The sequence below is a fragment of the Ruditapes philippinarum genome, unplaced genomic scaffold, assembly GCF_026571515.1.
Source record: "Ruditapes philippinarum isolate M1 unplaced genomic scaffold, ASM2657151v2 ctg940_1_1_1_1, whole genome shotgun sequence".
In the NCBI taxonomy this organism is placed as follows: domain Eukaryota; kingdom Metazoa; phylum Mollusca; class Bivalvia; order Venerida; family Veneridae; genus Ruditapes; species Ruditapes philippinarum.
This window is the reverse complement of record NW_026866687.1, coordinates 301,582-365,809: the sequence shown is the minus strand read 5'-3', so window position 1 is coordinate 365,809 and position 64,228 is coordinate 301,582. Positions and strand designations below refer to the sequence as shown.

At 34.0% G+C, this 64,228-nt stretch overlaps 2 protein-coding genes across 2 annotated transcripts; one reads left to right on the top strand and one right to left on the bottom strand.

Moving 5' to 3' along the window:
- Positions 1–13,185: 13,185 nt before the first annotated feature.
- Positions 13,186–16,511, top strand: LOC132733347 (carbohydrate sulfotransferase 10-like). Its single transcript, XM_060719987.1, has 2 exons — positions 13,186–13,581; positions 14,922–16,511. The coding sequence occupies exons 1-2, from the start codon at positions 13,491–13,493 to the stop codon at positions 16,124–16,126; spliced, it is 1,296 nt and encodes a 431-aa protein (XP_060575970.1). The 5' UTR covers positions 13,186–13,490; the 3' UTR covers positions 16,127–16,511.
- Positions 16,512–19,922: 3,411 nt separating this feature from the next.
- LOC132733346 (collagen alpha-1(I) chain-like) lies at positions 19,923–63,007 on the bottom strand. The gene is made up of 57 exons (XM_060719986.1): positions 62,651–63,007; positions 57,854–58,012; positions 56,873–57,101; positions 56,168–56,309; positions 55,488–55,715; positions 54,755–54,811; positions 54,131–54,193; positions 52,952–53,026; positions 52,093–52,158; positions 51,821–51,877; positions 51,210–51,263; positions 50,598–50,651; positions 49,728–49,781; positions 49,511–49,564; positions 48,828–48,881; positions 48,256–48,300; positions 47,780–47,833; positions 47,310–47,354; positions 47,015–47,068; positions 45,223–45,321; positions 44,473–44,571; positions 43,705–43,749; positions 42,829–42,936; positions 41,769–41,822; positions 41,341–41,448; positions 40,856–40,900; positions 40,508–40,660; positions 40,212–40,265; positions 39,833–39,886; positions 39,619–39,672; positions 39,044–39,097; positions 38,526–38,615; positions 37,615–37,668; positions 36,918–36,971; positions 36,317–36,370; positions 35,687–35,740; positions 34,923–34,976; positions 34,136–34,189; positions 32,036–32,089; positions 31,720–31,773; positions 31,080–31,349; positions 30,601–30,708; positions 30,042–30,149; positions 29,295–29,456; positions 28,682–28,735; positions 28,088–28,141; positions 27,718–27,771; positions 27,302–27,409; positions 26,796–26,849; positions 26,237–26,272; positions 25,498–25,533; positions 24,813–24,995; positions 24,372–24,534; positions 23,431–23,543; positions 22,884–22,943; positions 21,944–22,150; positions 19,923–21,242 (listed from the first exon to the last, which is right to left on the bottom strand). The coding sequence occupies exons 1-57, from the start codon at positions 62,742–62,744 to the stop codon at positions 21,105–21,107; spliced, it is 4,995 nt and encodes a 1,664-aa protein (XP_060575969.1). The 5' UTR covers positions 62,745–63,007; the 3' UTR covers positions 19,923–21,104.
- Between the last annotated feature and the right edge of the window lie 1,221 nt (positions 63,008–64,228).

Genomic DNA, 64,228 nt, shown 5'->3' with positions numbered 1-64,228 from the left:
ATCCGTTGATGTAAATAAGGACAGAATATGATAACCTGTGTGGGTCATAATTTATATAAACTTTGTGTGTAATCGTTTATCATGTATATGAATTGTAAAACATTTTGAAAATTGGGAAATCAAATTATTAATTTTAACACTATTTTGATTTATTTATTTATATTTTTCTTTCAGTGAGCTTTGTAGGAGCACATTTGTCTCGGAGCACATTTGTCTTACGTAAGACCGATGCGGTCGCATTTGTCCCACATGAGACAAATGGGACCTCAAATGTCTACCCCAAAAAACTCATTTGTGTGACAATTGTGCTCCGATCAAGTTTTTTTAAGGGACAATAAAGCACATTTGTCTCATGTGTTTTTAAGGGACAAGGAAGCACATTTGTCTCATGTCATTTTTTATGAATTCATTTGTCACATATTTCCCAACGGCAGAAATTCTTTTTTAGAATCGAGGTTCGCCGTTTTACCTCAAGTGTAATCATCAATAGGTTTGCTTATGCTTTCGTTATGAAAACCTACAGTGAACTTTTAATTATAATATCTCTAATTCAAGAAATTGATTGACTTAACCTGAAGGCGTACACTGAAACGTACTTAATTCTGTTCACGGTGGAACAATGGTGACAGCGCGATGGCACGATGGTACGTCGATGAAAACGCAATACCAGTGCAATGGTGAAAACACAATGATACGAACGTGAAACAACGTGATGGTACTATGATGAAACACCGATTGTTCGATGGTGAAACAACGAAGGCTCGATGATGAAAACGTGATGGTACTATGATGAAATACGATGCTACGATGGTGAAATTACGATGTTACGATATGATGAAACTGCGATGGCATGATGATGAAAACGCGATATTATAGTTTCTCTATCGTGTCATCGCACCATCGTGATTTCACCATCGTGCCATCGTGTTAATCATCGTACCATCTCAATTTAACCTTTGTACCATTGTGCATAGCTGTTCAGGGAGACAAAAATGTTACTTATATCCAAACGGAACACCATAATAGGTTGGTATTGAATGATACAATATCGTGACTCGTTTCGCATCTCGCCGAAATCTCGCGTCTCGCAAAATCTCGCGTCTCGCTTCGCATCCCGTTCGTCGACGCGAGACAAGAAATTGATTCTAGGTCATAAGCATTTTTCATCTGCTGCTCTTTTGCCGTTTGTACAGTTGAAGTGATTTAGAACTTTGTATTGAAGTCAAAATACTAGATTGTTTTTATGACGCATTATTTCACATTTATCGCGAATTTTTTTGGGTTACAAGCATTTAACTTCCTTAGAAATCATTTTTTGAATACATGTATTAATAAATTCAAACTGCCCTATCTAAAGAAGAATTCTTTTAATTCATTTCTGAAATCTCTTGGTACGGGATACTTCGACATTGCGAGATCTCCTGTTGCAATATCGTGCCTCGCATCGTGTCTCATCGAAATGTCGCGTCTCGCCCAATTCTAAGTGGCCCGATATTCCATAATTATGGCATTACCCGGATTATTTTAGGATCTCATGCAAGTTGTAAGTGCTTTTTCAATGGCGAATTTGAAAGCCGCAATTCTTGGAAAATGACGACATTTTATACATATATTTCTGATGAAAACGAAATGCGTGTGTAATGGATTTCTAATTTTCTGCATGGATCATTTAGGGGCATCCGTTGCCGAGTGATTTCGAAAAACCTTTTGCCCCTTACCGCTGTAGGTTCGACACATACATGGGGCTTCGAACTATTCATGCGAGGATCGCGGTCAGGGTCCAAATGCGCAATACATATGCGCGTGCGCATGTAATAGTTATCGCGAGCGCACGTAATAGTATCGCGTGGCCACGGAAAAGCTATCGTGTGCGCACGTTATAAATAAGAAAATTCTATGTCCCTTTTATGCCACCGTAGATACTACCTTGTTTTTGCCAAGAATATTTCTAGTGCCATAAATCATTTATAAAAGCATTGAAAATAAACGTATCACAATTGATAACGATAAGAATAGACTTGCTGCATATGTGTTTAGCTTCTGGATGCTGCATTTGTAGAAATTTTCAACAGGGATATTCTTAAATTTAATGTATGACTCCCATGCGGAGACTGGAAGTGACCTAAAAACGGTATTATAATTACAGAAAACACAGAACAATGGCTGGTAGCCGGTATACAGATGGACATAATTATTACCTTTTAAATAATTTATGGGACAAATGTGAGACAAATGTGCTTCGAGTGTCCTTTCTATTGTGTGTCGAACACATCTGTCTCATTTCCAATTTGTCGCAAATATGAATGTTTACGAACACATCGGTCACACTTCGTGAGACAAATGTGTTCCGAGACAAATGTGCTCCTACAGAGCTTGCCATAACACCCTAGATACATATATAATATAAGTTGTTAGGTTTGATTCATAATTCATAGATTTTAGAACATTCTTCCCAATTAGTCTGGTATTTTGGTTAGGAATTATGAAACCTGCTTGTCGTTCTTTAAGTCCGCGATTATCAAAACCCTTGCTAATATTCACCCCATTTCAATGATTGTACAAGTAGCACTGACAACATTACTTTTTATTAAATGCATATTGCTTCGTGTTACTAACTATAGAATTCTCACTGATTAAACATGACCCTCCACACAATACACTGAAGTCCTTTATTTTAGTCGAATTTCAACGTACCTAATGAAATTAGATTTCAGACAGAATCGTCACAATTGTGTGTATATTTGACTCCGTGGGCCAAGTCGGATCTGTACGATATATACTTATACTATTGTGCTATACCCTTAAACTCCTGTAAGGTACGATATACACTCCTGTAAGCTGATTATCTCTTATATACATATGTTCATAGCAAGATTCTGTATGTATAAATATTTAAGCAATGAAGTACATTAGTTTTAGAGACAAACCGAAACCTCACTATTAAGACCATTTTTCTTCAGAACCACAACTGTTACCACAAGCCTCTCACTAGCGCGGTTTAATCTAATATTTAAGCGTTAATGCATACATATAAAAGAAATGAAAACTTATACACACCCCTCTGAGCTGTTCTCACATGACTAGCAAAGGTATATGAGCCTTGTCATGACAAAACCAACATAGTGGGTTTGCTATGGAACGCCTGGACTGTCTTATGTTAAGAATGAATGATATACATGGTTAAATGTCTTTCTGTTGTGTCAGAGATACAAAATGCTGGGTGGAAATCCTATTGTGTTCAGTTATTGAAGTGCTATGTTGTATGCTGACTGTATTTTATTCAGTCAAGTCAATGTATTGTCGGGTGCATTAGTCGTTCTGTACAGTTCTTAAAACAAACAGGCATGTGGTAACACAATACTGTTAAGTTAAACAGATATGTTGTAGGGTGTTACAGTTATTATGTTTGGTTATAATAATATGCTGTTTGGTGCTCTCCTCATCATGCTCAACCATGGAAATAAACAGTTGAGTGGTACTATCATTTTGTTTGGTTGAGGCAGTGTATTATTGGGTGATACTTTTATTATTTTCAGTTGAAATGACATGCTGTTGGGTGCTTTATTCCTTCTGTTCAGTCGTGAAATAGAACTGTTAAATGGTACTATCATTATCTTGTGTGCTGATTATATCTTCTTCAGTCAAGTCATTGTGTTGTTCGGTGCAAAGGTCGTTATGTTCAGTGGTTTTTGGTACTATCATTATGTTCAGTTCAGATGATAAACTGTTCGGTGCTGAGGTCATTATGTTCAATAGTGAACACAAACTGTTGTGTGATACCACAATTATAGAGCGCATTCGGTATACTTACCCGTGTAATCCGTGGTTGTTTACCCAGTGTAACTCGAGGTACTCGAGTAATAAATTTTGTCCGAACAGTTATTGGGTAAGTCAAGATGGCTGACAAACATCGGAAAAAGAAAATGATAATAGCATTAGCTATTAAAAAACTTCTTGATGCTTACAACACCAAAGCATTGTTCTTCCTCATGACACACAATGACCCAGTGATAAGTACATGTACAAGACTCTTGATGCGACGCGACAGCGTACCGCGCATAAGACGGTATGTAGAATCGGTAGTACCAAGATACAGTTTAAGCGACTTCAAAAGTCATTTTCGCCTAGAAAGAAGCTCATTTGAACTAATATGTGTAGCCATTGGTAGACATTTTAAAAGACAAAAGGGGAGCACACCATTGCCGGTGATGAAACAACTTTTAATTTTTCTGTGGTTCATGGGTAATCATTTTCTTGTTCTGCTTGGTTTGAAAAAAAAACAGCACTAAAACAAAAACATTTATTACACTAATTAAATGTCTGTATTGCATTTTATTGAATTGTGAAAATATATTACATTCAAAGAACAAATTAATGTTGGCCCGGGATATTTAAATACATGCATGCTCTCGTTATAGGTTATTGATACTCTTCAACAGTTCTATGAGTATACATGTATATATGTATAAAGGATAAAACACTACTTTTAACTGCACAATATTTTCATTTTATTTTACTTTATCAATTTTATACCACCAGATGAAACATCGTAAATGCTTTTTTAATATTTTAATTACAAGTAAAGGAAAAGTAAGGTTTTACCGAGGTGTGATTGACGAACCAGCACTTAAACTTTAATATTTGCCTCTTTTAAATGTGATCGATTATTAACGGTGTTTGCAATCGTCATCCAATAACAGTGCAATTTAAAATTTGCTATTTAACTTCATAAGTTTAGTCCTCCTAAAATATTTTGAAAATTACAAATTTTCTGAATTACAGAATTGACAGGCAACATACGGTGGCTAAATTACACCATTTTTCATGACGAGAGAGTTCAAAATGGTTATCTTCCGTTGAAAGTACAAACACAGCCCCCATTTACTGCCCATTCCTTTATAGTGATATAAACTGTTTCTGCTAAAAGGACAGATGCTACAGGCATTCTGTAACACTAATCAATTTTACATACTGAAAAATGCAAGAAAAAAAGTGTGCCTCACTTGAAAATTATTTGTGGAATCCACCAGTTTCAAGCGTTATCTGGCATTCAAAAACGCGACTTAGGACCAGCCGTCCTGCATATACAGCCCCTATAAATCAGTCAACAATTGTCGATTGGTTATAAAACTATGTGTCCATTTATATATATATTTATATACCTTCTATCGCAGAATGATTTGTTTGTGCAAATTAATTACTGTACAATGAATTGTTCACTTACTCATATGCAATACAGTGTTAAATTATTTCTAATGTACCGCTTATGGGCAACCAAAGAACAATGTCTTATGGACATCTCCACAATACTTAAATACTGCTGTGGCATGTGGAAGAACAAACATTAATCACATCATAATTATTTTATTTTCAGGAACACATGATAGTTTTCGGTCACTGGCAGACAGGTTTGGGGTATCAACATCTACCGCACACACATGCTGTGGGAATATCGCACGGAAAAATAAGTTTGCATTTAGTGAAGCGATTTATAAAGTGGCCACGGAATGAAGCCCTGGACTCGGTAACTCAGGGATTTTTGGAAAAATGCAAGCTTCCGGGTGTAGTTGGTGCAATAGATGCATGTCATGTTCGAATTACAGCTCCTCAAATTAATCCAGAATCCTATTACAACCGAAAGAAATTTCATTCAGTTAATCTTCAAGCAGTAAGCGATAATCGTCTCTTGTTTCTCGATATATTTGTTGGCTGGCCTGGCAGCAGTCACGATGCACGAGTTTTCAAAAAACTCGCCACTCTTTTTAGAAACTGCTGAAAATGCTATACCCTGCAACAAGTATATACTTGGAGACGCAGCATACCCACTACTACCTTGGCTGATGACACCATTTAAAGATTACGGAACTCAAGAGAAAAGCAAAACTACAACAAGCAGCACAGCAGGGGCAGACAGGTTGTAGAACGTGCATTTGGCCAACTGAAAGGAAGATTTAGACGTTTGACACTGTTTTATGTACACAAAATAGAGCTGTTAGTTACTGTATAGTAGCTGTATGCGTTCTCCATAATGTCTGCATCCTTAACGACGAAATAAATGATTTCTGTGAAGAACCCGATATAAATGTGTATGATGAACTAAATGAAGACAGAGAAAGTGGAATCCTATTTAGAGATGACCTTGTCCGATATCTTTCGCAGTGACCATTTACCATTTTACTAGAACTATAGAGTAAATTCTTATTAATATACTTTGAACGAAAGTGTGAAATAATTAAATCAATTGGTTTATAGCAATACGCTTAATGTATATCCACCTGTCGTATTCTGATATGTATTATCTGATATTCAATATTAAAGTTCTCGTAACTCAAAATTTTAATGGTTTAATATTAATTTATCTTTGCTCAAAAAAAGAATCATCATTGTTACGAAAGCATTTTAGTAACACAAACACGCACGCAAGCGCGCACACACAGAAACCCCCCTCTCTCTTAATTGTATTTAAATTCCTTAATTTTCTCAACACAAAAAAATTAAGGAGAAAAAATGACCTTGTAGTAAAGATGTCTGCTTCTCAATTAGTTGATCGAGGGTTAAAGCCCTACTGAGGTCACAACCATGTTTCTTTGACACGGTCACACCAGTACCGGATAGTTCCAGGAAGTGGATTCAATATGTTCAGATAAGCTCCGAGCTTCCTTTACAAGCAAACTGAATATGTGGATTAATAAAAAACATACTAACACGTTTTTATTACGCCTTTTTCAACTATTTCAATTATATAGGTGGGAGGTTTCCTAACCATCATTCCTGGAGAGTAACACAAGTACTACAATCATATCTTGTACATCAAGGCATCTCTCAGGAATCGAAACCATGCCAGAGAAGTCGTCAGCGACTCTAATAACTAGACCCTGAGTCAGTATAGATCATACATGATCAGTATCTCAACAACTTTACCAGAAATACTTCAGCAGGACTTTTACAAATCCCGCATTAAAGTGTGGAGCGACAGACAGGGATGTGGTTAGATTATAGATGTATTCCATGCCACGAACCTGCAATTTCGGGAGCAAGATCTTTAGTCTTTTATACAAAGAATATTGCAAGGGTTGAAACAGAATTTATTAAGAAGTATATAGAACATTACAATAAAACATGATTGTAAAAATGAAATAATTCAGGAAGGCATTGTTATGCAATGAACAAAGCTGAAAACAATGGGACCATTGGCCCCCAGGTCACTCACCTGAGTACAGGAATTATAATGGTGTAAACAAAACCAGGCCAAAACGTAAATCTAAGCTCTAGACAAATACTTTCCAACAATAAGATTTTTGAAGTTTTTCCTATATTAGTCTATGTAAAATCAATTGACTTCCCAGGCGAGGCCAATATAGACCCCTTGGGCCATAATTTGTACAATATTGGTAGAGGTCCACTAGAGAATGCTACACACCAAATATCTAAGCTCTAGGTGAAATAGTTCAGACAAGATTTTTAAAGTTTTTCCTATTGGTTGCCATAACGACCAGAATTTTCAATGGAATTTTTTTTTTTAACACCTTTGAAAGGGGATCACCTAAGGATCATTTCTGTAAAGTTTGTTTACAATTGGCCACGTGGTTCAGGAGGAGATGTTGTTTTAACAAATTGTTGATGACGGACGACGAACACTGAGCAATCACAATACCTCACCATGAGCACGTTGTGCTCAGGTGAGCTAAAAATATAGCAATTAAAGCAGCACGCCTTAAGATTTATTTCAATGTTCATGAAAATATAGTGTTAGTGTTTAGTAAAATTGTTTATTAAAAGTAAAAATGACAAAGGCCAACTTACACAGAAATTACTTAAATGTATCAAAAATACTTATTTAGGCCTTATTTTTGCAAATAAAGCTGAAAATTAGGGTGATATAGAACAATTTACTTTTTTACTTACTACAAGTAAAGTATTAGATGCCTTGCAACAAATTCAAGACAATTTAAAGAAAAATGTCACTTGTCCGATTAACTTTTCAGCAAATGAAACCTTCCTTGAACAAAAATAAGTAAAAATAACGCTTTCTAAACAAGGGATACTCAAAATGTATTTACATAGAACCTTTCCAATATCCACACAGATTTTCTAAATTACGACTCTGCATTACATTTCACCTCATCTTCAAACTGTGATAATTTACAATTATCAATACATTTCTTCAGAAGCTTGATTGTTCATATTTTGATAAAATGAAAAACAGAAGCCTTCCTGGCAAAACAATATTTAACATAAAACTCTTGTAATATTTGTTATACATATATTAAAAAAAGCAAATAAACAAAATTCAAACATTTACTTTTTAACCTTTCCAACAGCTACCTGTGATTTTTTATATGGGACACTAAACCTTCATTACAAACTGTAGTAGATTTACAACTTATCAATAAGTTTCTTCAATAAATTGTTTTGTTCACTGTTTCATTTTTTTCGATTACAGACAGCATTCTCTGGTCTCTTTCCTCCATCAATTCCTTCAATCATTTACCATGCTTTTTCTGCGTGGACGCTTGGATTCAAAGGCTGGTGAAGAAACATTCTGAACTCTCATCAGTTTCGTTGGCATCAAAATCAGTGCCTTCTACTTTATCCCCTGATCCAAATGTGCAAAAGTGGTTTTACTGCCGGGTCGTCCCCAATAAGAGCATGCATCTCTTTTTCATATTTAAATGAGCACTTTCCACTTCCTGATTTCTTATTTTTTATCTACATATGCTTTGTATGACCGTTTCATATATTTGTACCTGTCTATGCATTATGTAACAGTAACATTGAAACCATGTGTTATGAGAACTTCCGCAATACCTGTCCATACTTTTGTTTTTGTTTTTTAGCCCCTTTCAGTTTTTCCATATTCGCAGCAGTAGTATCAAGTAGTAATTTAGTCTCAGAATCATTCATTCATGACGTTCTACATTGCTGGTGGCTAAAAACAGTAAATAAACTTCATTTGTGGGGTGTAATAAAAAACATAGGACAGCTGAAGAAAATACAGAAGGAACTATGTATAACTAGGAAAGCATTAAAGTTTAAGTAAACGTATACAGTTTTAAGTGAATTAATGTTTCCAGAGGTATAGGAAGCAAACGAAAACAAAAAACAAGAGAGATCAGTGATCCCAAGTGTCACCTGATGATAGCTTGAGGGGTGATTGGACAGTTTGTTGGATAGGTATCTTGGCTGTATGACACAACAATCATTAAAAGGGAAAAAAGCCTTTTTTCCATAGGATAATCAGCAAAAATAAATTTAACAAAAAACTGTTAAATAAAAGGGATACTGAGGTACCACAATCCTAAATTTTTATTTAAATTGTTAAGTAGTTAAAAAAAGTAGTCGAAAAAAAAGAAAAAAACATTAAAGGGCATAATTTTCAAAAATCATTAAAATTAAAAAAAGCAGATACTATGCACAACAACAGCTCAAGGACAAAAATATGGTTTTTTATTTAAACTATAACCCCTTTTTCGGGGAAATTTTTCCCATTTTTTCCCTTTTCCCCTCAAAAACGCGGTTGAGGTTTCCGTACCGCCCTATTTATTGCAAGTGGCAATTATTTGGGTGAATTACCCCTTTCCCCGGGTTCTTGGGGGTAAATTTTGTCCACGATAAAATTACCCCCGGGAACCATTGTATAGAGCATTACCGTTTAACCGTGTTAACTCGAGTAGGTATGCCGAACGCGTATGTTGGGTTCATATGAGTATGTTGGGTTCATTCGGATATTTTCGGACAACAAGATGGGAGCGGCCACGTCGAGGCTAATGACAACTAAATTGCCAACACAATTTTCTTCCCCGTAAATATCATCGGGGGCTTAAGAACGTTATTTTCATAAATTGGACTTTTAAATACCCAATGGGTATTTTATTTAGTTAATTCGTGACTATACTATACTGTTACAGTCATAATGGGTACAGTATATAAAACTTAAAATATGGGTTAGGGTAGCCTGTTAAAGTCACACATGACCACCGTAAATAAAACTTAAAATTGATCTGTTTGGTAACCTATAAAAGAATTTAAAATATAAAACATCATATACAAGTAAGGGAACCCTATTTGAGTCACACATCACACATCATGTCTAAAAAGTTACCAACACATATATTTTAAGTTTTATTTACGGTGGTCAGATGTGACTTGAACACGCTACCCTTGCCCATATTTTAAGTTTTATATACTGTGCCCATTATGAATGTAACAGTATAGTATAGTCATAAGTTAACTTGATAAAATACCCATTGGGTCTGTTATTGGGTATTAAATATGTCATACGATCTGTCCAATTGATGGAAATAACGTTTTAAGCTGCCGATGGTATTTAAGGGGAAAAAAATTGTTTTGGCAATTTAGTGGTCATTAGCCTCGACATGACCTATGGAAATTAGTTGCTCCCGCCCGCCATCTTGTTTGACGCGAAGATATCCGAATGAACCCAACATAATTGTATGACCACTCAGCGCATTGTCAAATGACTTGTGCACCGAACAGTATATCATCTGAACTGAACATAATGACGGTATCACACCAAAGTTTGTCTTCACAACTGAACATAATGACCTTTGCACCAAACAGGATATCATCTGAACTGAACATAATGATAGTATCACACAACAGTTTGTGTTCACTACTGAATATAATGACCTCTGCACCGAACAGTATATCATCTGAACTGAACATAATGACGGTATCACACAACAGTTTGTGTTCACTTCTGAACATAATGACCTCTGCACCGAACAGTACATCATCTGAACTGAACATAATGACCTCTACACCGAACAGTATATCATCTGAACTGAACATAATGACGGTATCACACCAAAGTTTGTCTTCACAACTGAACATAATGACCTTTGCACCAAACAGGATATCATCTGAACTGAACATAATGATAGTATCACACAACAGTTTGTGTTCACTACTGAACATAATGACCTCTGCACCGAACAGTACATCATCTGAACTGAACATAATGACCTCTACACCGAACAGTATATCATCTGAACTGAACATAATGACGGTATCAACACCAAAGTTTGTGTTCACTTCTGAACATAATGACCTCTGCACCGAACAGTAACATCATCTGAACTGAACATAATGACCTCTACACCGACAGTATATCATCTGAACTGAACATAATGACGGTATCACACCAAAGTTTGTCTTCACTACTGAACATAATGACTTCTGCACCGGACAGTATATCATCTGAACTGAACATAATGACGGTATCACACAACAGTTTGTGTTCACTTCTGAACATAATGACCTCTGCACCGAACAGTACATCATCTGAACTGAACATAATGACCTCTGCACCGAACAGTATATCATCTAAACTGAACATAATTACGGTATCACACAACAGTTTGTGTTCACTACTGAATATAATGACCTCTGCACTGAACAGTACATCATCTGAACTGAACATAATGACCTCTGCACCAAACAGTACATCATCTGAACTGAACATAATGACCTCTGCACCGAACAGTATATCATTTAAACTGAACATAATAACGATATCACACAACAGTTTGTGTTCACTACTGAACATTATGACCTCTTCACCGAATAGTATATCATCTGAACTGAACATAATGACGGTATCATACAACACTTTGTGTTCACTACTGGACAGAATGACTTGTGCACCGAACAGTATATCATCTGAACTGAACATAATGATAGTATCACACAACAGTGTGTGTTCACTACTGAACATAATGACCCCTGCACCGAACAGTATATCATCTGAACTGAACATAATGATAGTATCACACAACAGTTTGTGTTCACTACTGAACATAATGACCTCTGCACCGAACAGTATATCATCTGAACTGAACATAATGATAGTACTATTCAACAGTTCTTTTTCACGACTGAACAGTCTGAATAAAGCACCAACAGCATGTCATTGCAACTGAAAATAATAAAGTATCACCCAATAATACACTGCCTCAGCCAAACGAAAGTGATAGCACCTCTCAACTGTTGATTTTCATGGTTGAACATGATGAGAAGAGCTATTTTAACCGAACATAACAACTGTGACACCCTACAACATATCTTTTTAACTCAACATAATTGTGTTACCACATGCCTGTTTGTTTTAAGAACTGAACAGAACGACTAATGCACCCGACAATACATTGACTTGACTGAATAAAATGTAATCAGCACACAACATTACACTTCAATAACTGAGCGCATTTGGATTTTCACCCAGTATATTGGGATTTTGACACAGCATATTGTATCTCGGACTCAACAGAATGACATTTAACCATGTATATAAGTTATTCTACACATAAGACAGTCCAGGCGTTCCATAGTTTGCGACCAGCATGGATCCAGACCAGCCTGCGCGTAGTCTGATCATGATCTATTATGCTGTTCGCTATCAGTTTCTCTACTTGTAATAGGATTTGTAAGCGAACAGCATGGATCCTGATCAGACTGCGCGGATGCGCAGGCTGGACTGGATCCATGCTGGACGCAAACCCATTATATTGGTTTTGTCATGACGCGGCTCATATATATCTTTTACCAAAGTTTAGCCGCAGGCAATTAACAGTTAGTTGCTGTAGTAACAGAGTCTTAAATATAGTTCTGTGCTAGTATGCATAACTGTGTGGTCTCATGCGTGCACCAGTCTGCAAGCTAAAGACTTTACCAGTCTGTGTCCTGTTTCTTGAACTCCAGTTACGTATTTGCAAGGAGCTAAATTTATATATCTGTGGTATTTGTGTATTGTTTTACTGTCAGCTGTTTTACAAAAACCCTTAATCCTCTGAGGGCAACCTTTTCTATCCACGCGAAAGTGAAATCCAATGTCAGGCGACACGTCCGTGCCATCTAAACAGCTACCCGAGACTCGCCTCTAACGCGTGACTAACGCAATACGGGCTTTTTGCATATTTGACATTTATTTGTTAAAACTGCCGTTTGCAATGCGTTGATTACTTTCGTTGTTCACTTGAAAAGACAATACATTTGCAAAATTTTGATGAAAATTAGCATGAATCTGGATGTATACTACTTTGTAAGGGGAACCTTGTCAGTAAATATAAATTATGAACAAATAATTAATCTGGTTCTTCGCAAAAAGAAAGATAATAATAACGAATACACAGGTTTCACAACGTGTAATTTGAATTATTTATATTGTTTTATTGCAGAGTGGTAGTGACAAGTATATCAAACTAACGTACTAGTAATTTGTATATAAAGTAAATCATTTTCACCGAGGGACTAACTGATTTTAATCACAGATATCATGCATGAATAGGGCAGTATAGACGCATAACATTTTAAATGGGAAATACGATATGTGGTTTAAAAAAAAAGAGAAAAAAAAACGTGTAGAATTTGACCCTTTGTTATAACGTGTTTGTATTTTATCGTATGTTTTAAAACTATACACATTTGTATATTATAAAAAAGACTGATTTATTCGGATAAAGGTTTATATTATGAAGTATCGAAGATATCTTGTGTATGGACTGTTTTTGCTGTGTTTCACGAAGATATTTTATGTATTACTTGATGGTATAGTAAGAGGGGGTAAGTGGTGACAATATATTTTTGTATAACTTTTATTTTTGTTGTTTTTGTTGTTGTTGTTTTCATATATTCATGCCGTAGAGTACAATGTTTTTGTCACTTGGCCATGTTTTTCTATAGTCAAAAAGAATTTGGTATCTTGAGCTACAATTTTTAATAAAAGATAATATAACTTAAAATGTTATATCAAATGATAGAAGTAGTGTTATAGTAATGTATCAATAGCAAACCTGTTTAAAGAGATACTCGATCACGCAAATTATTGACAAAATCTCAAATGATCATTTTATAATAAATCATATCAAGCTGAAATGAGCCGCGCCACGACAAAACCAACATAATGGGTTTGCGACCAGCATGGATCCAGACCAGCCTGCGCATCCGCGCAGTCTGATCAGGATCCATGCTGTTCGCTTACAAACCCTATTACAAGTAGAGAAACTGATAGCGAACAGCATGGATCCTGATCAGACTGCGCGGATGCGCAGGCTGGTCTGGATCCATGCTGGTCGCAAACTCACTATGTTGGTTTTGTTGTGACGCAGCTCATATATACTATATAATATGAGTTTCAAATGTAAATAAAGCTGCATATGTTAAACGAAATGAAGACGCAGACATAATAAACAAGTATTTTTAATACAAGTCATTTGACAATAATAAACTCTGGAAGTTAAAAAAAACCCCAGATATTGTGGATATTGAAAGATTGAAACAAGTCCGAGTCGCTCATTTGACAGGTTACTTTACGTTTCCATAGATCAGTGTGATAAATATCGTGAAATCTTAATGCTCTATTTGTCAGGTTAGGATACCAAATTTGACTGCTTAGTGTATTTATTTCGAGGATATTTATAGAATATTGGATGAAAAATTCAAATCGAAGATATGAAAATTTTGTCTCTGTCTCCTTTTAACACAGTGTATTATTTGACCCCAAGGATACATAGCTAAAACATAATAATAAAATATGAGAAACCATTGTTTTAAGGGTGTGAAACACGGTTGAATGCAAGTATTCAAGTACGGTTTGAACATTTAAAGAACAAATCTATATAAATCTTTATAAAATATACATAATCAACGTAGACTATGTTGTTTTAAGAGAGAATCTAGAATTCGTGTCATAGTACAAAAAGATTATATTTCAAAAAATTATATTTCTTAGCTTCAAAGTAGGGTTTTACTCAGTCTTAACTTTAAATTCTACGTTTGTTTCTTTTCAATCGATACAAATAACTGTACTTATGCATTTTTAGTCGATAAGATGTAAAAACGTATACGTGTAGTTCATTTGCATGTATGTACAATAAGTATAGTTCAATTCTTTTTTTTTTCAGACGAGGTTCATAGTGTTCAACGGTCATTATTTCTCCTTGAACATAAATATGATATTGTCAACACCAGTCCAAATGACGAACCAACCGGTATTTCAAAGAGACCAGAAAGGATAAGAAATTATTGTAAAACACTGGATGTTGATACAATTAACAACTCTATCACACCATCCGTATTAAGCGTGTATCACTATCACAACAGATCAAATATATGCACGTGTCATGTTCCAAAAGCTGCCAGTACGTCTATTATCAGGTCACTCCTTCTGTTAGAATACCCAGAAAAAGCTGACGTATTTAGTGCATTACCCGGACACCGGTTACATTTACTGAAAGAAGTCCGGAACATGTCGGCTGACGCGTGCATCCAGAATTCTATGACGTCATTTTTTGTTACAAGGGACCCATATACCCGTTTGTACTCCGCTTATATTGACAAAATCTACCTTAGAAAATTCCATAAAACAGCGGTATATATAGATGCCGCACTCAACAAAAAGATGCCCAAAGAAATACTAAAAGAATTGAGGCACAACACAGGGAAAAGTTTTAGAAAATGGTACTGTAAAATGACCGATATAAGTTTTGAGCAATTCCTTAAATTCGTGACGTCTTCACAAGTTCTTGACACCCATTTTGCCCCAATATCACTGCTCTGCGATCCTTGTAAGCAACGCTATGACGTCATACTTAAACAAGAAAATCTCAAAGATGATTTAGACTATCTATTCGGAAAAATATATCATGAAAACTATACGGGTAAAGAAGTTCATACCGTACAGGACTATACGGGACAATCCGGGATAGAAAGTCAAATACTTACATATTATACACACTGGAAACAATGGGTGTCGAAACACGACTGCTTTCTGGACAGGGAATTATATGATTCCATAAACCATCGTTTATGGAACGGTTTAAAACTTCTCGGAAGTATTGACAGAAATTTAGAATTTATTGATGAGCTTTTTCGAGGCCCCATTGGTGATAAACTTAAAATCAGAACACCAGACAGCATATTCTATGAATTCAAAATGAACAATGTGCCATATCTGAACACGGAACAACGTGAAAAACAAAGAAAGGAGTTTCTATTGAAAGCCTACCGAGATGTGGATAAAACAGTGTTAGAAAGAGTACAAAAGTTATTTCAGTTAGATTTTGCCTTATTTGACTACGATCCCAATCCTCCCGGATGGCATTTATAAAGGTTCAACCTTCCGGAATATTTCGGATATTTCTTTAAAAAATGAATTATTTATTTTATTTCAAACGATTCCCTCAGGCAGCCTGTTGACATCATGAGGTTACTATACACTGTTGAATCTATGACGTTTCTGACACAATTATATTGGGCGAGGTACTTGCCGAGTCCAATATAGGTTTTTGTAACTGTGAACGAATCCAGTAGAACCAGTATTGTACTCATCAATGTATAATGATCGATATCTTTTTTCACACCGCCAAATTTTCACATTTTTAAAGAACTTTGTTACTTCGAGTAAAATAAGGATTTGATATGAAATTTTGGACTCTTAAAATGAGAGCGAGGCTAGACAGAGTGCATCAGTTATTTGATATTGATGTTTTGAACTCGGATTGATGAGTGTTTTGATATGGAATTTTCGGACGGACAAAATGAAAACCAGGCTAAATTGATAAGATTGGTCGTGATAATTATTCATGATACATATGCAATAGAAAAAAACATGAATGTGTTTAGATAAAAAATAGTTAAAAAATGTTAACAACTGATATTTTGATGCTAATCAGAAAGTACGGGTAAACAAAAGTTTATATACTATATCAAAATCAATCTGATGTAGGACTTTACTACTTGCTAATATATTTTGAATAAGTTTTAATTAAGTTTCATTAAATATCCCACACATGGGCACTGGTTTTAATTGTTCAGATAGATGTGCCATTCTTGATTCTGTGATAGCACGGGACTGTTTCACGGGTATACAATGCGTTTTGCGTTTATAATAAATGTTTTACGAGGGTTGTTTGATATAGTAAATGTAATGTGTATATAAGGGGAGCGACTGTTTAGCGGATTAAGTGTCAGGCTCTCAACCCAGGGATCATGAGTTCGAGCCCTACTTGGGTCACAATCATGTTACTTCATAGGACACTGTACTGGTTGGTTTCATGAAGCGGACTCGAAAGCGACTAAATTGTTTCGCTATTGAGCTTAGATAAATATGTTTAAACCAATGTGTATATTGTACGATGTCCATTTGATTGGGGTGTGCGTCACACCGACACAGTATAGGTTATATGGCAACGTTCCAGCTTTACTTGTACAGGAAGACCTCAGATGCCCTTACGTGCATTATTTCAGCTGGATAGCTTCCTCACATAAAATAATTCAAAGTCCCTGTCGGGATTCGAACCAACAGCAGTGAGGGGGCTACAGTGGTATGCCAACAGTTTGGGCAATATCACGAATCGTTTACCTTTCAACTATTTCCCTCACTTTTGAGACATTATCTTGCCTGCTACAATCAGAGGTCGGCTAGTTTTAACTGCATCTTTGACAGGTCTGTGCCAGCCAAAAGTGTCTTTCTAAACCAACGAACTGTCTCATAAGATTTCTTATCAGAACCCAATTCAGTTCTGTGTGAACTTTTTATACATGTACATGTAACCTCTTATTTCTTCAAAACATGTATTCCCAACCCATTTTTCCCAACCATCTTTTAAAAAAAATGTGACGACAGGCTACTAAATATTAGTCAAAAACCGTGATTATACCGTTGGAAAGGTATTAGAATGCGACAACATCCACGAAATCGTGCAAAGCAATTTCTTACATCCACGAAATCGTGCAAAGCAATATCGCACTGTTACATATAGAAAAATGTAAAAATGACAAAAAGATAAATTTGCAAAAGGATCTGTATATAATGATCCTTAAAGCTTACAAAAACATCCACAGGGAACCTTATAACTTGCTGTCTATTACCTCTGAATGGTGCAGATGTTTGACTGTTGACATCAAAAACAACTATTTTTATCACTGAATTGTTAAATTGGTTTAGGTTTTCAAATTCGCTGTTTTGGGCGCTTTTAAGTGATTTTTATTTTCTCCATTTTATTGGCATTGCACCTTATGAACATTAGATTTGGGGATAATGAAATATTGTTTATAATCAGGCAAAAAGATAATAAAGAATGAGTCATCACAAGAATAAATACGGCTCCATATTTGTCAAAGACTTATACCTCTGGCAGTGAAGTTTTTTTTACCAACGTGACGGACAAATTTGACTGTCTCCTTAACATACGTGAGGCAACAGTTGAGGGTTTGAGCCGTACTCAAAAAGTATGGAGTATCATTAATACGTGTATAATTATATTTGTTTGTTTGGGTTTTACGTCACATATGGCGACGTTCCAGCTTAACTGGTGGAGGAAGACCTCAGGTGCCCTTCCGTGCATTATTTCAGGCACGAACGGGCACCTGAGTAGAACCACCGCATTAATTAAAACGTGTATATTCAGGAGTAAGCTTATATATTAATCTAGGAAATATCTTACACATTTATAAGCTCGGGGAACCAATTAGCTATCTACAGCAATTTATATCATCTGCCATTTTTATGCGTATTAAAAAGCACATTGCTATATTTACACGTTAGTCACGTGATCAAATCAGTAGTCATGTGCGTCAATGTTAACCCCGTAGGGTGTTGATTTATTTTTTCAGGGTTGTAGTAGGGGTACAGGGGCAGGTAGAAAAGGGATGTCCAAACACTGATACTGCCACCTGTGAATGATCATAGGTTCAATCGGATTTAGGTCGAATGATCATATGTTCAATTAAATTTAGGTAAAATGAACATATTTTCAATTGGATTAAGGTCAAATGATCATATATTCAATTGGATTAAGGTCAAATGACCCTATGTTCAATTGGATTTAGGTCGAGTGTTCGAGCTGAACAGTCGAGCGTTCAATACCCCCTCTCCATGTAGTCCTGTAGAGAAGCACATTATCGTCCAATAGAATGAAATGAACTGATCCTCAGCTTCACAAGCATACAGTCAAATTTGGGTCAATGTGACGCTGACTAGTCAATGTACCTCTGTTATATTAAGCACGATGAGGTCAGTCTGTCCGTCCAGCTGATGCCTCCCCTCACTCTAGTTGATGGCCGTGCACAACAATGCAATGCATTAGAGATAATGTTTCACGATAACTTTTAAACGGGTGTTTGCTCGAGTACTCAAGAGAAATAGGCATTCACTCCATCACAACGGTGTGTGTGCTATTACATTTTCGTCGTGTTTAAGTCACGCCGACAAAAATTTCTTGTACTTATTTCATAGGCCGATCTCTGTTTAAAATGTGAAGTATGGTTTATTACACATTACACACTTATTTTGTGTTTTAGTTTCAGAATGTTTTGCAATGATAACAAGATTGTAAAAAAATGACTATATTGTGTTTTCTTATTCTTTCGTGGAATAATACACACAAATTGGAGCTAAATAATTTTTGAGAGTAAATGAAAACAACAGGTTATGATATTATTATTATTTTATTCTGATATATGAAATCAGCGAAGCATAAAGCGTGGCGAACAAAGCAGTGAGCTGTGCATGTGATAGTGTTGCGATGAGAAAATATAAATGTGTGGCAAAGGTAGCTCCCGGGAGTAGGCGTGGCTTATTTATGACATGTGACAATAAGTATTAAAGTGCGCACGCATCTTCCGCAACCAATTCCGCAGTGTTTTTCTTCGTTTTTGTACACATATTCTAATCAAACAGTTTCCTTTTTCCACGCCATTTAAATAAATGAAACCAAATAATTATTATTGATAATGTGGTTTCCATTAAAAAGGATTTTTAAAAAATAGAATTTATAATTTTATCAGAGGTGTAAATCGCCGTCGATCATAAATAAAATATATCATTAACTACACGTTTTATGTTTAAATTGCAAACATCCCGGCCATCTAATGATTAAACGAAAAACAAGCTTTTATGTTACTATTATTTTTTCCACCGGCAATGGTTGCGGTAACAAGATAGGTGGCGCTTTAGATGAAGTAGATCACAGTTCAGCTGGTTTTGGAGGCAGTTTGTCTATCAAAAACATCACAATCTTCAAACAAACCGTTTTGTACAGTGAAGTTGGCATAAACTTTGAACATATGTATATATGAAATAGAAATACAACCTTTCTTTTACCATCGCAGACGAAACAAGAAAAAAAAGAAATACAAGACAATACAAATTGACATAGAGGCATTTAATGATACAAGTTTGACGTAGGTAATTACAAGATTATCCTATTTAAACGTAATAATGAAGAAGAAAATTCTAAGGTACGTACTATTACAATGGCGTGAATGGAAAATGTAGTTTTCCGTTTTTTTTTCTTCTAAGATTTTTATCAATATGCTGAAATACTTGATATTTGGATTGTATCCGAGGTCAGTCAGTTCATTAAAAATGTACATGAAAACATGCTTTATTTTATAAACTCCTTTCAGTGATTTGATTGGCTACACTTAAATGTGTGTAGCGAAGCAAAGGGAGACCACTGCGTAGGAGTTTGGCTTTACGCCCGAGAGTGAGATGAAGAAGAAAAATGAAAACAAGTCTGCAATGGTTAGTTGACATCACGAAACAATACAATTCAACAGAAAATAATATTTTATATGATCATGGACGGATTCGTAACACGGCTAATGATATCTCGGAAGAAATTTCTGTTAAAAACATTGCATGATGGTTCTATCTTTCAGGAGGTTTTCAAAGTTGTTGAAATTTAATTGCTCCATCAATGATTCTTTAATTAATTATTTGAACAACTCTTCGATATATTTGAAATATAGTTTTACTATACACGACAGATAATCAAATAGTAAGCTTTGATTATCACCATATAGAAACAGTGACATGGTGTAATTTTGATCTTGGATCAGTCACATTTTTGAAGTTAATTTAATGTCTCTTTCCAAATCTTTGTCACGCATATGTGACGCTAGAAAAACAGTTTGTAACATGTGTATATTTATATCTATTGGTATTCATTGTTATATCCAAATCACTGAAATAATTTCGTAGATACCATTAGCTGAACAGTAATAAACACTTTTCAATTAAAAAGTATATATATATATTTTACGAGCCACCACAAGCACGAGTTCTTTAAGCTGCACAGGCATTACAGAAAGCACACAGTTCCTGCTTTAAAGCCGAACTTCTGGTGAGGCTCTCCATAGCTCTTGGGCAATACATCAATAACGGGCATGCGGGATGCTTTTGTCTTCAACTGGAACACAGTCTGGCCAGTGGTCTTATCCTAAAAAAACATACAGTCATGTTTACAGTTATAAAAGTATGAAAAATATGTGTTATCCCCCATCTATTAAACATATTTGTAATTTCTGCGACTATTTGTTTTAAATAATATATGAATGACTTCTATAGGTATAAAAAAACCCTTAAATCTGACCAGCCAAAAGTATAGAGTGGTCAAGTTAACACTAAGTCTACTGGCGGCAACAAATTTTACCCAACATCAACCTGCACATTCGTGCTGTCCGATCATAGTCCACCGTGTTCGCTATTCAAATTGGTACATTTTTTGAAATTTTATGATCAATGGTTGCGTCCAGATTAAATGTGGGCAAGTCCTTTTAAGATATTAAGCATGGTGAGGGTTTATAAAGGCTACGAAAAGCCTGTACTGTTAAAAAAATTACATTACTGAATTTAGCAGTTTTTCTATAGTTTTACATAGGAAATAGAAGGCTTTCAGGAGACTGAGAATCCTGAACTTCAGGAATAATCCTGAAAACTTTCACCCATGAAACAGGGAACTCTAATAATTCGTGGAATTATAAATGATTGACTACAGTGATATTAAGAATGCAAAGAAAAGCAGCAAAGTCAACAAGGTCATTGTTTAAATCAATCGCCACTAATCGGCCCTTTCCGTCAAACTTCGGATAAGGAACAATGAATAATTATGAGAGGTGTTCCGAATGTATTAATATTTACCTTGCATCCGTCTTGGAGCACACTCAAGCCTCTGAGTTCTGCGGTTTCAAACAAATGTTCGTTGGATCCGAGGAATTCTACGGCGTTCTCTGTAGATTGTAGAGTCTGGTCATACCAGGCGGTCACTCCCTCACAGTTGAACACGAACGACTGAGTTGCTATGTCTGACTTTGATGCCAGGGCATTTACTTGCTCGCTGTATGTGATCTGGAATATGTTACGTGGAAGTAATGTAAGTGAAACATGTTATTGTTATTTTATAAGTAATGAAGATGTAAACAAGGTTTTGAAATCGGAACAGTTTGCTCTTAGGTTTTGTGACCGGAACAGTTTGCTCTTAGGTTTTGAAATCGGAACAGTTTGCTCTTAGGTTTTGAAATCGGAACAGTTTGCTCTTAGGTTTTGTGACCGGAACAGTTTGCTCTTATGTTTTGTGACCGGAACAGTTTGCTCTTAGGTTTTGTGACCGGAACAGTTTGCTCTTAGGTTTTGTGACCGGAACAGTTTGCTCTTATGTTTTGTGACCGGAACAGTTTGCTCTTAGGTTTTGTGACCGGAACAGTTTGCTCTTAGGTTTTGTGACCGGAACAGTTTGCTCTTAGGTTTTGAAATCGGAACTGTTTGCTCTTAGGTTTTGTGACCGGAACAGTTTGCTCTTAGGTTTTGTGACCGGAACAGTTTGGTCTTGGGTTTTGTGATCGGCACAATTCGCTCATATTTAAAAGTAAATGGACAATGGACAGTACCTAGAAGCAATAAAAACAAAACCAGGCTCATTAGGCTATTTATTGTTGTCAGCAAGTGAAAGATTGAAAAATTGAGCATGATAAAATTAGTCAAGTGTGACGGACGGACAGACAAACGGTCAGACTGCCGGAAGGAGGGCAATTATACCCCCTCCTCTTCGGAGAACAAGAAAGAAATGGTAAACACAGCATACCTCAAATCCACCATCCATTTCACTGAACCATTCGCCATTTTGCCAATGTTTTGTCTCAGCCTTTAAAACAAAAATACAAGATTTAGCACTGAAAATATTTCGACAAAACCAAAAGTAAAAAAAAAGATGTTCAACTTTCTTACCTGGATAAAATGTATTAAATGATAAAATAATTATATTTTATGTACAAATTTATAGACACTTTTGATTTGATACGGTTTGATTTTATTCAGTAATGTGATAAAATGTTGACATTCGTGATTACATATTCTTTTACATAAGATATGTTTAGGTTTTCGGATATTTTGTCTCTGCTATATTTTTACAGTAAATTTGAAAACCAGTATTTAATTTTTCGCTTTTTAACAATGACAACATTATGTTATTGATGGAGATTGACAAAGATACATATCAAGCATGTCATATAAAAGTCTCATAAATATCAATTTAGTGTTTACTGAAATTTTAGTCATTATTTTCTAAGGTGCGGAAAAAGTGACTACACATTAAACATCAAGAACATTGCAGAATAAAGCGTCAAGTTTACCCATTCAGTGTCTGTGTCCGGTTTCAAACATGTTTGGCCACCACCAGTCATATTGCACCAGACCTCGATGGCATCTCTTATACCGCCTTGGTTAGGATCGATCCAATAATACCCTACAAAGATACAGAAAGCAAATGTCAATTGTGGTAATTTTTTCATTTAGATCTTGCAGATTGATTGTACCTGTTCACCATGTATGTCGGTGTTGTGTGTAGTTTTAAGAGGAGTTATACCAACTATTCTCTAAATGTATAGACACTCTAAAATGCAAAGGGAAAAATCAGACAAGGGAAAAAATAAACAAGATAAAAAAGAAAAAGTATGATAAACATTGTACTTTTCATCGTTATTTAACTCATAACCTTGTTATTTAAAGTAACATGTAAAGTTTGCTTTTCCGTTACATTTGGGTGTCTCGAATTTAGTTAGATGTCGCCCCGTTACACTGAAATCCCAAGGTTATCGGAATGTTAAATACAGTTCATTACATTGCCCTTTTCATCAGGTGGAAAGAACTTTTTATTTATCCATCTTGTATGAAATAGTCATAAATTGTATGAAAACAAGTTACAGATAAACAGTCCTGCAGAATTTATAACCATACATGTATGTCCTTTGATTAAAGAGTACATACAGATACCTTTAGAAGTCCATAAACTGAAAATGGTGCAGACTCATTTGATTGTGTTTAATAAAAAAACGCTAATTTGAATTTGCCGTGGCTTTTTGCCTTTCGGCATTCTTCAGCGGCATTTATAATACATACAACTATATTCAGACAAAACAAGGGGAGTCTATAACGTTACAGAAGGTCGAAGGTTTACGAAAAATTCAAATGAGCGATTTTAATCATATATGGCAAATTAGATATTTTTTCCATAATTATCTATATATACAATACTGAATAATTTATTTTATTTTATGTGTAACGGAAAACATACCATCTTGATATCCATCATAAGAGATCTTGATGTCCCTACAAGACACAGCTGGACTTTGTCTAGAGCCAGGTGGATATTTCAGTTCATCTACAACGTTGGATACCTTCACTATATGATTCCACATCTTGTCTACGAACATATGAACCCCTTCACTCAAAGTGACCTGAAATATTGCAACGTATTTCATCTTTCAATTATTGTTCATCTTTGGTAAATTTTTTAAACTTTTCTTGCACAGTAGTCGCTTCCAATGAATTGACAATCATTTTGCTCCAAATCAATCAATCCTTAAATGTTTTTGAAATTCAGTTTAGATTTTTGACATGGTATATGTCCGCTTTGGAAGGTTTATTTATTCATATAAAATGCTGCGCAAAAGAACAAATATAAATTTGTAGCGGCTGTGTGTTTACGAGAACTTTTTGTAGCTGGCATATTTACCTGGTTTTCTGTAATAGCAAACATAGCTTCTTGGAAATCAGCCTCAAGATCAGGAAGATCGACCATGGCAGGGTGCTCTTCAGCGCTTCTGCGCCTCCTTACCACCAACAAGTTGTCTTGACCCATAAGTTCGGCAGGGTATGGCTGGACTCCACCTGGTGGACCGGCTGGACCTGGGGGACCCTGATGGTTCGAAGTAATCATTATAGTTTATAGAAAATTTATTTCAGCTCTATTATGGAGCAAAGTTTGGATTTAATACTACCGTATTTCCCCCCTCTTGTACCAATAAAAAAACCCGGCAAAACAATACAATAAATTACTTGTCACAAGATGCGGTAGTGGCGTAACCGGAAGCATTATATCGCTTTCGTACGTACGTCAAATTCGGTATGGCTACTTTACATGTACATTGTATTTGCTGATGAACGAATAAAATGTTAAAAAAATTAAATCTTATAAATCGGTTCAATTTGAGAATTAGTATTTGCTTCACGACTTTTTATACAGATCCCGTTATTTGCTTTAATAAATCTTTGATAAATAAATATTTACCATACAATTTCATGTGGAAATATAGCAGGGGAGTGAACAATGTATTTGATAGGTGAGTGATTCATTTTAAAGTATTATTTCAATCGGTACATTACTAATTATTATCGTATTTATAGTATCTGTTACTAACCTGTGGTCCAGGAACTCCTGGAGGTCCATCTTGCCCCTGTAATACAAAATTATAAATAATATCTAATTTCACGAAGACATGTTGATGTATTGTAAAACATTCTTACTTCGAAGCATATATAATGTATGATATTTCAATTAAAACTATATGTTAGTTAAAATGTAGGAAGTAGTTCTGTTTGGTTCAAAAATATAAACAAAGCAAAGGACTTAATTTGTTTGAATCATATTTCCCAAGAAAATCTGTCACTTTTTTATGCAAAAGTATTTGAGACACATATCTCAAGTTCAACCAAACTTTCATATAAACGGCAGCATAATATCAAAATGTTTCAAATGTATTGCTATAAAGGTATTACATTGTATTCTCAAGTCATCTCTTTAAACTTAAAGTGCAGGGGTGATAAAGGTCGTTAACTTCAAACCTGTTATCCCCACATGCAGTAGGTTGGAATTCCGCTATGGACTTTGGATTACTTCATGTGAGAAAGCTATCCAGCTAGCTAACGGAACGTCGTTGTTCTACTCAGATTCCCGTTCGTGCCTAAAATGATGCACGGAGGGACACCCGAGGTCTTCATATAACAGTAAAGCTGGAAAGTCGCCATATGACCTTGTAACAGTGTTGCTGCGACGTATCCCAAAAGAAAATCTTAAAGTGCACATCTGTGCTACATATTCTTTTGCTCTTAATGCAAAATAGCTTTGTTTATGATATAAAATGGACAAGAAATACTTACTGGTTCTCCCTTTGGACCCATTGGCCCTTCAATACCCTGAAAGATAACAAAAACGCAAATGTCATTTTTATGCATTTTACTGTTCTTTTTTGCAAATGAATATATCCGCCAATAAAATCCAATTTAGTAACAGACATGTATGTAGCAAATGTACCAGCTAAAAATCTGTAACCTTTTAATACAATGGTGCTTGCTAATACAGTGTTCAGCCTAAGTGATCATTATTTAGGCTCATGTAAACTGTTTACAAGGGATCTTAACCGTATGTCCTCATTCTTTTTTAAATTTGATATTAAAACTCCGCAGATCGCATTGAACAGTGCACAGACTCGGCATGAAAAAGCAAACCAAAAAACCCACAACCACCACAAAAAACTTTGTCTCTGATACATGTATGTAAATTCTCGCAAATATTAAAATTAAAGACATGTAATTATGTATAAAAAGCAAATAGTGACATTTTACAACTTCTAGCTTGGAAATTTTTTTGTTTTGCTTTTTATCTTAATTATATTATAAAGGAATTAAGAAATGAAATAATAATGATATCATCACATACAGTAGAGCCAGTTGCCCCATCGGCTCCTGGTGGTCCAGTTGGCCCAGCTGGTCCCTGTAATAATATAACAACAGACATAGAAAACACGAGAACCAGAAATATAAACAAGTATACGTGTATATGAAAGGCGAGTACTGAAAGCTTGGGTTATATGTCACTCTTTAGTGTCAAGTATGTATGATGATGTACAAATACCGTTCGAACGCTATCATATACATGTATTATTACATTAAAATTAAATTAAAATTTAAGTTAAAGTGATCATCGTCTGCAACTACATCCTATTCAGTCAAAAACGTTTTAAAAAAGTTGATAAATGGTTTTGTCCGTACTGAAGGATGGACGAGTCAATTTTTAGATAATAATCTAGGTAAGGATATATGTTTTGCTCATCATTGTTATTCTCAAGATAATAAAGTTTTTGTTGATAAATATCTTTTGTTTTTGTAAGATCGTGTTTTTCTAAAGATATTACATGTGACAAAAAAACGAATTAAGTTACTTACAATCTCACCACGGTCACCTTTCATGCCTGGTGGTCCTGGTACACCGGGTGTCCCTTGGGGTCCGGGATCTCCAGGCAATCCTGTTGGTCCAACTCGTCCGTGATGACCCTGTCATATAAAAATGATCACATATAAGTCTTGGTGACGAATTTATTGAAACAATGGTTACATATAGAGTACTGAAATAACAGAGTAACGATATTTTGTAAATTATACCCCCACTTTAAAGCGTGTTCTTATACATGTACTATTATTTGCAATAATTTATACGACATACATTGTACAATTCATTAGTAACAAGTTGTACTTGAAAGTTACGTTAGTTAGACTATAATTTGGACATTAAAACCGAGGGTTTTCATAATTTACTGTGCAACAGTATGATCATGAACACTAAGAACAAAATTAGGCCATACCTTTGTTCCTTTCTGTCCCTGCTCTCCCTTTGCGCCAATTGGTCCGGCTGGTCCCTGTAATTAACATCAAAGACACCTTTATTATACCTAATAACTTGTAATCCAATCTAAATCACTGTTAAGCAGCCGTTTCAAAATAAACTACAATCTCAGGCTTTGTTCACCTATTTATACATATTTTTATGAATATAATTAAGTGAAAGCTTTGTATATTGAAAAGACAGCTCCGATTCCTACTTTATTTCTCACAACACATATGATAATTGGTGTACGTAATATTCCATGTCCGGGACATACTCGATTACACTTTTGAATTACTGAAATGATTATTTCTTTACAGGAAGTTTGATTTCAAAAAGACATAACTTACAATAATACCAGGTTCACCAGCGCTTCCGGGACTTCCTGGGGGTCCAGCCTCACCCTGTAAGTCAAAAAAAAGTTGAATTATTATTTAATTATTCTTTTACCAGGGCTATCATTTCGATTTCTTATGAAATGAATCAATACAAAGCAAGTTTTTTTCCAGAGTTTTTATTTACCTAGCTAAACATTATATTATCTAAGACGTGTTTTGCATTTTATTTTTGTTATAAAGGGAATAACACGCTTATAATTTCAACAGATAGGGCCAGTATAGGCAAGAAGAGGACAATCGTGACCGTCAGCCATTATTTTCCATGTCTTATAAATACAGTATAAATCATATGACATTTCTCCATAAATGTGCACATCTTATAATTATATTAATCAAATTAAGATGCAGCACATGTATCATGTGCTCGTATGAATTCACAGGAACATTTTCCGTCTCTTATAAAAACTGAACAAGTGTTCAAACAAATATGATCAGCAATAATCTTGCTGACTAGATGCTTTCTTTAAAAATTTATAAATGAATACCATAAAAGAAGTACATTTTTTTTATATTGTGGAAGTCACGTGATACACAATAAATACTTACGTTTTGACCAGGTGCACCGGGTGGTCCACTTGGTCCGGGTCGACCTTGTTCACCCTGTAATTATAGATGTAAATTATTCATCAATTTTATTTTTCCTAGAAAAAATAACATATTTCCAACATGAAAAAGACAATATGAATATGTACAAAATAGTACAAAATTAAGGGAAGAAAAAGAATTAAACGTCATCAATGCAACTTATTCATTATTACGGTTATAAACTGAGAATATAACATAAAAAATATCCTTTTCAAACGGATTTCTTGATCTGATGTTTTAAGTTTAAGTAAAATACTTAACACTTTACAAATATTTCACTCTAAGAATGCTTCCAATGGGACAAAATTTAATGCCGTCTGTCAATGGTTGAACATTTCAAATTTCCCTAAATTTGATGAATGGTTGTGTCCAGATTGACAGATGGTCAAGACCATTAAAGATATATGGCAATAATGATATGCGATAACAAAGCCGTGCCAAATCTATATAGATATACATGTGTATGTTACATACATATACATGAATATGTAAATTAAAATACATCTATAGTACATATTCTACATAAGTTGTAATGTAAAATTGAATGTATTGTATACAAGCGTTCGAATCATACCTGTGGCCCTGGTGGACCTCGTTGTCCCATTGGTCCCGGAAGTCCTCTGTCACCCTTTGGTCCGGCTTCTCCTGCTGACCCTTGAGTTCCAGGAAGTCCTTGAGGTCCTTGCTTACCAGAGGAACCTCTAAGACCAGGCTCTCCAGGAACACCGACAGGTCCCTTTAATTTGATAAAGATATATAACAATGTATACTTTATATTATACGCTTGTACTATACAGTATTTTAAAGGGACTCCACTAAGGCTTTTTGAAATGAAGGGACTGGAAATATTTTTTCGAGACTTATGTTCAATTTGATGTAGGAAAATTTCAAATTTGAAAAAACCCAAAACCTTGAAACGCTTTTCACACACTTCGACCTTGAAATTCCACAAAAATCTTATATTCCATTATTTCCCAGTATATTTCTTAATTATCTTTAGCATTTCTTTTCTGTTGACATTCATTTTTTTATGTTGTTAGATATTTTGGCCTCAGCAGAGTTCTATTTTTGTTGTTGTTTTATATATCTATTATACAACTTGCAATATCCGAAGTATGCGTACATCAAACTGAACTGCTAATTCTAGCAAAACATCCTAGCTAAATAACCTTTTAATATTCTTTGTTGATACAATCTAAAATAAAAGCTTAAACCATAAGAATACAAACAATGTATTCAGTTTGTTTTGCTATTTAAAAATAAAAATAATCGGGTTTTAATAAAGAACAGATGCTTGAAATTATGTCAGACTTGTACATACACTCGGTCCTGGTTGACCCTGTTTTCCTTCATTACCATCAATACCGGGTTCGCCTTTTGGTCCGACTGGCCCCGGTGGTCCAGGATTACCTGGAGGTCCAAATTCTCCCTGAATTTACAAACAGAAAATATTGAATCATTTTGTGTTATATTAAATGTTTTGCAAAGAAAATGCTGACATTAAAATTGATAAAAAAAAGTTGGTAAAAGGATTGTTCCGTATTTTTCAAAGTATATCTGATTTATTATTTTTTAAAATGACAACTATAATAATTTCTAGTTTAACTAATGTCTATTTAAAAACATGCATTGATAATTGTGTCTCCAAATCTTCTCTTCTTACCCTTTTGAGAACAATTGGGACGAAGGCCACAGTTTATTTTTGCAGAATGAAAAATTGTTGGTTGAAGCACTTTAAATATTTTTTTTTTCATTTTAATTCTGTAAAACAGAAATAGATTTTCCGTGAAACGATGGATGGGTTTTAGTGTGGTAAGGGTTAAAAAGATGATGTGAAATTATTTTGATGACGTATTATGAGTAATGTAATAAAAACTTACAGAATGTCCCTTAGGGCCATCGACACCGGGTGGACCTCTTGGGCCGGCCTCTCCTTCAACACCTGGGCGTCCTTCTTCACCTGTGGCACCAGGAGGGCCTGGTGGTCCCTGTTTTTGAGAAAATGATATATATAGATCGGAAATAATCATTGTGTGTTTGAAGAATATTTCAAAACCAATGTACATATCACATTTTCAATCACGATTAAACAAATTTGCAATAAGATATTGGAATCTAATTATTCGAATATTATAGTCTAGGATATGTACGCTGTTCGAGCGAAAGAAGAAACGAAAAAAGCTGAGAATGTTGAGACAGTACAAAGATAATATTATTACTGGACTTGTAAGGCTGATATAAGACGTTTTTGTCACGAAGTTATCAATCTCCTACGTAGTGATCTCCCCTTAAAGAGATTACAATCTGTCAAGGGAGGTAATTACTGTGAGGAGTCTGCGAAGATATTGGTAAGACTTACATCGGTACCGTCAAGTCCTGGAGGCCCCGGCTGTCCAGCATCTCCTGGGTCTCCCTTGGCTCCTTGCCGTCCTTCAGGTCCGGGATTTCCGGGCAAACCTGGTGAGCCGTTTCCACCTGTAGGTCCGGGAGGTCCTTGTGGGCCAGGTGCTCCTGGTGGGCCTAACATTCCGTTATCACCCTGCTCTCCCTTAGGTCCGGGTGACCCTGGGGTACCTTGAAGTCCTGGGTTTCCTGACTGGCCTTGAAGACCTCTTGGTCCTTCTGAACCCTGAAATAGTGCAATGTAAACATTTGCTTATCGAACAGAAACAAAACTTACAATTTCTCCTAATATTTTAAATTGCCGTCAAAAGAGAAAAAATGATTGGGCGTTTTAATAAAAGTACTTGTCAACAACGTGATCGATTGATCAGGATTAATAATCGTTTGACTGTTTGGTCAAAGCTACATTTCCTACCGATTCGAGAAGGTATTCAAAAGGCAGATTAATGTCCGCTTATTTAAAGCACAAATTAAGCGTAAAAATTCTTTACTTTTGTATATGAGACATTAATGCCTTATGGCACAGCGGCGTTATTCGTTCATGTAATATTAGAATATTTAGTTAACAAGAAAATGAATAAGTAAAGGATTGGTACCTTATTTCCTGGTGGTCCCTGAATGCCTTGAATTCCTGGTTCTCCTGGGTGACCCTGCGTGAAAAAATATACTTTCATTTAAACAGCTAACTCTATGATTAAGATTTTGACGTTTTTTAACTTAACCATTTTACACTACTTTTAGTAACACTATATAAAGAAATATCTGTATCACATATTGCTCTAATATTCTATCATTTTATATCACAATGAGGTCCTACTTATGCTATAATGACTTTAGAATAATATAAGATTGATAAAAAATTGAAAGTCTAGAATATATTTTGGACAATTATAAAAAACATCAGGTACTAACCGGTGGCCCAACTGATCCCTGTAATCCGGGTGGTCCTCGTGGCCCAGGTGGTCCCTGAAAAAAGATGGTTACATCAGTTACATCTGTTTGTATCTTAAAAATGCTATTATGCATGTTTATATCAATCAAGTGAAATAATTTTGATATCGTTATATCATAAGGGTAACAAGAGTTCTAGCTTAGTATTTAAACTTTCACCACAAGTATTCTACCAGTTTAGTTATCGAGATAAAAGATACGGCTAAAAGTTTTTTTTTCCTGAAAAAAAAAGAGTAATAAATAAAGTAAAACGTGTTTAATGTCAAATGTTTCGAACGCATGTTGCACTTCGAAGTGATATATTTCTTATATTTCACTGATTTAAGCGCTGGTTGGAAGCTTTGAATTTTTTTCCTTCTGTGAGAGATATACGAGGGATGATCAAAAATAAACCGGACTATGACTTTTTTTTCGGTCCTAATCACCTTTATTGTTATATATCACACTTTAACGGAAAAACAATACCTGTAAAAGAACTGATTTATAATCTAATAAATGGTTAAACGCAAATAGCTTGCTCGTAACAGGGAAATTCAAAAACCCATGGTAAAATCAAACCCGGCGGCAAAAGGGGGTTTAAATTCGGGCCTTGGACATCAGGCAAATTTTATGGCTGCGTGGTATTTTACAATATGGGCCACATTTAGATTTCAAAATACCGCCAAAAAACGTCATGGGAACCCATATTTTGAATCGTTTTAAAGTTAAAAATGACCTCATTTTAAACCATATTTTATATTTTAACAATCACAATTTCAAAGGGGTCACATGAGTGAAAACTCGCGTTTAAAACTATGTTCGTCGGAATGTCTTCGGAAAAATCGATCAATATGTCAAAAAAATTGGTCAAATGGTAAGACGGAGAAAAAAATTTTAAAAAACGTAGAAAAAGATTATGGGCAAATCAAAAAAGGAAAAGTTTTCCAGAAATCCCCAAGCATATTTTTTTATTAGCTTAAAGGATTAAGAAAGGATAAATAGAGAAATAGAAAACAAGTAAGGGAGAGACAGAAAAAAGAAAAAATTTCAAGGACGTTGGTGACGTTAATCCGCCAAGTTTGAAACATGAAGTCGATTGACGGCGGACATTGTAGATGTTCGACAGTAGCTTCGGGACGGAGTGCAAAGTCTACTCTGAGGATTTTAAAATGATAATAGTTAATGCATTAATTGTATTGTAATTCTTGGGTTAACAATTGTATCAATTATTTTTCTTATTTACGCAGTAAGTTTTATGGAAAAAAATTGAGTCAACAATTTGAACATCATTGTTCAAAATCGGCTATGCGTTTTAAAATTAATTTCTAAAAATTATGACAATTTTGATCATAGTTGTTATTATTCTGTTATACTTTCGTATGTATGATACATTATATTCAGACAACATTAAATTTTACATTTTTGTAAACATAATATAGTTAATTGCATGTGGATTTTTTTTTTTTTTTTTTTTTTCAAAAAATCAATTACAAAAGGAAAAAACGGAATTTTTGGTCTTTTCCCAGGAGCTTTTTATCACCATTCATTCTATCACAAACAATATTTACCGCTTGTATAGAAATATATATAGAGTGGATCCACCGATCAACAACATGACTGTACACATATTGGCCTACCCATGAATTAGTAAAAGCTGCTCCGTTAAAGGAAAATACGTTTGGACGTCGTTAAAAGTCAATTTTAAATTATACCCCTGCGCCCCATTGCTTTACATGTAATGTCAATAACACATAACTTTTTTTTTTTGTTTAAAAATTTCTTTTTTGGTATTTTTTGTATCTTTTAGGGGAAAGATTCCGATTTACTAGTATTTTCCGTGTATTGTTATGTAAATTCATTTAACAGGTAAAGAATCATTTACAAAGTCCGGTTAATCATCCCTCGTATTATTTATGTTTATATACTGACACAGTCATAAATTTATCAAAAAATGAACGAGAATGTTTAAGTTAATAAAGGTCAAGCATTATAAGAATATATACTTGACAAATTAATGATAAAAAAATTCAATGTATATAAAATATGAATTAGAAAAACAATTGAAATATATATTTATCATACCTGAATACCATAATCTCCCTTCTGTCCTCTTGGTCCGGCTGGTCCTACATCACCCTATAAATAAAGACCGGAGTTACACAAATTTACACAAATTACGAGAATCACGTGCAATCGTTATACATGTGTATGCAATAATGTTCAAATGTTTTCAAAAGTTATATCATACTTTTACGTTGACGTGATTATTACAAAAGATGCGTAAGCCGAAAATATGGAATTTTCCTGATGCAAAAAAGGACAAATGAGCCGCGTCATGACAAAACCAACATAATGGGTTTGCGACCAGCACGGATCCAGACCAGCCTGCGCATCCGCGCAGTCTGATCAAGATCCATGCTGTTCTCTTACAAACCCTATTACAAGTAGAGAAACTGAAAGCGAACAGCATGGATCCTGATCAGACTGCGCAGATGCGCAGGCTTGTCTGGATCCATGCTGGTCGCAAACCCATTATGTTGGTTTTGTCATGACGCGGCTCAAATAAATTGCACAGGTTTCAGACTCATTTTGAATGAGTATTTATACAAGTGAAAATGAATTGTGCAAATTTATTCACGCTCATGGATGCCCCGTATTTACACTGTAACAACTTAATAAAGAACATTTAAGTATAATTATCAAGAAAATGCTTAATGGCAAGAATATAAGACACATTTTTACAGAGATAATGTACTGGGCGTGTCTAAACATTCATACAATAATAATATAGCAAGCACGCTCTAAATATAATATTGAATTAGAAACGGACGACGTAAATTTTTATTTTAATAATATATATAACAAATACCTTATCACCGTCCTGACCTGGGGGTCCAGCAGGTCCCTGGGGTCCTTGTAGACCCTGTAAATATATACATATAAAACTATATAATTATATAGTGACATGACTAAATTTGTAAAAGGTATCCTCGTTAACGGGAGTTGTTTTATCTACTATAGCATACATGCATTATGAAAAACAACGATTTATGCAAATATCACACACTTACCTTTTCTTCTAAGTAGAAAAAACTTTGAGAAAAAGTCACACTACATCAATATTGTTCAATTAGTTCGGACTCGTATTGATACTTTTACAAAGAAAAAAAAAAAGAAATAGAACACGTCCATAACATATCATAACAATATTTTGTAAAATTCTAAATGAATATTTTTGAGAATGAATTAAAGGAGTATAGCAGATAATTTAATGATGAGCAATATTGTTCGCATACTCATATTATTAAATATCAATACCTTGAAACAAACTTAGATCTACAACTCTTTATATCGAATAGTTTTAAATCATGCTTGAATTTTAAAATGTTTATATATCACATAAAATGTATATTCTGTTTATGTTTTCAGTTTTATGATTTCTTGTTTGTTTCAAATAACGTAAACGCTGTCCAGCTTCTGTTCTGATTATGCAATTTCATAGATAACTTACTTCTTCGAGCAATAAGCCATACACATAGTAACGTACTGGTTTGTTCCAGGAACGGATTCGTATAAGTGTGCTTCCAACACAATCTAACTTAAATAAATAATGCAATTCCAAAGATTACTTACACGTGATCCTTCGGGTCCAGGTCCACCTGGGTCTCCGGGAAGACCTTCAGGTCCCTGAAAAATAAATTCACTGCAATGAATAGTTTCACGACAATGAATGAAGATACCTGCACAGATTTCAAAACGCAAAGTGATGTATGTTGAGTTCCTTGGAAAGCAATACGCAAGGCTTTGTTTTGGAGATGAGCATTTTCTACGGCTCACTGTGCCTCTTTTAAAAAATCTACACCATATCAACAATATCTTAAAAGCACATTATGCCTCAGAAATGGATATTGTTTTCCTTCTTTAGAAAGGGCAAACATTAGTTTTATAACATTAAAATAATAGTTTAGAGCATGTTAGATGCTTTACACACTAAATATGAAATTATTTGTCATAGTTGCAAAATGTAAACAAAGTACTATTTTGACTTCCATACAAAATACTAAAATCACTGTACTGTAGTAAATGCCAAAAAGGCAGCAAAAGCTAAAGATGATTCCGGTAATTGGCCATTGAGTTACTTTTTGGAAACTTTAAGAGGACACCAAAAATAACAAAAAAAAACTTGCTTGCTCAAAGAAAGTGTAAACAACAAAGAATTTTTTTTACAAATATTGTCTAAACATTAAGTCTTTAATAATTTACCATGTCTCCCTTTGTTCCTCTGGGTCCTTCATTACCTGGCATTCCGGGTGGTCCCTGTAATGATGGAGAAATACAAAATAAATAAAATTATAAATACAAGGAAACTGTGTACTTTGAGACATTACAGACAGGAAAGCACGTGGTAGCTGTAGTAATAATTTGATGTATAAAAGTAAACAATATATTTTCATTGTTTTATAGATAAACAAATTTGACCCTCACTTCCCCAAGATAAAAACCCCCAAAACATGTATACTGTAATTGGTTCAAGATGACAATCTATATGTAGATACTTTCTATTTAAGAAATATATAATAAGCAATCGATGTAAAAATGTACATGAAACGCTACGAAATCAACAGTATTCTATCAACATAATTTGATGCTCCTTAAAAACGGAAGTTATATCATTCATACAATATGACGACAAAATAGATGATCACATGTCGTGGGGGGGGGATGTGAGTACGTTGCACATTAGGTGAAATTTCATTTAATTAAATTCCATATTTATTTTTTGTCTTCTGGTAAATTCATCGCTGAAGTCACGTGATTAAGACGTTCTTATTTTATTGTTTGCAAATAACAGTTATATCCTTACCATGGGTCCTGGTGGTCCGGAATCGCCGGACATACCTTCTTGTCCTTTCTCTCCCTGTTAGAAATAAAAAAATATATATATGCTAAAATAAGTTGTTTTTCTGAAATAAAAAACAACAACATAATTCTCCATTACCTCGTGCAAATTCAGACTTATCGCCAATTTCTCTTTTTAATCTATTACTTCGTTCACTTGACAAAGAACACCGTCACACTTCTCCAACTCGCTGTTACGGAAAAAATCCGTAATTCAAAAATGTGATGCTTATTCTTTAACTCTTCAGTTCTGGTACTGAAAATGATCAGCCTTTGCCACCATAATAGAGCTCAGGGCCCAGCCTGTGCATCCGTACATATGTTTTTAGTTTGATATTGAAATCCCTTAATATTCTCATGGGCTGCAGGACGAATCCATCACACAATCAGCAAGTTTAGAGAGAAATCATGAATGTCATTGACCTTTGACCAATACGATCAGCGTTCCCGTTTTTCATTCAAGACAGACAATAATCATCATAAGTAATGAACGAACTAATGATATTTAGGTGAATGCCGGAAAATCGGAACATATACCTTCATTTTGTTTTGCAATTCCTTTATTCTCCTACACTTTAAAGTGTTAAAATGTTTTTTCCCTTAATTTTTTATTTGATTTTCATTTTATTTTTTTTATTACAGAATTATGGTATTAATCCTACCTGTGGTCCGGGTGGTCCTTCAGGTCCGCTATCTCCTGGGAGTCCATCTCGTCCCTGAGAAGAAATAGTATTAATAAGGATAAGATAATAGACAGAAGTTCCTGGTGAATAAAGTGACATTATGCCGATCCAACATGTAATTAAATGATGTGAGTGCAAGTTAAAGTAAAAAATAAGATAATATTTTGTCATATGTGTTTCCAATTTCATATTCTACTTTAAATGAATAAGACACACGGAAACTTCTATGAATAACTTTAATGGCTCAGTTGATAAAAAGATCAGGCAGTCTTTGTATACTTTAGGCAGTTTTATACTTTAGTCTAAACATTTCTTATTAACAATTATTGGTAATTCACCATTAAAATACTCAATCTGTTGAAATAATTATATCTAGTTCAACACAATTTGACAATGAAAACAGTGACCATAATGTCACTTTAAATAAGGGTTTAGTGTTTTAAAATTTTTTTTTTTAAACTTTAAAGCTTAATATTTTCTTTTTTTTTGTTAATTTCCTATCTTCGTGATTTGTTTTTGCTAAACTGATATACTCTTTTTCCCTAAAGAAAAACGCCTAATTTCTAAACACAGTCTGTAAATCGCGGGAAAAATAATGCTTGCATACAAATGTTTTAACATACTACATGTAAATCAAAATCTAAAGATGACACATTAGTTCGCGAAAATGTCCATTATACGAGGATGATAACATTTACAAATATTCCAGAAATATTAAACTGCTCAAATTGAAATAAATTACTGAATAATATAACATACCCACAAAGCATATCTCAGCAGAATCACAAAACCCATAGAAAAGTAGAGATGTTGTTAATGTTGTTAATATTTGTTGTGTTTTAATTTTGGACCTAATTTTGAAGAGACTGTCTTAATACAAACCGACTTACCGGTGGTCCGGGGTATCCACGGTCTCCGTCAAATCCCTGGGGTCCTGGTGGCCCGGGGGGTCCTTGGTCACCGGGAATACCTTGTTGTCCCTATACACGAGATTATAAATACACTCATAACTGTATGATTTTTATCACTATAGAAATATTTGCTAAAAATGTCAACTATATTTATGTAAATGTTGTATATCTAGACGCTTAGATTGAGAAAATATAATTCATGTATTTTTTGAAATCCAATTAAAAACTGTTGATTATTTGCTTTCAAATACAAATTATTGTTTTTTTTTAAACAACTATAACAAGATTCATGGGTTCAAACCCCATCATTGGCAAGCCGTCCTTTGCCTTAGCAAAACAATTCTACACTAATTGCTAAGAACGGGATGGTTAGGGGAACGGATTTAAGAGTTTGTCTTAAAAATGATATAGCTTCCTACACAATCGAACTGAAATAAAGTACGTATAATCTAATGAAGACGGCACCAAACATTAAAACAAAGATAATAATAATTTACTCGTTCTCCGGTTGCTCCTGCTTGACCTGGTAGTCCAGTATCTCCGGGTAATCCCTAAAATAAGTAAACAAAAGTATTTACTAGACAAAGATAAACAAAACATTGCTATTGAATTGAGATAAGTGAATGTATAAATTATTTTTAAAAAATCGCAGTCAATAAGATGCACTTTTGAAAATAAAATCTTACAATTAACATATAAAAAGTACTTCAACTTAATGATATAGACTATGAAAATGAAACTGCTTGTACGTTATATGTAACTACATGTATGTGGTATTTGGCCTTACTGAACTAACTGTATCTATATCTAACTCTGCTGCAACCGAGAATGATATCTAAATCTTTGTCACCGGTATAAAACCAGGACAACCTGGACTAAGGTGCAATCTGAGGAGACTACGTATAAAGTTGACTTATTTATCCTCAAATTGATAGTGGACAGGTCCATAAATGGAAGCGTAACGTGTCCATTAAGTTAAGGGTCAAACTTTGCTTAAAGTTTTTATAATAAATTGAAACGATGCCTTATTTTTCAAGGCTTAAGATAGAAATTAATTATCGATATATTTTACCTGAGTGCCTGGTGGACCTCTGTTACCTGTCGGTCCCGGGTCCCCGGGTGGTCCCTACAAATAGAACAAAAATTCACTGTAGCCCCTGTTTCACCTTTGAAAATAAACACACTACTTTCATGTAAGATTGTAATAATGAAAGAAAACAAAAGTAAAATAATGTACACTTAAGGTAAAACAAATTATTACTTTAAGACTGCTAAAGTTTACTCACGGTTGGTCCCATGACGCCAGATGGTCCGGTTGATCCAATTTGACCTGTTTGACCCTAAAATAGTAAAATGTATTAAGATATAAATAAATTAACATAAACACTTATTTATTTATTTATTTATTACTCATACCAGTAATCTCTGTGTAAGTTATACATGTATATAATTAATATCTTTATTATATTTATCTTAATCTCAGTGGATATCCAAGTAGGAACATTTACACAAATATAAAACATAAAAAAACATCACTCAATTTATAGATTATGATGTTGAAGTAGAGGAAAAATGACTATGCTTTCTTATTACATGGAATTTGTAATTAAGTGAGTTTTGAGATGATTATTTAAAACAATTATCAAAGAATTTGTATATTTTTACCGGTTCCCCTCTCTCTCCTGGTGCACCGCGCAGTCCGTCTTTCCCTGGAAGTCCCTGTAAAACCAATAATCAATAATCTGGATCAACATTTATCCTTGATGAAGAAAGATTAACGCTCCAATTTAAAATTACTTTATTCTATGTACCGTTTTGAAAAAAAAAAGAAATCTGAATATCAAATTATTATCTAATTTATATGAATATAAACTTGTGTCTTTTAGACGACTTCCTAAAATCGGTGAGTAAACGGATGAGTTGGTTATAAGAATAATAACTATGACAAAAAGATTTCATACACTTTGTCCCTGGGGTCCTGGTGGTCCCTGCATTCCAGGGGGTCCCTGAATTCCCTGTTCTCCTATAGATCCCGGGGGTCCGGCTGCACCAATATCACCCTTCGGGCCAACCGCTCCAGGCATGCCAGTTTTACCGCGTTCTCCTTGCTGTCCCTGTATGGAAAGAGGACATGTGGTTGTAAAATACTGAGTACCAATCATTTTCATTATCTAACCATGGATAAAAACGAAATAAATGGCAATCAATGAAAGCAACTGGGTTGTTTAAGTTAACAATTTGAGTCGATAAGCAAAACGTAAATATTGTTTGTATTGGAAGTGATGAATGTATGATAAAATCAACTTTACCTGTGCTCCGGGGTCGCCACGGTCTCCGACTGGGCCTGGGGGACCCTGAAAGAAAAACACCACTCTAACATGATAACGATTATGTTTTATACATAGTATTCATTGCTCAAGATGTGTAAGACAACGTGCGAAATGACAATTAACTTCAAACGTTTTACACCATTTTGTTTTATGCATGTGAACTTCATGAAAACTTCATGAAACGTAATTTAAAACGTATCAAGTCTGTAAAAACGGTATGTTATTGTATTTCAGTTATTTGTCAATAACTTTACTAATGTTACATCATGAAGTCATGTTAACGTAATTCTACAAAAATCATAGCATCATTTTAAATGTTAACGCCTTATAATTCATCTTAGATGTTCACTGAATCAAGAATATCAAAATATTAAAACATCTTTACAGAATTAGAAACGTATCAAATATAAGAATAGAGTTATCTAGGATAGAGGATATAAGCTTGTATATATAGTTGTTCTTACAACTTTTCCATTACGACCACGTTTTCCTCGTCGGCCACGACCGCCTCCGGATCCTTTCATACCAGGGGGCCCTGGGTAGCCAGGTAAACCTGGAGGTCCAATTCGACCCTGAAATGGAAACGATTATTTAATTTGTGTACACACAAAACAGAAAATATATCTGTTTAAAGACGGGTTTTATTCAGCTGTCTTATTCAACGAAAAAAAATTTGTATGCGTCATTTATTTGTCATATATACTTCCTAAAAGAAAGAAATTAACACAAACCTTGATGTTTCAGGTACGAAATATTTCTTACTTATATCAAGTTCACAAATTCATTGATGCAAGTTTAATCAGCAAGATTTAATTTTAATTTTATCTAATGATAACATGCACATGTAGATTTAAGCTTTACTCTATTAAATCATAAATACATTATAAGTTACCTTTGCCCCAAGACTTCCTGGTGCTCCGGCTTCACCTTCAGGTCCCCGGTCTCCCTAATTGAAGCAAATAATACATTAATTGAAGCAAATAATAAATTAATTATCAGAAAATATCTTATTCCTGTTATGAAATACATAATTATTGAATAACAAGTTAATAAAACATACGTACGTTAATAATAATAATAATAATAATAATAATAATAATAATAATAAAATAATAATAATAAATACATTGTAGAGAAAAAATTTACTTCAGATTACAGTCAAACCTGTATTAAGCGGCCACGCAAGGGAAACAACAAAAATGGTCGCTTAATGAAACAGTCCCCTAACAAAAAGCATGAGAAAAAGTCAAAATTTATTCATGTACATACACGTTCAAAAATAAAAAAGGAATTGGAAGTTATTGTAAGAGAAAAAAATGGGTTATATTCTTCATGTAGATAAATTTGATAAATAATGCATATAAATGTTCGGCAATGCATTGATCCCGACATTACCCTATTCTGTCTTATACAAATGTCTGAATTAATGCATTACAGCGTGATTTTCACCATAAAAACACAGGTTGGTTGTTTTGCTGGTCAGCTAGATTAGGGCTCTAGCAAGTAAGTTTAGTCTGGCTTTAAGGCAGGGTTCGGACGCTAACTATGGTTCACAGTAGTTCCACTCTTACAACGGTGAGACAATCGGAATATCCTCGGCTAATATCTTCCTTATCTGAAGACTGACGGAAAGGGCCGAAAAGTTGCGATTGAATGGTAAGACTATAGTGACGTCACGAATTTATTCTCGTCGAACTTTCACTAAATGGTTTAAAAGTATTTAGCGATAACCGAAACTGGACATGCGCAGTGTATCGACTAGAGCCAAACAATTATTAGCGCCCGAACCCTGCCAATAAAGCTCAATAAAGCTATCATGTTCTATATTACAGACTGCTTAATATGAACATAATTCATTCTCTTTAATTAACAATGAACCATTCCATTTTTAAATCTGAACATTCTCAAGTCACTGCACACATATTACACCATATAAACTTCATTTAACAAACCTTGGCTCCTTCAATGCCCTCTGGTCCATTTGGCCCAAAATCTCCCGCATTACCCTTGTTGCCTTTCGTTCCAACATCACCACGATCTCCTGGGAATCCAGGTGAACCCTGTAAAATTCATATCAGATTCAAATTAAATTTCTCTACAAGTATATTGTTTGTTCACAAATACGTTGAGAGTAAAAGAAGTATCATAATTTTCAAAGTTTTAATACCATGTACGGACGTAACTGTAAGATATATATTAGTTACAGTGTACAATTTAAATTCGTTTTTTGTTCAATCGAGTTAAAAGGGTATAAAGTTAGTTTGTTTGCTTTTTATAATAATGATATAAAATGATAATATAATAATGCTGTCAACCAAACCGTGTTGTCACTAAATGATACCGTATCAAATCATCTTTGTAAAAATATTTCCAAAATATTTATATTCCCGATTTGTCCTACCTTTTAGTACAAAACTCGACACATTATAAAAATACACTAAAAAGAAACTATATGTTCGGGAAGTAAATATGTTTAAACTAAATCAACTAGCATGTTTTCAATATATATGACTTGATTTGATAAAAGCTACAAAATTGTTTAATCGAGGCACTGCCTTGTTTGGGGAAGAATTCTAAAAAGGTGGTGAGTATTTAGATTTAATACGGTAATAGACATATGAATTGCAGGCATCTTATTATATTAATATTGGTAACTTTCAAGATCACAATATCTCAGAAAGAATCTATTTTGTATTATAATTTGATCTAAAAATTCATATGTCATCACATCTAACTTTTAACTGGCTTACTAGTCAATAACTGTATACTATTGTGAATGAAAATTAAACTTAAAAGGCCATAGTTATAATAAAAAAGGTAAACTATACCTGATTTCCTTTAGGTCCAAATAATCCACGTGCTCCGGTATCTCCCTAGAAACAGAGGTCATGACTTTAATAATGTCTGAAATAGTTTTCCTTGAAAGATATACCTATATAGGCTACGTGTAAAAAAATATTGCCAAAACCCTTACCAAATTGAAATACATGTACAGTAATAAAGCATTTCAAGTACCCCAGATCAACATATTCCAATTCTATCTTCTTAAAAACGTTGGAATAAACAGATTTATAGATGTTTAGGTCAGAGATGTATGTAACTTTGAATAAAAGTATGGAATAATTTGTCTTACAGATCTATACATCTTCAAATATTCAAATTAAGCTCATAATGCGCGCCCTATAAGGTTTCCTGATACACTATGCAAAAATTTGAAATTATGTTGTTTATTGCTACACAGCCTCACTGTAAATATGACAATAACATGGTTTGACTTGAAACAAAGTAAATATGTTCTGTTTAAACTTCTTTACATCATAGGTGGTCACAATATGAAAATATAGTGTCATTAAAAAAACTGGCATTTCTTTTTGAAAAAAAAAGACAAACTTTACTTAATTTGAAATAGGAAATATAGCTTCCCAGTTTATTTATTCATTCTTTTATTCAAATGAGACATATTCGGTAAGAATTCGGTAAGAATTTTATAGATTTCAATAAATTTCTTTGATAAAAATATTTTACTCAAGTATGGGCATAGCATATCTTTAATAAAAATACAATTGTTTATCTTATAAATAGACAAAATTAGTAACCTTTGTTCCTCTAGGACCTGGATATCCTATGATACCCTGCAGACCTAAGGGGCCAAGATCACCTTTAGGTCCTGGTGAGCCCTTCAGTCCGTCAATACCCTGAAATAAAATAAAATCTTTATTAATCTTATTTTTTATTAAAGAACATGAATAACGCTTTTGTTGTTAGAAACGAACGCTTGGAAACCCAGAAGTGGATTTTCTACTTACAATTACATGACGGACTTCTTTCTATACATCCGCGTTGGAAATAAAGTACCAACTTATGTTCAATGCAATTGCAGTTTCGATAAAACTTTGACATATTGCAGGATTCTGATTATAATTAAAATTCTGGGCAAATCAAACGGTAAAACTAACAAGTTTAATAATTCTCGATCCGCAGAGAAGTTCCAATAAAAAAGAACTTTCAAGGCTTTAAACAATTTACTATGTCTTGAAACAATTGCAAGTCCTTCATTAATCGGCAAGGTGTTCCGATAGCGGTAACGCTAATTTTCATTAGCAATCCGCTCAATTATTGATTTAACGATTTCAAATTTATTCTTCACACATTTTACAATTTGTTTCGGATAGTAACTTCTGTTAACGAACGTATATGAGTACCTTTCATTCAAAATCATCCAAAACTGTTACTTAATGTCTGTTAGATCAAACACAGACAAGACTGTGACAAAGAAATGATGCATATAAGTATTTTAAATATTTATTTAGGTGATGCATAAAGACAACAAACTTTAAACAACTCACTGGTGGTCCAATTGGACCCGGAAGTCCATTAAGACCGGGTTTTCCTTGAGCACCTGGAATACCTTGAGGTCCGAGAGGCCCTGGTGGTCCGGGGGAACCCTAGTAATAAACAAACAAATATTTATTGACGTAAAAATAAGTTTCGATATATAAAAAAAGTGTCATAAATTAACTTTTTTCACAAAATTTTACTCATTTTAAATTGAATATACATGTACCATTAACATAACAAATGGCTTATAATTAAAAGTTTATTTTGCTAGAGACTAATGTATCTTGAACGGTAAAAGAAACAAGAGGGCCATGATGGCCCTGAGGTCGCTCACCTGTATATAGGCCCCCCAACCCACCACCCCCAAACCCCCAACATTGCAGGGCCAATTTAACCCAAGGGCTTTTATTTGCCCAAACTTGGTAGACACCCATAAGAAGATGTTTCATGCTAAACATCTAAGCTCTAGCTCATGCTTTTTAAAAGAAGATTTTTTTTAAGTTTTTACTATACACATATAAAGAAAATCAATGACCCCCGGGGCGGGGCCAATTTTGACCCCAGGTCTTTTATTTGAACTAACTTGGTAGACACTCACTAAAAGATGTTTCATGCTGAATATCTAAACTCAAACTATTTAGCTTTTTTAAAACTTTTTAAGTTTTTACTAAACACATATATGCAAAATCAATGACACCCCGGGGCGGGCCCAAGTTTGACCCCAGGGCTTTTATTTGAACAAACTTGGTAGACACCTATTAGAACATGTTTGATGCTAAATATCTTAGCCATAGCTCTTTGAGTTCTTTAAAAGAAGATTTTTTAAGTTTTTACTATATGCATATAGGGAAAATCAATGACCCCCCGGGGCGGGGCCAATTTTGACCCCAGGGCTTTTATTTGAATAAACTTGGTAGACACTTATTAGAACATGTTTCATGCTAAATATCTTAGCTCTAACTCTTTTGGTTCTTTAAAAGAAGATTTTTTAAGTTTTTACTATATACAATAGGGAAAATCAATGACCCCCTGGGGCGGGGCCAATTTTGACCCCAGGGCTTTTATTTGAACAAACTTGGTAGACACCTATTAGAACATGTTTGATGCTCAATATCTTAGCCATAGCTCTTTGAGTTCTTTAAAAGAAGATTTTTCAAGTTTTTACTATATGCATATAGGGAAAATCAATGACCCCACGGGGCGGGGCCAATTTTGACCCCCGGGGCTTTTATTTGAACAAACTTGGTAGACACCCATTAGAACATATTTCATGCTAAATATCTTAGCTCTAGCTCTTTGGGTTCTTTAAAAGAATATTTTTTAAGTTTTTACTATATGCATATCGGGAAAATCAATGACCCCCCGGGGCGGGGCCAATTTTGACCCCATGGCTTTTATTTGAACAAACTTGGTAGACACTCACTAGAAAATGTTTCATGCCAAATATCTAAGCTCTAGCTCTTATGGTTTTTTAAAAGAAGATATTTAAAGTTTTTTCTTTCGGTTGCCATGGCAACCAGAGTTCTGCATGGAATTAAATTCTTTGAACAATTTTTAAAGATGACCACCAAAGGAACATTCCTGTGAAGTTTGGATGAAATTGGCTTAGTGGTTTATGAGGAGATGTCATTTAAAGTAAAAGTTTACGGACGGACGACGGACGGACGGACGGACGGACGCCGGACGAAAAGCGATCACAAAAGCTCACCCTGTCACTTTGTGACAGGTGAGCTAAAAATGTTTATAAATCTATCATTTAAAGGAAATATATATGATTTAAACTTGTAACTTATAACTTACCACTGGTCCCGGGGCACCGGCTTGTCCAGGAGCACCTGGGGAGCCTATTCCACCCTGTTAAAAATACAAATAAAACATGTCATGAATTCTACCTAAATTTTAGTAAGATGCTTTTACTGCTGACAAAATAGTTTACGATGCTATAATTATTTTGAATATATGTGTTTAAACATGTAAAATATCCAAACAAGATGCTTTTAAGAAAGAAAGCAAATTAATTTATGGAGGGGAGATAATTGCACGGACTTCTCGTGAAAATTAGATAGTAATTCATAGAAAAATTGTGGTATCAAACCTGATTTCCTTTTGGACCTGGTGCCCCTTCAGCGCCGGGAATACCCTTAAAAATATTATACAATCACTGTTAGTACTTTGAAATGTTTTGTTCAGAATCAAATATACATGTTTCATTGTAAGGCTGATAGGAGGATGCTCCTCGACCCCTATCATGCCAATGACGGGGGAAATAAATGGGGTTAACCCCTAACTGGGCGCCCGAAAAAAAACACACTTTGAAATGAGTGAACATGAAACTTGGATAATGCAAATGCTTTCAAATCATCAAAATATGATAAGTGTGCTAGGCAGGCAGTACTTAATAGGTCCAAATTTGATCTGATTACAGTTGTAGTTCAGTAATTTTTTCCAATGAGTAATGTACTAGAGGAGTATGAAATAATTTATATCATTATAGTAAAATGACCGTGCATAAATGTATAAATTTGATTCGTTTTTACAAAAGTATGGTAATAAACGAGAACTTACTGGTGCTCCAATTGGTCCCGGCTTTCCACGTGGACCCATGAATCCTCTGAGGCCCTGATGAAGATAACATATGAAATTATTATATTTTATCTACTTATGGATACCATTTTTATACATGTATTTAACCCTACGCAACATAATTCCTGTCAAATGTAAAAAGACCATTTTAAAGAAAAATCTTTATTGTTATAATTTTCGCATTCGAAACTTGTTAAAATAACGAAATAAAATAATTCTGCGAAAAGAATATTTTAGCATGTAATTTTCGATAGACAATAACTGCAAGTTTGAAATGAAATAATATCATATCTAAAATATCTATGTTTCGTTAAAATGTATGCCCTTTATCTGAAACAGCTTTGAATCAATATTTCTTGAATTGTATTTTATCAAAATTAAGGCATTATATCAATGCTGTGTCTTTAATCACAATAGGCATTACAAGAAGGTGTAACTGTACTTAAAATCTTAATTACCTGGTCTCCAGCCGGTCCCATAGCTCCGGGTGGACCTACTTCTCCCTATAAAAATGTGTAAAGTAACTTTTGTCAGTACAAAATACAACTCTAATTCTAAATTTACACAGAAGTCACATAGCTTCAATCATAACACAGATATTTTAAACGAGGAAGGAAAATATGCCAACATATATTGTACAGATATAATTAACAGTCTTATATAAAGGATGATATAAACAATATAGTTTTCAGTTCTTTTAAACCTTCCTAATCCATATATTTATTTCATAAGCAAATTATACGTTACAAGAAACACTTTTTAAATTCAAAAACGATCATTTCTTAAACATAATTATAATCTAACATATAAAAATAAAAGCTTCTAAAAAGTTCAAATTATGTTTTTTTTTTAAATATTTATACAGAGATATGAGAAAAATTCAGTTCCAAATCACAACTGTATGAAAAGTGACCAAAAGCATTTTTTTCGTTCCACTTTTCCGCCAAATTTTGGATGAGACTGGTTATTGATAAAAGGCAACATGTTCCAAATGATTAAATGATCACTATTTTACTGTGTAGAAATTTACCTGTTCACCGTCATGTCCGGGTGGACCCATAGTTCCGGCGGAACCTTGGTAGCCCTGAAAACAAATAACGTATTTATATCAATTTTAAATAAAAGCTTCCAATACAAAAATAATTCATGCGTTATTATTTGATCATGAATAAAAATACAGCACAGGTTTAGGTCCTAATCAAATTTAATTGAGATAAATTATATTTGTCAAACTACATACAATTCGGATACATCATGTTGGTACTAGAACACGAGAGTGATTTTTCAGTCAGTCCGTTTTTTTCTTCTTCAAAACTTACTACAAAAAGTCCATCAAAATATGTAGTAAATGGTACTTTATCATGAAATTATTATCCATTTCGACTTGGTAATCTTACAACTTGCGATATATATATTACAGTAATACAGTACTATTAGAAGTTTTCCACTAGGTGGAAAAGAACACTAAATTATATAACACATCATTGGATATCCACGGTTGATTAACGAGTAAATGTTAATGGGTCGGCCATGGGTATCCGACGATGAATATGGCAATGATCTCTTTTTTAAATCAATCACAGACAAGATTTGTTGTTCAAGAACTGTACCTAAATGAAGGGTTGGTTACTGAACCTCATTTTGCTACCCCTGGGGAAAAGACTCTGTTAACATTCAGTGTAAAATATTAATATATTAGTTTTGTTTACGTACCCTGTCTCCTTTTGTTCCAATTCTTCCAGGAATACCTGGGTAGCCAGCCTCGCCCTAAAATAACATATCAATGGTATAAATATGATATGAAGTTCGACTACATTTTATTAGAAGTAGATTCGGTTATCGAAAAAAATAACATTAATTTTTAAATTCAGTAAATCAATGGCAAGAAACACATCTAAAATTCGTTTTCTAATATTGTTAAGTTAATTACCTTATCTCCAATTGGTCCAATAGGACCACGTGCTCCATCTCTGCCAAAACGACCCTAGAAAACATTAAAATAGTCATACACTTGTTTCAAAGCAGTGCCAAAAGTTTGCAATGAAAGTATTGACAAAAGAAAAATCGGTTATCTTTGAAACGTTTCCATACGAATAATAACTTTCGCATTAGATCAAGAAGCTATCAATTTTTCCGTTTTTTTTTTACTTGGGAAGCATACATGATATCGTTGTTAATGGAATGGCACAAAAGTTCCATGATAACGTTCGTATTTACTCATTTTTAAGTTTAAATGTATAAGTTTGCTTCAATTATTGCTAGGGGCGTGAACAGTACCTTGCGTTTACCAAAGCTGTCTATGAACAGGCTAAAATAAATCTAAACCATACATTTCTATTTTGTCATAGCTGGCGACCTTTTATTTAGGTTTGCATTTTGATATATTTTACTATTTACTATTGTGGCTTCAATGGACTTTGATATTGACAAGAAGCCCAAAAGGAATGGATGCACTAAAGGATAGCATATTTTAGGAGGATCTACAAGACCCAAAACAAGATCCAGACAAAAGTACAACATCCTTTTCAATATATATACCTTCTTGCATTGTAAGGGTATATTCAACCATAATGTTACGTAACAATATCGTCAACCTTAATGTAACGTAACATAACGTCATCAACGCTTTACCGGATTGCAATGATATACAATACATGTTTCAGGCCAAGTATGACCAAAATTCTACTAGCAATACATTCATGTAGCAGAATTATATACGAGCATATATCATAAACCATTTATACAACTTTTTTTTTGTTGGTATGCAGAAAAGCATGAATTTTAATGTTTTTAATCTCACTCGTTTTCCACTTGGTCCGTCGGGTCCAGGCATACCCATTGGTCCTGGTGGTCCCTGAAATGTGAAACAAATTACTAGATCGTACGTGTATGCTGAAAAAAACATATACATGCATAGAGAAATTGCGTCTTGAAAAAGAATTTCAGTTGAAACATTAAATTTAATTTAACGTCTTACTTATTTCACTGAAAATAATCTTCCGAGATTAATGCTCCACTTTATGAAAATCTAGATCAATAACTTGTGTGCAAAGCTTCAGACCATTTGCTCACTCCGTTTTTCCAAAATAATTATTCTTATTGTGAAAATGATCAAATTGCAACGCTTTTCAGGCTAAAAACAGCACAGAAATACGACTTTTAACTTATTTCTCAGTATACCGGTATTTCCTAATAATCTTTTGCAATTGTTCTGTTTTGAGTGACCCAGATGGTCTATGTAAGAAATACAAATTTTATGCTTTTAGGCATCTGTACCACTGTGGCGTTCCTTTAAATCTGTGAATAAGACTGGAAGTTTTAAACGTTCCAATGAGATTGAAATTCCTTGAATATTTAATTAAGATCATGTAGTTATTGAGAGGCTATTTACAGTACAAAAAGTATATAATACCTGTTCTCCTGGCAAACCTTCGTCTCCTCTGTCACCCGGATCTCCTGGTGGTCCCTAATACAAATACAAATTTCAACTATTTTTTATCAATTTATACCGACATTTTTTTATTTTATATCTTAATTGGTGATAGTCTTAATTAATTGGCAAAAGTCACGCTTTATTGACGAAAGTCATTATTAATTGGCGAAAGTAACACTTTATTGGTGAAAGTCATAATTAATTAGCGAAAGTCATAATTAATTGGAAAAAATGTCACGATTAATTAGCAAATGTCACGATTTATTGGTGAAAATCATAATTAATTGGTGAACGTCATAATTAATTGACAAAAGTCACGAACAATTAGCGCAAGGCACGATTATTTGGCGAAAGACACTTGCGATATCTAAGACGAACAGAGCATGTTAAATATGATTATAAAAGACTGTTATTAAAATGCGTTTGTAGCTGTTGTTTAAAAGTACAGAATAAAATTCTGATACATGTATATCGTATTCTTTATTTTCAAAGTTTCATCTAATGCATTGAAATAAATATGCGCCATTTATAAAGTCATTTCATTCAGATTCGTACTTGAACAATTCGTAGTAAATATTTTACAAATTTACCGCATTTCCTGGTAAGCCAGTCATTCCTTGTGGCCCATTTGCTCCTCGCATCGATTGCTGCAAAATGTTAAATCAATTCTTAAATATCATCCGGAAACAAATTACAGGCTCATTAAATCCAAAAATCATCTTTTCTCAAACGTTTTGTATAATTTATTTTATATATCAGTTAAAAAAAACAAAAAAACAAAAAACAAAAACAAAACATATCTTTTTGTTTGCTTCTTTTTTTTACAATTTATTTTCTCATTTATTAAGTTAAGGAAACGTACCATATGCTGCTTCAAAAGTAATTGAAAGGCTTCTCGTTGGTTTTGATGTTTTCCGTCGATGTTCATCTGTAAAATAGCAAACAATGAGACGTGGTGAAATATGCTGATCAGAGCTTATGAATAATGACATCACATATTATGTAAAACACGTTACCTTCATATTCATATCATTTTCATAATTAAAATGCCCATGCGCAAAAACAATTAAGTAAACAGTATTATATAATACATTTTCTTTGGAATAGTTTTACTCACTAGAATTAACCCATTACTTCGTGAGCATTTTGTGAAAAATGGCTGTTTTCATTGAAAAGTCTCCCCTTACAAGTTCAAATTGCTATAAAACTATAAAATGATCAAACTTGGCACAAATGTTGACTGGACCATTGCCTTTGCAACAACATGCTCAGGCTTAAATTTTATGTTACCATGGCAACGAGGGGACATCTCAAATTTGCCAAAAATCACTATTTTGCGTTGATTTTTTCCATCAAAATTGATTTCAAAGTGTTGCAATTTCTCAATGGATTGAGATAGAGTCAAATGCTTTTCAGCGTTGGTTACACGTTACCTTATGATCGTTCTGGGGTCATTTTTAGCCTCTCACAAGTCCAAAACTTTCTTGGCGATGTATATCGCGTAATTGGTTAATGTATTTTGCTCATAAGTAATTTCCCTTTTCAAATTATACCATTAGATGAGTAAGTGTACTCTCCCTTGGAAAAAATACGACATTTGTAAGTTGAACTTTAGTATCTTAATATATAATGATTTTATATTTTAAAACTTATCAATGACTATGATCAATTACGCATAATATTCCCTTTTTTATTTATCTGAAATATAAGTCATTATTTACCGGGATAATGAGTGTGTTGCCTGGTGGACCGGGAAGTCCGTTATTTCCTGGCATACCATCTCGGCCAGGGAATCCCTGCAATATGATAGAGAAAATGAAAGGTTATATTAGATTCTAAGCTATCACTATATATGAATGATATCAGACTGTAACTTGATTATTTCAAAACTAATGTTAAAGCTGTGGTCGGGTAGACACCTAACAGTTTTAACGCTATAAGGAAAAGTGAGTATATTATTATAATAGTGTATTATATAGTGTTTGAAACACTCAATCAATTTAATTTACTCATCTGAATAATAGACGATTTTCCAAAGTAAAGGTGTATTGAAATACTGCCTTTCTATTGTACAAAAAAAAAATAATTTCAAACACTAATATTCAATAAGAATCTTTTTCCATCAATGAATCCATTTTAGATTATGACTAAATCAGAATTTTATTTAAGAAATATAACTGCCATAAAAAGTTAATAAAAGCAAATAACCAGTCATTTCATCTTTATAAAAATCTTAGTAAAACTAGTTATTAAAATGTGATTCCTTTAAAATTATCTTTGTAAAACTTGCCATCTTTTTAATTTACAAATCCTTGTTTTCAATTTCGTAATTATAAGCCTTTTGCAAAGAAAATGGAAAAACAAATATAGTTAAATATTGTGTACTATGTAACACATCTATTTACCACTATCTGTGTTCAATTTCAAATCTTTCAAAAGATTATACTATTAATTTCATTAGACCTTTGGACAGTAATAAACCAAATAATTATGCAGTTCAACATTGAAACCATTCAAGCATGTTGATAGATAAAGATCTCTGCCAAGCCCCCAGGCAGGAGATTAACAACTGGATGACAGCAATTAATGTTTTGATAAGGAAGTACACTACAGCCACTGACAAAAATATATTCCAGCCCAGCTGGTTAACATATATTTGGGCCGAGCCGCCACTGTTACTATAAATGTATATGTTTGCAAATTCCCTTTTTCCTTAGGCACTCTCTGAACTCCAAGCTTCATAATTCAATGGTTTTTATTACCAAAGTTTGACGGTTACATATAAAATGTAGCATGCTTATTTTTTCTTTATAAAAACATGGATATTTTAATATAAAAAATCGTGTTAAATTTCTAGTTGTGAAATACATAATATGTTATAAATAATGAAATTATCATACAATATCACCCTTTGGCCCTGGAGGTCCCATTTGACCGCGTTGACCTGGTGGCCCCGGTGGTCCCTATAAGCGATAAATGTTTCTTTATTAAAAACTATGTTGTAAATATACAAACTGATATCAAAATGAAAAACACAATTTCAGCCCTACAAATATATTGAACGACTACAGTTAGAATTCTTACGTAACAAATCATATTCATTTAGGCCTACGCCTCAATCGTCATATGGAATCATATAAATTATGTATATTGAGACACGTATAATATCATATATCATACCATAAATACTATTATATCATATTGCTAAATAAATAATATTACAAATCCGTTTTTTATTGACATGTGACTTTATGAAAAACGATTTGGGATTTATAGAATTGTAAAAATGCTTGAAGAAAAGTCGCAATTACTATCGATCTTAGATATATAGGTTTAAATATAAACTTTTGTAAAAACTCAATAGTCAATATGTATTGTATACCAAAAAACAATGGTAAAACTTTTCACCTAAACTATAATACAGTATATGTTGTAAAAACAACTGAGCAAACAGTTATAAAGCTAGGTTTACATTTCAAATTATGTGTCAATGTTTTATCTGCCAAAGACTTGTGGAAACTTACGTATGGTACACCAAGTGCCATTGATGAGCCCATCTGTGTTCCATACTTGTCAACAGCCTGTTAAATATATGAAAATTAAAACATGATTTTTCTGACAAATACACCGCTACCTTTTTTGCTATTTACAATTTCTGTTAAAGTTTGAAACCGTCCGCTGTAAATAGCATGAATTTTAATATGGAATAGAATGAAAGCAGCTAATGATTCAATGCCTGGCCTAGACTGACTTACAGAATGATTTGATTCTAACACATATATACATTGCAAGATTTACACAGCGTCCCATTGTACAGCAATTCTTTCTTTACCAATTTTCAAATGAATTCACCCAAAAGTATGCTTTCAAAATATTTTTTAACTCTTTCAAGCAACATCTCTTAGCAACAACCCAAATGATTGTCTCCCAAATGGTTTTCCTCCGCAGAAGTTGTACTCTTGTTTAACCTTTCTTGCTTGCCGTGCACAGCTGGATACATCTATTTGATAACACAATAGCTTTATTGCAGATAAAAAAATTGTCTTTATTTAATTGATCATTGTCAAAAATTGAAAATATTTTTATAAGCATTTCATCTTACTTTTGTGAGGTTTGCAGTTACACTGTTGTTCAAAATAGACAAAGTTATTATTGACTTAAATGGCTTTTTGTACGTATTCTCTTTATTTCTATTCAAGATTTTGATATTTGAGGTAAATAATTCGATATTATTTTCCCCGCAACGCAAACACTCACATAAATAGTTTCCTTCTTGTCCATTCCAATAGCAAATCCAGCTTCCATTTTCCCTCCTTCATGAGCAGATCCGTATGAAAAGTTCCCACTGCCCCCTCCCGCACTCCTGAAGGCAAACCCGTGCGGGTCTGGTTCTGGGAACTCATAATCACACGTTGGACAGTACTTGTAACCTTGTTCATACGCAGCATAATCAAGGGGCACGTACAGCAAGTCTTGGATTACACCCTGTAACAGATGGTTAAAAACTTTGCTAGACTTAACTACATCTTAAACTCTTGAAAATCCGAAAAAAATCGTCCTTTTCCGTGTAATATAAAGAATGATGTCTTATGACCATATTCACAGAAAGTGGAAAAATAAGCGGAATTCGTATGAGTGTACGATTTATTAATTGGCAGAAAAACGTTAATTTTCATTCAGCAAAGGAACATTCAAGAAACCGGTAGTCATTGGTGTTTTCCTTTCTGTAGAATGATTTATTGACCAATAACTTAATTTTTAGGAAATAAAATGTAGAATACAAAATGGCAATAGGAGCAAAAATAGCTCAAAATAATAAATGACAATTTATTTTCATGGTTTAAATGAATAGACAATGAAGTGGTGTGTTATTATTTGGTTCGGAATATTTATTCAGGATATCAAGGTATCAGCTATGTCATTTTACGTCATTTTACCTTGAATTGCTCGTATCCACCTGACACAGAAAATTCTCCGTCTTTGCTAACGTAAGCAGCTTCGGATCTGTTGGCGACAATAGCACCATTGTGAAATGCCGTGATTGTTCCCGCCACTATACTGAAGGCCACACGGTTCCACCTGAAATATCGAACGATAATACCTTCGTAAGATAATCATAGTTATTAATACAATTAAGGGACGTCGGTGGTTCTACTCAGGTGCCCGTTTGTGCCTGATCTGACGCACAGAGTGGCACCTGATTTCTTCCTCCACCAGTTCAGCTGGAAAGTCGCCTATTGACCTAAACGTAAAACCCGATAATACTAATAAAAAGAATGGTTCATGCATCGGAAATCAAACCTCTCAAATAAACAACATTTATATACTCATTCGCAAAAGAAAGTGTATACTTGGTTATTTGGAAATTCTGTATAAAAACACGAACAAAGTAGTGGAAAGTTTGAAGAGAAATTCTTGTTACAAAATAGCTAAGAACGGTATAAAAATTGCACGGATGTCACCAGTTAACAAAATAGCTAAGCAAATTCGACATCGCTTTTAAGTACTCATTGTTCTGTATTTCAATAACTTGCATTCAACAGTTCAAAATTCAATGATAGACATGTCCTTAATTCGAGATAAGCGGGGCTTGAATCTAACATGGTGTCCAAATCTTCACATGAAAAATACAAAGATCTTACTCGTTCGATTTTATGGAAATAGGGATAGTCCAAACGGTCTCTTCAGGAATTTTATCCTGGTCCTCTACGAGTCCGGTATATATTACATACGATTCCTCTTTTCCGAACCGGAACGCCAGATCAGTTTGTCCGTATTGCCCGGCAAACCTGAACAATTCTATGCTTTGGTCCGTAGCTGCGGAGCTTCTAAACGTGACGAGCACGGAGAAGTTGTCACTAGAGAACCGCTCTGTAAAATATCATAACGATTATACTTATTCAATTAAAAAAATAAGATTCAATATAACTTTTTGTTATTTCATACAAAGTGAAATCATATACATGCAATTCCTTCCTGTTGAGTCACCCGCTCTACCGTTTCTCCACCGTTTGATGACTATATCAAGCATGTTGACAATATATCATTCTGTAAATGATCTTTTATTGCAAATCAACATGTTTCAAATTGCCATAGTAACATAATCAAATACTATTATTTGTATGGAATTAAAACGTTATTTGTCAAATTTTCTAAAATAAAAGCGTCATGGTTACGTATATACAAGTACACGTGTACAATCATAGCTCATTTAACGCTTGTTTGAATAGCTGTTTTATTATAGATGGCAACTTGCAAATATAGATTATGTATTTATATTGAAATGAATTGCTAAAGGAATTATTATCTAAACTTTAATACTCAGGCAGTATGGCGGCGTGGCTGAGTGGTTAAGGCCGGACTAGTAATCTAAGGATTGCTGACCGCGTGATTTCAAACCCGTCAGGGGCAAGCCGTTGTTTCCGTGAGCAAGAAACTTCAAACTCGTTGCTTAGTAGTGGATGGCTCCAGGAACGGATTCGAGAGTGTTTCAATAAGCTTATAGCTTCCAACACAATCGAACTAAAAATATATTGGTATAAACTTATACTTTAGTACACATCAACAACAAATCTTTGAAAGTTATATACATTTCCCATAAATCGCGAAAATATGTTACAAACCTCCGACTAGTGACGCCATATCATAGTCCCATGACGCATGGACAGCAAAAGCACCATCGGGCCCTGTGCTCGGTCTAGCTGGGCACATACCCTCGGTGAATACTGGTTGTGTCTCGGCATCAGCATACCGGAACCATTCGTTCATAAAATCAATGGAACCTGTAGAATTAAAGGGTAAATGTGCATAAGAAGATGGTACACATGATGACTTTTGTCGTTTCTCGCTGCCCACTTGCATGCAAAGCTACGACTTCGTGCAATGGCTAATATGTCATATACAAAATGTAATCGCTCATAAGAATGACTGTGATTGTGAAAAGTTATACTTTTATCAGCCGATGGAGACCACCTAGGCAATACGGGGCATTATAAGGTGCTTTTAACTTTTGTGATTGATTTGATCATACTTTTAATCAGTGTTGTTACGACAACGCGTCGCGCGATATCAGTTTCATTGTCGTTTTTTCGTCTTTGCACTGGTGACATCACGCCACGCTCGCAACCAGACAAGAACAAAACGAAGAAAACGACGCCGAAAGAAAGTGTTGAAAATAAGCTGTCCTAACAAAATTTGAATGAACGCAACCTTAATAAGGACTAAATTATCGCCAGCTAGTTAGCTGATTTCCTAGTAAGCAGGAAAAAGTCTATGAAACGGCTAAGGAATCGAATTCTTTTAGACAAATTGTTCGATGCCACTTACGTTATCTGCATAACATCTTAGGTATTCAGAATTCATGCTTCAGACGTATTGTTTTTCTATACAAATGCAAACATGTGTTGTATAATGATGTAACAATGGGTTCAGAACATGTGATATGCTTATCTCCGGAAGGATGTAGCACTGAATGTGAAATATTTGTGACAAGGGTAGCAAAGTGGTATTTTGACAAAATACTAAATCACTGTAACAGTAATAAATGCCAAAAATATAGGCAAATATATGGCTCAGCTAAGGACAAATGTTCCTCGTTTTAGAAACTATTTCAGGACACCAAAAGAAAAAGGCTTTATTATAAAAAAAAAAGAAAAGAGCATTTTTGGCTTAATGGTGAAATAGATCTTATACTCAAATTTTGTCATCTTTTATCGCTGTTATTATTTGTATTTCACTGCTTTTTGCTTCAAAATTTGTACACTTTAATGTCGACTAATTTTTATACATGTACTTTGCATCAATTTACAGGGTAGCTAACAGTGTTCTCCTCCCTACTGTAAATTAAGTTAATCTAAACCATAAAATTTGGAGAACTTTGAGGGACTCCACTAAAGATTTACACTATGTTGCTTTGAAAAAAAGTAAACTATTAAAACATATATAACGGATCAACATATGTTCTTTTGTTTAATAGTGTTCTCCTGTGTTTGACTGGTACCTGTATAAATTACTTATTAACGGAATGGCGAGTTTTAGGTCAATGACCCATTTTCTCCTAAAACAACTGGAATTTAGATGATATGATATGCAGGTGAAAGGTCATTGAACTTGTTTAAGTATTATGTGTAAGTGTTTTAACCTTGCTAATTCGCGGAATATCATTTATATGTAACCCTTAACCTGCTGATTTTGTGTAATGTATTTGCCCTGCTTTGAATTTGGAACAGTCCATTCCAAGTTAAAGGGAATTCAATTTCAAAATACAAAAAAAAATTGAGTAACGAATAAAAAGGAGCCTTATCAGAAAAATAAACGGATGTGCAAGTTGGCCTGGCTCTAAACTCAGTCTGGTGGCTATGGCTTTTCATCATGATGCGTATTATGAATACATTTGTACATGACAAAACCAACATAATGGGTTTGCGACCAGCATGGATCCAGACCAGCCTGCGCGTCCGTGCAGTCTGATCAGGATCCATGCTGTTCGCTATCAGTTTCTCTACTTGTTAAAGGGTTTGTAAGCGAACAGCATGGATCCTGATCAGACTGCGCGGATGCACAGGCTCGTCTGGATCCATGCTGGTCGCAAACCCATTATGTTGGTTTTATCATGATGCGGCTCATTTGTACCTATAGCAAATAGTAAAATTGGGCAGTTATATTGAAAGGATACTTGTGTTTAGGTAAGTTATCAATAATTAAGGAAATATGTTGCTTTGAAAATCAAATTTCAGTTGAAATTAAACTACTAAACGCGAGTCTTTGACATCTTACTCGATCAAAGTGTGAGAAATCTAACTCGAACCCATTGCCGTTAGAGAAAAGTATTTGATTAAACCAAACGTAGCCAGAACTTGCAAATGTTCGAGTTGATACGCATAATGGCTTATATCGCTCAAAAAGATTAAACGATTTGATGAACATCGTTATTTCAATTGTGAAGTGCTTAATTTGCAAACTAAGAAATAAATACAGGAGAAATTCAACACATGTTTCTCATTAAAATAAGTCGACTTCTTTGAGCCGCGAACGAGAAAAAGAAAACAGAATGGTTAATACTGTCATAAAATTAATTTTAAACATATGCAATAGCTTCTGCGGTCTAAAACATTATGCAGTTGCGATCCTTTCTATATTCACCAACATGCACATATTGCGTTTTGTATACGGTCGTTAAACATAGCTCTACGTGCATTTTATTTTTCAGGAGATTTTTATCAGCTTTTCATTTTCAAAGAAACTGACGAATCAGCAATTCTACATTGAAAGCCTTTGTTGCACTCTGACTTTTAAAGTGTAAAACAAATCTTATTTTGAATGTGATAATGTAAACAAGCATATCAGTGGGCTGTTTGGTATCATCACTTACACCTGGTCCCGTGTTCACTAAGACTTTATGTATCAGAATCAAAATCAGGATAAAAATTCAACTTAAAAGTTCCCCTTTGTTTATTGTTGGAAAAGTATTATAATTTACTAAAAACGTTTATTACTTTGAAAGATCAATACGTTTAACAGTAGATTCAAATATTGATCTTGATCCTAAAAATTGATGTTATTTTTTATTCAGTTTTCTTGTATTTGGTTTCGTTGTTCACTTATTTTTTTTTCTGAAAATATGTTGTTTTTTGCATATCAACCATTTTTGTATAGCGTGTGAGATATGTTTGTATCATAAAATAAAATCAGGATTATTTAGTTAAGATTCTGATCTTTTCTTTGTGAACCAGAGGCCTGGACATACTCAGCAATCTGTTTTAGATTACTTTAATGGTTCTTATAAGAAATAATCCTATTTCATGTTTGCGATAACATTGTAATCGTTAACATATACATACGAACTAATACGAACTGAGGTCCGAAAGCTAAAACATAAAAATTAAAATTCTTTCACGGATCAACTGCAACACTTAAACCAGAAAGATATGCAGACGATAATTAGAAATATACCAGTCGGTTTGGTATACAGTTTTAGACTAATTTAAAACGCTTCGCATACTATGGGTCATTTCGTACTATAAAAATTATCATTTTGAAGAAAAAGCGAATCACACATTTTATTAGTCCAGACGTATATCAAATGGTACATGAATTTCGTAAAAATATAGCCATTGCTGCTATGGAAATATTACTAAAACAAATGAACGTTTTCTCCGTGATATATTGTTTTATTAGTTTACTTTTACCTGGAATTCAAAGCAATATAGTGTAAAACATTAGTGTATTCCCTCGAAGATTTCCAAACTTTATGGTTCAGACTATTTATTTTTGAATATATTAACGAGAAGTATATATATTTATCATTTTTTATTATCAAGGCAAATATCCTTCCTATTCAATTTCAATCTAAAGTTTTTTATATATAGATACGCCCTCACATCAAAGTAATAACTTAAGTATTAAGTGCAGACCACAACATTTTTATTATAAAAGCAAATTTCGTTCCTAAACAATTTTAATCAAAAGTTTACATGTACATATACTGATGTGAACTCGTATCAAATGTTGCAAACTTGTGGCTTTTAATATCAGAGTTGTCGATACTATAGTTTAAAATAAATTGGTCCATCATGGAAGGTCAGTTATATCATAACTATTTATGTTGGTATTATCTAGTATCACAGTATATAGTATATTAGTCAAAATATATTGACGTGCCAAAGCCAGATTCTGAGATATTTTCGTTCTGGGTCAGAATCTTGCTTTTTAGACCCAGACACAAAACAGCACAATATCTCGTCGCGCAGTACAATTAGTTGGACTAGTATCACATATGACAGCAAATCCCGAAAGAATTACATATAATAGGTATTGTTGGTAAGTGGTAGATACATGACCCGATATTGGAATCTATACATAGCAGATAATAAATTGTTCTTAAAAAAATATTGTCATTCAGCATATAAATGTACATACTAAACACTAAGAACTAGATTAACTTTTATTTCTGAAAACATACTTTATAACAATATCCAAATGATACATTTCCATTGTTTTGGTAAATATTTGAAATACTTATTGAAAATATGCCAATTGTAGACCAATCTACTTTTAAAACGAACTCGATCTTCTAATGCCTCTATTAGGGTCTTGATCAAATCATAAATGTATATGTGCAGTATTAAAAAACACATTTTTATTAATATCAAGCACTGATCTGCGTGTAAATTAAACAAATATGTTAAAAGCAATAGGTTTCCAACAGCTTTTGTGTTAAAAAGTGCGTCAAAATTGGTAATAATAATGTAACAAGTAAAACCAATTTTCGCACAACTAAGTGCTTAATCATAGTACAGAAAGTTTAAGAATAGATGAATCAATGAAACAATCAAACTCAAAATAACGCGACGTTCATGTGTCATTTTATAACTAAACAATGTTCTTTTTTAACTGATTATATATTTTATTTTTCAACTTACCCTCCGGAAGCATGGAATTTGCAGCCTGAGAAGGACAAAATAAAACAAATAAATAAAATAACACAAGAGCCATGATTCTAGTCCGTAAATCCATTTTTTCTCTTTGACTACGTGGCAGACCCTCTTTCAATTAAGGGCCGCCGCAATCCGCCGTCTTTACGCACAAAAGTCCAGAAATCCGTCACGCAATTACTCCAGAAATGCCCTCTTACTTTACCACTGCATTGTCCGTTGTCCGCACAATGTCCCTTCCTCACGAAAGGGGTCAGTTGTCGTCCCTGGTTGCCTTATTTCTCTCGTGATCAGAGAACTAACTGCAACCAACGGAAAATGGCGGCCAGCAGAAAAGTTCCCTGAGATAACTTAATTTTACATGACGTAGCATGTGGTTTTTGTACTTCTGTTTTATGGGGCTCCAAGAGGCTTTTTGGGATATTGCGGCGTTAAATTTTAGATTCTTTACGAGTCAGCATTTATTCAAAAAACCAAGCGGCAGAGAAAGCGGTGTGTAAATGCATTAATGTGTTCACGTGGAACCATGACTACATGATTATGTATATAATAAAGTGGGCATTCCATTATGTTAAGGATTTGTAATGATTTATACATGTATCTTTTTAAAACATGTTTTTGAAGTAAACTTAAGGCAACTTTTTTAAAGACGGGTAAAAGGTTATAATCGATTAATTACAAATATATTTTATGTAACTTTTTTATGAAAAAAAATAATAATAATAAAAATTAAAAAAAAATAAATGAATAAAAAAGTAAAATAAAATAAGCAAGCATATATAAACGGATAAACAGGTACTATTTGTTCATGTTAGTGATATAATTATTGAACGTCGAATTTATTTTTAATAAAAAAATGCGGAAGAAAATAGTTCATAGTGTATCAGCAAGTGCAGATAAACCTTTCATACTGATTATTCCATTTTTTTAAAATACGGAAAAGTTTAAATACATAAAGAAAATTTTAAAGAAAAAAAATGTAAAAAAATTAATTAACAATACATCTTCCGGATTTTTACTGATATAATGGTACAATCTGTTTAAATTTGAATAAAAAGAACAGTAAAATATCTTCGAAACAATTGATATCTCAAAACAAGTGCTATTTTGACAATATCTTGTTAAAATGTTTATTTTTAACTTTTTAACCCTTAGCGTTCCCCGTGAAATGCGATACTTTCACATAGTTATGTTTTACAGAAACATTTTAGATAAGCGGTGTAAGAGACTGTAAAATTAGGTCACCTAGTGATAAGCCACCGCCTTCTCTCAACAGAAAAATATATTACAGAACTAGACCATCTGTAATAATTCCATTTTGGACATCAATAAGTTTAAATAGATTTGCTCCTTTATCATCGATTTTAAGATAATTAGTCTTAAGCCTGTGAATGGAGTCCTTATATATCATATAAATTGTAAACTTTGCAATAAAAAGAACGTTAGTGACGAGTATCATTAATTTTACTAGTCTTTAATTTATTAATTTGTTAAACATGAAAATTAGTCATTCATTTACTGTAGCTTTGTAATTGATGTAGTTAAAACAATTTGAGCAGCACAATT

Bases quoted from the DNA above. Each gene is read 5' to 3' on its own strand.
- LOC132733347 (XM_060719987.1), top strand. From the start codon at position 13,491: ATGAAGTATCGAAGATATCTTGTGTATGGACTGTTTTTGCTGTGTTTC. The intron at 13,582-14,921 runs GTAAGTGGTGAC...TTTTTTTTTCAG, and splicing joins TGATGGTATAGTAAGAGGGG to ACGAGGTTCATAGTGTTCAA.
- LOC132733346 (XM_060719986.1), bottom strand. From the start codon at position 62,744: ATGGATTTACGGACTAGAATCATGGCTCTTGTGTTATTTTATTTATTT. The intron at 44,572-45,222 runs GTGAGTTGTTTA...ATTTTATTTCAG, and splicing joins CGGGTCCAATTGGACCACCA to GGTATTGACGGACTGAAGGG. The intron at 27,772-28,087 runs GTAAGTTATGTC...TGTTAATTACAG, and splicing joins CTGGTGAACCTGGTATTATT to GGACCAGCCGGACCAATTGG.